Raw genomic sequence first — 72,089 nt, forward strand, 5'->3', positions numbered from 1 at the left:
TAGTGTAGTCTTTGTATATTTTTAGTAATTTCATTGACAATTCAAATACTTGATTGTAATACTTTGTTAAGTATTTGATATTTACAATTTGGAATTGTAATAATATATTTTAGGATTTGTTCCTACACATTATTTAAGTGTTTTCTTGATTGAAATCGCTGTAAATCCTAACACTAAAGAGTGTAATGGAACCTGCTCTAATTGGACAGGGATATTATAAAATTGGCAAACAATATGATCTTCTAATGGATGATCAGTAGAGGTGCAGATGGGATAAGCTTATTTGGGAGAGGAAAGGCATGCCTAAGCATTAATATATTGCTTGGTTGGCTATTCAGAGCAGACTAAAGACCAGGGATAGACTGCATTCTCAAGTACAGGATAAGTCCTGTCTGCTATGTGGTGAGGCTATGGAGAATCATAGGCGCTTATTTTTTGAGTGCAGGTTCAGCAAGACTCTATGGGTTGAAATAAGGCAGTGGATTGGTATAGGGCCTCAAAGTATTCAGCTAAATACAATCTGCAGAGTAATAGGTAGAATAAGGAGCAGCTTCCAAAGAAGTGTTCTATACACCTGCATAGTAATATATCATACCTGGAGGGCAAAAAATACTACTCTATGGGACAGAAAGTGTTTTGGGTTCCTAGAGTAGCAAAATGTATAAAATTTGAGATAAAGTGTAGATTACAAGGGGTGGGTATAGCAAAGAATATTGTACAGCAGAATTCTTGGATAAATAGGTTGATTTTGTAAAAAGGGTGTGTCTTTGTAATTGTATAGTTGTTTGATCAGGCTTCCTACCTATGTAGTTTCTCCTTAGGGAGCTTAGTTGTATAACCTTTTTTGATGAGTAATAAAATTCATCTACTTACTGATAAAAATAAAAATAAAAATTTAAAATTTAAAAAAAAAAAAAAACCCTACTACTTACTAGATATAAAATTAAAAGTTAATTATATTATTGTCTAATTTTTATGTCGATAAATGTGTATTTACTATATAGAAATGGAGAGAGTATCATGCAGTATTAACCTTAATGTCTTTGTTATAGTATATGTATAAAATATATGCTATTTTATTTATTAAAGTCAATGTAAAACTAACTAAAGGTAGTATGTGTGTTCAATCTACCTTTTTTTTTTATCGTATCTAAGTTAACTGAACTTTTTTGTTTTATCTAAATTTGTTAGGACTCATTTTAGTTGTTCTTCGATAACCCTTAGCAAAACTTATTTTTCTTTGAATTGAACTTATTATACATGAAATAAGTGAAAATAATGTGACAACATGCCCTATTCATTATAAATTTTTTGAAGAACCGTGCAACATCTAAGTTTTATATTAATAAATTGAATTTACTATCAAATGTATATATTTATATTAATAGAATGGAGGAAGTGTGAATTATTGTTAGGTTAATAATGAATAAAGTTTTAGTAATAACTATGTGTGGCACGGGTCTTAAACTAGTTCTCCTTAATTACCGTGTTTTTTGAGAAATAGATATAAAATTATGGGACGGAGGGAGTACAAGATTATGTTAATATGCGGTTAAATTTTTTCAAATTTGAATCACAATGTGTAATAGGGACACGAGTTGTAGCCTTTGCCATAATTCGTGTTGTTTTGGCTATTAAGTTTTGATATTTGCGTACAACTAACTTATACTTAAAACTTTGCAAATAACTACTCTCTCCACCCATAATATAGTGTCTATTTCTTGTCACGACTATTAAGGTGTACTTTTGACTATTATTATCTTTAGTTTTTTTTTTAACAAAGGACTAGTATTGTCTTTAGTTACGCAACCCCAAGTGATGGTAAATGTGTTATATTTTGGTCCTTATGATTTTTTTTTTTTGCTTGCTTAGTAGCCTTGGTGGGGTAATTCTTGTTGGGAATAAGGGAGCAAGTGAGAGAGGTAAACGTGGTCCCACTTAATCATGGCATCTCACATAAAAACGTGAATATAATTGTTGCTCTTAAATTCTCACAAAATTTCTTGATCATGAAAATAATAAAGCTCATCTTTTTAACAAGCCGAGTAGAAATGACTCATTTTAGAAAATCATTTGCAAATCCGTAACAAAGATAAAGTTTAGAAAAGGTTAAATAAGGGTGTGTTCTCTTCACCTTATTTGACCTAAACATATCTAAACTGAACTTACCTGAACTTATTAGACCTTATTAAGTTTATTAAACCTTAATGAATTTATTAGACCTTCTTGAACTTATTGGAACTTTTAGACCTTATTGTGTGTACTTATTATTATCATTAGGAAATTTTAGAAAATAACACCAACAAAAAGTCACGATTTTGATTATAACACCACAAAAAAAAAGTTTTATTATAACACCACCAAAAATCCCAAAAATTTGGTTTCACCACCCACTAACGGATTTTTGGATGAAAACCGTTAGTGGGACCACTATGGACACGTGTCAATTAGGTATTGATTTTAAAAAAAAATTAAATAAGAAAAAAGAAAACAACCCTAACCCAGTCACTAGCCTTCCACCGGCAGCCCAATCCTAGCCGCCGGATGCCAATCCTCAGCCGCCAACACCCTCTGTCCCACCAAAACCAGCGAAATCAAGCCGCCCACCACCCTCATAATTGGCGACAACCATCCTAGTCCTATCAACCGCCGCGAAAACGAAATCCACTGCTACGTCTGGGTACGGGTCTGGGTTTGGGTATGGGTGTGGGTTGGGGTTTCGGCGGTTTGGCGACGGTTTTGAGTAGAGGAGAGGAGTTCGGCGAAAGTGGAGGATGTGATGTTGTTTCGGCTGGTTTAGGTTGGTGGTTCGGCGATGGTGTGGGCTGGGGTTTTGGCTAGTTTAGGTTTGGGTTACGGTGTTCGGCGAAGGTGTGGGCTGGGGTTTCGGCTGGTTTAGGTTGGGGTCATGGTGGTTCGGCGACGATTTCGGCGGTTCAGGGGCTGGGTATGGGTGACGATGGTGGGATCGGCACCGGTGGTGGAGGTGGTGGTTGGGTTAACATTTTAGGGTTTTTCTTTTTTTTTTGTAATCTAATAGGTGATTGACATATGTACCGTGTGGGGCCCACTTAACGGTTTTTTTGGATGACAAAGTTAAGTGGTGGTGAAACCAATTTTTTGGTTTTTTTTTGTGGTGTTATAATAAAAGGTTTTTTTTTGTGGTGTTATAATCAAAATCGTGACAATTTTGAGGTTTTATTTTCTAATTTTTCCTTATTATTATTATTATTACTATATTATTATTATTATTATTATTATCATTGTTATTATTATTATTATTACTATTATTATTATTAGTATTATTACTATTACTATTATTATTATTATTATTATTATTACTATTACTATTACTATTACTATTATTATTACTATTACTATTAATATTATTATTATTATTATTATTACTATATTATTATTATTATATTATTATTATTATTTTTACTATATTATTATTATTATTGTTATTATTATTATTATTATTATTATTATTATTGTTATTATTATTATTATTATTATACATACCCTCAAAAAAAAAAGTATACATCCCCTAAAAAAAATAGTATACATAGAAAATAATATTGTAATACTAAAATAACTACGAAAACATGGTACTATTAATATGATACTACGTATATTATATAAAGTACTTTTTATTAAAAATAAAAATTAGTATTTAATATGTTTATATTAGGCTTGATTGGAACTTATTGAAAATTATTAGACCTTATTTAACTTAATAGACCTTATTAAACTTATTGGAACTTATTAAACTTATTGGATCTTATTTGAACTTATCTTAATTTATTAAACCTCAAACTTATTTTTATAAGGTGAAGAGAACAAACCATAATCATTAAAACAGATTTTATAAGATAAAATGAATTTTTCTCATAAACATATAGTTATCTTTATTAAAACTTTCGATTTTATTAGCTTGCCAAGCTTTACACGTTTCTAATAAGTCTCATACATATCAACCCATTATATATATTACATCAATCTTAAAATAATAAACTTATCCTTAGAATAAAGTCTTCAAGTTTATGTTCAAATTTCTTATTAAGGCGGAATTTCATTAACTTATTGTTAGACAGGTTAAAGTTACTGTAAAAGTATTCAAAGTACCCTTATTTACTATAAAAGTTGTCATTTTCCTTACATAAATTCTACCCTTAAAAGCACTTTTAATGTATTAGATTATCATATTAACCTTCATAGCATGTATCCATTAGAAATAAAACATAAAAATACAATCAAACTTCTTACAACTAAAAGTTATCCTTAAAGTGATTAAAGGTATCATAAAATTGTTAAAGTTACCCTAAATCTGACCGTTTTACAATAAAATTAATGTAAGCCCGTCTTACACAAGACTAATAAGGTGGACTTTAAAATACCGGCGTTACCCGGTAAATACCGGACGTGAATTAGTAACCCCCATAAAATAAGATGCTCTTTAAAGTTGCGATTAGCTATAATCGAAAGGTGTGATTAATAGACTAAGATCAGTGAAAGGTTGAATTATTAAAATCAAATTTTCAAAACATAAAATTGTTGAAAGAGGAAACATTAAGCCTCGTGAGTCGTCATGACCTAAGCCTTTTTCTCATTTGGTCTATACATCTTCGTCTCTACGACTTCTGACGTCCTTCATCCTGCAATACTTGAACCTAACCATAGCTCTCAGTTGAGTAGATTCCCCTCGCAAAACTACCAACATCCCGTGCTCCTCTTCTTCCTATATATTTCAACACACCGTGCGCAACTGCGTTCGATCCTGCGCTCAGCTCACTCAATTCAAGAGAGAGAAAAATGGCGAAACCTCGAAAACCCCCCAAAAATGAAGCTTCCAAATCCGATTCTTCCTCCGCTGAAGCCCTCGTCCTTCACCAGAAGCTTTGTCTTTCGATTGACGTCAACAATAATCGAATTCACGGGTTCGTCTTTGATTCTTTTGATTATCCTAGTTTTTTCGCAATCTTTTGATTGATATGTTCATAATTGTTTCTATCCCTTGTTTCTGGAAATTTTATGCTAAGTAGCTTGATTCTTGATTCGATTGTGAGAACTGTGAAGTGGAAAATTTTGATTTAACATCCTTTGAATGTTTAAATTATCGGATTTTCTGATTTTTTTTTCTTTTTTATTTTATTGATTTTTTGCAGAAATTTGTTTGCTTTTTTACTGGATTCTTGTTGAATAACTTAGTTTAGTGGTTAACGATGCTTAGTTTGATTTCTCTTTGTGCTATGTAGTGCATAATTTTGATTCTGAAAGCGTGCCGATTGTTGCAGTAGTGTGCCTAAGGGTAATTACATGGAGGATTGCCCTCTTTTAGGCTCCGTTTGTTTCGATGAAGAATGGTTTTTCATGGAAAACAAATTTCAAGGGAAAACATAGGTGTAAAAATAGTTTTCCTTTTTTGTTTCGAGAAAAGGGATGTGGCATTCCTTCCTTCTAAATGGAAAATGTTTTCCACTCATTGGAAAACTATTATTCACATTTGGGAAGAGTATTTCATCCTTTACAAACCAAACCATATGGATTAGGAAAATCATTTTTCTAGTGAATATTTTGCATCAAAACAAACAAAGCCTTAGAGCAGGAATGTATATATCAGCAAACATGTTACTGGAGTAGAGTGGGAGGATGTTGTGCTAAGACCCCATTTGGTTTAATGTAAAACATTTTCAATGAAAAGTTAGTTTTCATTAGATTTCCTTTGTTTGGTTGCATACAAGAAAAGTTCAAGAAAAATAAAAAATAGGAGTGCTAATGTGAGGATGGATGAGAGGGAAGTAAAAAGGAGGTAAGGAGGAGGGAGGAATATGTGGCTTCTCTTATTTTGTAAAGGAAAATGTTTTCCATCATTAAGGATGCAATTTTCCACCATTGGGAAAATCGTTTTCCATCCCTTCACAAACAAAACAAAGGAAATTGGAAAAATCATTTTTCCATGAAAGCACTTTACATCATACTAAATAGGGCCTAAGGAGCTGATAATATTGTTAAGCTCTATTCTTCTTACTTTATTAGCACTTATTTTAGGAAAATTAAGATCACACAAGTGAAGTTCAAACGCAAATAACCCCATAACTACAAAGTACAATAAGTAATAATAAGTTATCATAAGTTCAAAAAGGAAAATATAGGATGTAAAGAACACATCATTATTAGATTGGATATGCTTACTTAGGTTGTGGAATCTTTTATACTTCCTTCGTTTCCTTAATGTTGCGACAATGGGAGAAGTGCATAAGATTTTAGGTATTTGGAAAAAGAAAGATAGAGAAAGGCGAAATCACCAACTTGCCCACATGATTGCAAACATTAATTAAAGCAACAAGCATTAACAAGGGTATATTGAATATTTGCAATATGAGAGGAGATTTTTGTTTTCCCGAAATGGGTTTGTTGTAACATTTTTGAAACTTTCTAATGAAGTAAATTTGCAATATTAAAGGAGCACAGGAAGTATGTGTTTGAAGTTCTTTATAGTGGTTTTATGGTCTTCTAGCAAAGAGCTTTGGGGGGTGGGTGGGTAGGTGGGTTATGGCCTATAATACTTTGAATATGTGACTATATGGACAATATTTATGTTATGTATTATTATGAGAATACTCCCTTTTTCGGTTTTGCCTCAAATTACTTTCCCCATTTCACTATATTGGATGTTTCAAATCAGTTGATCCATTTTTATTTGGGAAATTTTTTTTCTCTCTACTTTTATTTGAAATTCAGGCCCTATATAGGCCCATCCGATTTTCCTCTCTACTTTTTTCAACTATGTAAGAATATGTGCCATCTTCTCATTGTCATTGGCCTTTCATTTATTGATCCCTCTAGGCCACCTTATTCATCAAAATTTCCATGTTTGCTGCTCCTTATTTATTGATGATGACTAGAACTTTGTTTGCCTTACTGTAATACTGTTATGAGGTGGCCTATACTTCTGTTTTTTAAAGCTAATGCTCATTTTTTTTTTAGAGCCGGTAAGAGAAGAAACGTGTAGGAGATGAGATAATTAGTATCTTAAATAGCAGTTTCCTTTTATCCTTTTTACTTCTTAAGGAGTATTTGGGTTAGCTAATAATCAATTTTTTTTGAGAGCCGGTAAGAGAATGAACGTGTAGGAGATTTGAGATAATTAGTATCTTAAATAGGAGTTTCCTTTAATCCTATGTACTTCTTAAGGAGTATTTGGGTTAACCCACCTTCCCCCCCCCCCTCTCTCCCCGATCTTCCAATATTAGTTAATTATTGTTAGTAATAAGTCATATTAGAACATAATGGTGATACAACTATATGATTGTACTAGTAACTTACACATTGTAACCCTGTAAGATGCTCCATATTTGCAATGTCTTTTTTTGAATGGGGAGAGCTCTGTTTTGTCTGCTCAAGAGAGTTTATCATTATTTTGTGACATTTGTATTTGCTTCTTCTAATTATGTAGTTACACTGAGTTGGAGATCGCTGTCCCCGATAGTGGAATTATTGGCTTGCATGCTGAGAATTTGGAGATCGAGAGAGTTTCTGTGGATGGCGAGCCAGCAGAGTTTGACGTTTTCCCTCACTATCAACCTGTAGAAATTGAGAATAGGTGGTGTTCTGTGTCATCTGTCAGTTCTGCCGCGGATGCTGCTGGTGTGACTTACATATCAGCCTTGGAAAGAGAATTAGTTCCAAACCTGCTGATCCTTTGCCGTAAGTCAATTGATTCCAGGAACCAACAGGAGGGACAACTGACCCTAGATGGCCTAGAAAACGGGGGCCAATCAAACGGCGAAGTGAAGCAGGTTATATTTTTTATATTGTGATTTAGATGAGTTTTGCTCTGTGAAATTGCCTGTATGTACTGGACGCTCAATGTCTTATGTAAGCTGGTTCACTGTTTTGTTATGCAATTTTGTACTGAGATTACACCCCCTTCCCCCACATACACAGCAATAAAAATAAAATAAAAAAAAAAAGAAAAAGAGGAAAAAAGAAATTAAATAGAATCTGAGGTTGCAGCAAAGTGAGTTAATGGAATTTGCAGTTTATGTGATTGTTATGATGATCTATGTTCCTATCTCTCATTTGTCTTGCTTATAATATTGTTATTAAGAGAAACGGTGAACACTAAAATTGAGCAACCATATCTCGAATTAAGTGTAACTTCTTAAAGATTTATCAATAGTGCTAAGAAATTCCCGATGGATTCCAAAGAAAAGCAAGGAAGTGCTACCTTCTCCCACAAAGAAAAGTGAATAGACAACCAAAGACCCAGCATTCTCTTCCATTAAATTGATCAGAAAACAGTGTTAAGTGGTTAACTTCCTGAAAAAAATCAATGATTATCATAGCGCTGAACCTTTCATAATGCGCCAAAAAACAGTGTTAAATTGATGACTTCCTAAAATGGTAACTTAATTGTCTTTTCTTGAACAAAAACAAAAACAACAACAACAACAACAACAACAACAAAGCCTTAGTCCCAAAATGATTTGGGGTTGGCTAACATGAATCGTCATAAGGAACCATACGATATAAAGAAAGGGACATAACAAGATAATCAGTTGAAAGAGTTTGAAAAAAGGCGAGTGAAGTGAGAAAAAGAAAGAGCATCCAAGAAAAATTAAGGGAGTTTTAAAAAATAACTAAGAATAAAATTCAAGAGAGTTTTAAAGGAGTGGTTAAAATGTCGGAGTAAGAAAAACATAAAGGTTTAAAAAAACTTTAGCAAAGAAAATCAAGACAGTTCATCAAACGCTAGTGGGATAAAATTATAAAAGTAAATACTAAGATAAATTTTATAAAATATACTATATATAATCATGACATGCTGTTGACGTGAATTTTTTTCCCTCCACACCGTCCTATCCAACACCATATTTTCCTCAATCCCCAAAGCTCTCATGTCATAAACGTCTTTTCTTGAACGATTCTTTTTATCTGGTCAATAGTTTTGAACTATTTCTCTGTATGGCATATTTCAACTTATTGGTTTATACTTCGTATTCAATAGGTTCGTTCTGGCACAAGCTGTCATATAATGAGGTGTGTATTTCTGATCTCTCATGTAGGTTAATGTTGGGTGCAGAATGTAAAGTTGATTAGAATTGACTACTGGGTGGAGAAGGCAGAGGCAGGAATGCACTTTAATGATAGTGTATTACATACCAATAGCCAGATAAGACGTGCACACTGCTGGTTTCCTTGTATGGATGACAATTTACAATGCTGCTGGTAACTGTCTGAATCTGTTTACTTTTGAATTGATCTCACAGTTTACAGGAGCAGATTATACTAACACTATTTATTTATATTATTACCTCAGCTATGATCTAGAGTTTACTGTTCCTCATAACTTTGTTGCTGTCAGCAATGGAAAGTTACTTTATCAGGTATGACATTGAAAACCTTTTGTTGAATCTTTATGTGTTTCGTATGTTTTCTACATTATGCTGCAAATTTTGATGCCTGTTATTGTTATGCTCTGTTTCTGTGGCATTTTGGGAGACCTTTCATCATGTTGTGTATGTTATCCTCTGAGAAAGGATTCTTTGAGGACCCAATGATGGATAGTATATTTATGAGGCTTGATGGGGGTGGAAGGGGGTGCGTCTTACTCTGATGCAGTTTTGTCTGCATATCATTCCTTTTTAATTCTATTTGTCTCTTCAGAAGCTGCTTGTTGGTTCTGCTAAAAGTCTTGAGAGTTATTTTTGTGGTCTCTATAGGTTGGAGGGTGCTCTTGGTTTCAGGATCTTCATGTCCAAGCACATTTCCTTAAAAGGGTAAATGGCTTCGGCATTCCATGAGTAGGTTTAAGTGGTACTTAGTGTAATTAGTACACTTTTTTGTTTGATTTTTCTGTAGAGTACAACTTGTCCTCTTAATTTGGTACTGTCCTTAAATTTTTAACCAACATATATTTTCTTTTTTAAAAATATTCGCCTTTATTGATTTGTAATTGATACTTATTGTCATAGCTCCCTGTATATGGAATATCTGCTTCATATTCTCAGTGTAAATAAATTCCAATTGTAAAAAATATTTTTTTTGAGTTATGAAATGTTATCATCACATGATATAAGTAAGAAGAGATGTAATGAACTAGATTATTTTTTGTAATTGTTTCTTTTATGGTTGCCGGGTTGCTGTTTTTTTTTTTTTTTTTTTTTTTTTTTTTTTTTTTTTTTTTTGTGAGTGAATTACATTTTGGCAAGATTGGTTACCCAACAGAAGTATTCTGCTCGTCTGTTGTTGATTTACAACCACTTGATTTGTGACAATCCAGACCTTTTTGCTTATCTCATGCTGTTGATTTTTATGCTTGAGCTCCTGATGCTGGTTTTTGAATTTAATGAATACTAATTACTTGGATGTAGGTTTTAAGCAAGGATGATCCTCCTCGCAAAACGTTTGTATATAAGTTGGATGTCCCAGTCTCGGCACAGTGGATATCTTTGGCAATAGCACCATTTCAGATTCTTCCAGACTATCATAATAGCCTTCTCTCACACATGTGTTTGCCAGGAAATGTATTAAAACTTCAAAACACTGTGGGGTATTTTCATAGTGCTTTCAGGTAAGTCAACAAATGCTTGTACAAAGTTGTCATTTAAAAAAAAATAAAAATTGTAATCAGCTTACTGTCCCAGCCCCTACCCTTGTCTGCGGAAAAGACATTGCCTAATTTTAAGTCCAACTACTTTGTTGTAATTTCCCCTCTTATTTCCCCTGGTCAATGAGCTTGTTTCGATAAGACACCTTATGTGTTTTCTTTTTATTCTCTGTAATGCTATTTCTTTTCTCCTTTGTTTTGGCAGACATTATGAGATTTACCTCAAATGTCCATTTCCATTTGGGTCGTATAAGCAAGTGTTTATAGCTCCAGAGATGGTGATATCCTCTGTGACTTTGGGAGCTTCAATGAGTATCTTTAGCTCTCAAATCCTTTTTGATGAGAAGGTTATAGATCAGGTCAGCCGCTCACTCATATGATTCATTTGCAGAAATTGTATGTTCTCGGTACTATTGACTTGTCTTATTTTGGTTGTTAGTAGACTTAGTACATCTTTTTGTGCCTTTTTTTTTGTTTTTTTTGTTTTTTTTTTCAGAATTAGAATTTCAAAAAAAAAAAAAAAAGGAAGAAAAAGAAGCAATAGATTTGACAGCACTAATAATACATAGAAAGGCCTATAGGCAAAACCACCATCCACTCACTTGTAAAAATACCGAAGTATGAGTGAAAAACCCACCAGCCGGGAAAGGGTTTAACACTTCAGCTTACTCTCCAAATTACAAGTTGAAATTTTTACTACTCCTGCTTCTTTTGTTGTTCTTTTTTGGAATCTTCTAACTATTTACACTTCAAGGCAATCTTCTAGATTATTGCTAGTATATAAAAAAAAAAAAAATTGTCAAAAACCACCTTTTAAATCCTTGTTTTTGTGAAAAACCGTCTTTTTAAAAAAATTGTTGTAAAAAACCACCTAATTTAAAATTTTGTTGTAATTCAACACCTACTGTAGGAAAATGAGCTTTGGCTATTAATGATTCAATCGTCATTCGTTCTGTTTTTGGTGGCGAATAACAACAAAAAATTTAAATTGGGTGTTTTTTTACAATATTTTTTTTAAAAGATGGTTTTTCACAAAAATAAAGATTTAAAAGATGGTTTCTTACAAAATTTTCATATAAAAAAAAAATATAGTCACGTAGGTCTTGTTTGATTTGTGTCAATGAGCTTTTTAAAAATATCAAAACATTTACCAATTACCTTTTTAACTAATATGTAATTAGATATATAAAATGTCAAATATGTGCACTGGCAAATGTGCATGTCAAAACATGAATAAAAGAAATGGAGGGAGTAATTTGGTCTTCTATGTAAAAACTTAAATATAATTTTGTGAAAATATGTTCTACTTTCTCTGAAGGGAGTGGACAAGATTTAGGTAGTGGGAAAAGGAAGAGAGAGGGGCAAAGTTTCAAACTTGTCCATGTGACTGCAAGCATTAAGTAAAGCAACAAGTATTAGAAAGTACGATTATATTGGTATTTGTAGTGTAATAGAAGAAATTTGTTTTCCTAAAATGGGTATGTTGCAATATCTTATATCCTAATTTCCTATAGAGTTACACGTTGCAATATCAAAGGAACGGAGGAAGTATATAAAATATTAAGCAATTAATAGGTTAATTGGAACTAAACATTTGGAAAATGATTAAATCCCACTAATGATAAATTATGACTTCTATGGATTCGTCGTTGTGATGAAATTTTATCTTAAATGTTATGCTCCACGGTCAAGATTCTGCTCAAATACTCATGATTATAGGCTATGTTTCATTATTTACATATAGTAAATACATGTATTTTTACATTGCATGCGTCATATGTGAGCAATGTAGTGTTTTTAGTGTGCAAGCATCTCTTGTCTTTTGCCCTGCTTGTGTATGTGTATGTTTGTAATCACAAGCTTATGCATCTCAACAGCTGTTTTCAAAATTATTCATCAGCAATTGTACAAAGCCCTATACTCTTCAATGTTTTAGAAATTTATGCAGTAAAATCATTTTTTTTAAGTACCAAAGTACTTCTGCATGAGTAAAAGCAGTTTTCATTTTTTCAAGTCAAATTTAGTCAGGAAATAATTTCATGCTAATATAAATCAGGTGAAGTGTATAGGGCCTAGATTACTGGTTTTTAAATAGATCAAAAGTCCATATAGAAAAAAATTATCACAGATATAGATATGATTTATAATGTAATTTAATGGACTTAAATCAAGTCCTTCAGCTCTGTAAAGGTTCAATAGTGGATTTTTAGCCATTTATTCCGACTTCCGAGAAATGTCATTCCATAGTTTATGGTATTAAATCACTCCATGATATCCTATATTAAACTTTAAACTCATATGATGTCTGTTACAGATTTTTAGGACTTCATATTTCTTGCATATAACAAGTTAGATATGCTAAACAGCATATCTTCAAGTGTATCGTAAAAGAATTACTTCTAGAATTTAATGACGAAGCGGAATTTTCTAATCTGTCATTTCTGGCTGCAAAGGCCACAGAGTGCTATATATTCGTTGATTTCATGTATGTTTATTTATTCATATTAGTAGTGTCAAGGGGTGGGGCATTTGAGTAAGCCATGTGAAGTTTATAATACAAAGTAATGTATCTGTTGGAGATCCACGTTATCTTTGGATTTCCATGCCAGTTAATATTATATTCTGTAATCATGCTTGTAGAACGCCTTGCAGCTGATAAAATTACATTTTTGTAGCATAGTTTGAAATGTCTGTATCTGGAACCCACCTCCACACTCTCATGTTTCCGTCTTGATGGGTTATTTATTATCATGCAGACCATAGACACAAGAATCAAGCTTGCTCATGCCCTTGCAAGACAGTGGTTTGGGGTATATATAACTCCTGAGACACCAAATGATGGTAGGTAGCTTAGATATAAAATCATCAGTCTGCTTAAATGGGTCCTAATTTTAGGCATGAACTTTTTTGTTGCGCTGGCAGAGTGGTTGGTTGAGGGCCTTGCTGGTTTCCTGACTGATACATATATTAAAGAATTTCTGGGAAATAATGAAGCACGCTACAGACGGTATAAGGTTAGTGCTACTGTAGAACTCTTTATTTTAGTTTTCATCTCTGTTTCATACTTCCACCAAAGGTGTATTTATTTTCTAGTCAATTATGGAGTTTATATTTTTTTGTGGATATAACCTATGTTACATGGACTCGGGAACGGGTATCGGACACAAACACATGTCCAAGTGTCCGATCTGGCAAGTTCCAAAATTTTAGGACACGGGGACTCTGTCCGATATTTGGACACGGGTACGGGGACACGTCAATACGTCACTTAGATTTATATAAATAAATTATATATTACAAAAGCTTAAAATTTTTCATTATGTCTACCCCTATTTTTTTATTATAATTCTTTCTTAGGTAAATTCTCCTAATAAATGGCAATGTTCTTCTCTCCATCTTCTCTATATTAATGGTGGTTTTCGAACAAGATATGTTTTTCTTTCATATTTCTTCTCTTTTTTCCTCTCCTCTCTTAATGGAAGTGTCCGAGTGCATAGTGAAGGATCGGACACATGTCCCGTGTCCGTGTCCGTGTCCGTGAAGTGTCGTGTCGACACGGACACTTCGCGATATTAGCCGTGTCCGGTTAACATAGGATATAACATCTACTCCATTTCTGTATTTGGAGTTCTGCTAGTCTCTTTAAGAGTTATGTGGTGGACCTTGAGACCTTCTAGAAGCTGAGTACAATGATATTTGACATCAAAATTGATTGACATACAAAACACTGTGATACCTTCAATGTTTTTTCAGCATTCATCATATTTATCTGTCAGGTATTTCTGTATTAAAGCTACGTATGCCTGCTTATTGATGTGAAGTTTTGCACTTTTCCGTAAATACAGGCAAATTGTGCTGTTTGCAAGGCTGATGATAGTGGGGCAACAACTTTGAGTCCCTCTAGCTCTCCAAAAGATCTTTACGGTACCCAGTCAGTTGGTCTTTATGGAAGAATTCGTTCATGGAAATCTGTAAGTGAGCTTAATAGTTTATACGAGTACCTGATTAGATTGGACCTATTAGGTTATTTTGCATATATGCCGTTGCACATATCTTATGTGAATTATTTATATATTTTATGTTAATAGGTGGCTATCCTCCAAATGTTGGAGAAGCAGATGGGTCCAGACTTGTTTAAAGGGGTAAGGCACTGCTCTTATATGTCTATTGGTCTTCTGGTATTCTATATCTGGATTTTATTAAAGATCTTTGCCCCAGATTTGAACAACCTTTTCCAGCAGTGTAATAGTGTCCGGTCTGTATACTGACTGCTGAAGCAATGCATGTTTGCTCTTTTTTTTGACTTGTTATGTTGCCGTTACTATTGCATGTATGCATTTGTGATCTATGAGGTCACATGTCGCAGATGAAGTGGCTGCCACTGCAGCTTGTAGATTGCTCATCTGTAACAATCCTTCTGAAGAGTAATATATTGCCATGTTGTGTTCGGTTTTGGTTGAAATGCTCTTTGAAATCCTCTCCAACAAACACATGAATTAGAGGATTTACCTTGCTTAACCTTTAAAGTGGTTTCAAACCTCTAAACTTTCATCAAAACGCTGTTCCCCTAAAAAGGCCTATGCTTTTTAGCAGTGGGTTTAATTGTTGTGTAGGATGTATAGTTTTGCTAGAGTGGTCCTTAGCTTTGCATCAAATCAATTAGGATAGTGAGTGTCGTGGCTTGGCTTCAATCTTTTTTTTAACTTTCACTTGATGCCATGGATTCTTTTGTCTGTTTGGTTTGAAGAACCGAAGGAGGAAATAATTGGTTGTACTTTGGCTTCACTTGATTCTCTTCTCTTTTTTTTTTTTTTTTTAAGAAAACTATTCCAGTTGATTTTGCTGTTGTCTGCATTCATGCATCTTATTAGTTCAGGCTTGAGTTCCTAAATGATTCATTGTTAATTCCCTAGGGCTTGGTCTAATTTTGCTTTGCAATTGCAGATTTTTCGAACTATTGTTTCCCGTGCTCAGGATGCTACTCGTTCATTGAGGACGCTTAGTACGAAGGAGGTATTGTTCATTACTGTTCTTAAGCATAGGCATCACCTATCCACTAGATACTTTAGTTGTCTAGCTCATCTTTTGTGATGAAATTTGACTTATCTTTGGATTTTTAACATTTAGTTATATTCTGCTTTACTTTGCTTTCACCTTTCATGGTCATTGATGTTATTTTCAAATGCAAGATGATTATAATTGCGTTTGCAGTTCCGGCATTTTGCCAATAAAGTTGGTAATCTTGAACGCCCCTTTCTTAAAGAATTTTTTCATCGTTGGGTGGAGACTTGTGGCTGCCCTATCTTAAGGTATATATGTTTTTCTATTTTTATATCGATAAGTTCTCTTATTCTCATAAGAATTAGTTTTTCATGCTTGTTTTAATTCTTTCTGAGCCACGACTAATTTTTTTTATCTAGGATGGGGTTTTCTTACAATAAACGCAAGAATTTGGTTGAATTGGCTGCTTTTCGTGAGTGCACAGCTACTGCAAATGCAATTATTCCTAATACAAACAGTAATATGGATTCTGAAAATCGGGAAGGTGATAATGGCTGGCCTGGCATGATGACGATTAAGGTTCACGAACTTGATGGTACACATGACCACCTCTTACCTATGGCTGGTGATGCTTGGCAGCTTTTAGAAATTAAATGTCATTCCAGGCTTGCTGCTAAACGTCTCCAAAAGCCAAAGAAGGGTTCCAAACCTGATGGCTCTGATGACAATGGTGATACTGTTACCGCTGTGGACATACGCTCTGGGTACTATATACTAATTTCTGCTAAGGTGGCAAGATTACCAGTCATCATTTTTGTCTGACTATAAATATGCTTCTTGCAGGACAGATTCTCCCTTGTTATGGGTCAGAGCAGATCCGGAGATGGAATATTTAGCTGAAATTCACTTCAACCAGCCTCTACAGTTGTGGGTAAGAATTATAATACCTCTTTTATAAGTAACTTTGTTACTAATTCTTTGAGTCAGTTGCTTAGGGTTTTTGTCCATGACATGATGTGAATTACTTACTGAAGTTGGTGCAAAAGTGAACAGTGATCGGCAACCCTTGCCTATTTTTTATTTTTTTAAAATCTATTTTCATGTACCAAAAGCTGAAAAAAATAGTTGCGATATCTTAAGCAAGCCTGAAGGATACTCAATTGTCCTCATGGAGTTGCATTGAAATGATCAAGCTACTCCTCAATCCTTCCATTTATGGTGATACTCTATGTACGGCTGATACATATCGGTTCCTAAGTTATGAAACATATCTCTTTTGAGTCATATGGGGACGTTACCTATCTTTCAATAGGTTTGATAAAAATTGGGCAGATGCCACTGATGTGCTGATATAAAAATTCATACTGTGCGAATTGGGCTCTTATACACAACTGCAATCACGATCAAAGCTACAAATTGAATCTCTGGCTTGGATTATGAGATAGACATATACTTGTAGAATTCAAGAAATTCAGAACCCTCACTTGTTTTGCTTTATAAACAGTTCCAATGGATTAAAAGATTCAGGGACGTATGGTATGGGGTATTCAGGAAAGGGTAAGGGTAGGGGAATTAACACTCTTGATTCCCTTTTCTGATGTTTGTACTTTGTCGCTTGAGTGTTTGATCCCTTACCCTTTTTGAATACTCCATACCAAATGTCCCTGAACCTTTTTATCCATTGGAACTGTTTATAATGCAAAATGAGTAGGGTGTTACAATCTTTTGTCTAGTGAGGAAAAATTGATGTGACAAGTATGTGTGTGACATTTGGGAAAAAGAAATACTCCCTTTGTTCTTTTTAAGTTTGATGTTCTTAAAGTGCTCGTCGAGAGGAATTAAACAAAACCCCACTTGACTATGTTTTTTCCTTACATATTGGAAATATTTTAGAAGATTCTCTTAAGTGATTAGTGTCAAGATTCCATATGGAAAAATACATTTAGGAACGGAGGGAGTACTTAATAAGTATTTGCATGAAATATGAAAAAAAATATAGCTTAGAAGTTTTAAAATAAAAATATAGCTAAAATTAATAGAACTTCTTTAAGGACTAGAGGTTAGGTACGATTTCTAAAATACTCTCTTGATATTACCATAGTGGGTTAAGAAGTCTAACTACTTTTGTAAAGCTCTTAAAGAGATATTTTAAAGACTTTTAATACTACCTCTGTTTTCTGCAACTTTGGGGGTAGGAATGGACTCCAAGGCAAAAAATGGTAATTGATGTTTAAGAAAGTTAAGGGCATGTAATTAAAAAGTTAATCAAATCAGAATTAAACCCAAAAAAAAAAACCCAAAATCAAAGAACAACCCACAAAAACCAAAATCATCAAAATCTTACAAGCAACCCAGAATTCAATTCATTTATTTGAAGGAAATTATAACAAACATAAATAAGAAATCGTAGACCAAATACAAAAATCAAAAGCAAACCCAATGAGAAAACTAACCCCCTACAATTACTTGATGAAAAAATAACTGGATTTAACAAAATAATTCAGAAAAATAAAGAAAAATCTACCCAAAAACCCATGAAATTGAAGTATGAAGATGAGAGATAGGAAAATGAATTTTGGGAAAATCTTGAAAAACCCACGAAATGGATTGAACAACCCCCCTTAGCCCTCCCTGGGCAAAAGAGGATAGAGAAAGATCTTATTGGATTCGCCTTTCTCTTTCTTGTATTGTTCTCCTTAGTGGGTTTTTTTTTTTTTTTTTTTTTTTTTTTTCTCTCCCAAATTCCTTCTCATGAGCAGATCTAATGAAGTACTTTGGGGAGATGAAGTTGTTCATAAATTCTTTTTAGGTTGAAGATGAAAATAGAGAAAGAGGTTGAAGGAGGAGAGAGAAAGATAATGGAGAAGATGAAGAAATTGATGAAAGTTTATAGGTTGATGATGAACAGATAGAATTGAAAGAGGTTGAAGGAGAGAGAAATATAATGGGGAAGATCGAATATGAATCTGAAATTTTTTGAAGATTAAATTGATTAGGTTGGGTTGAATTCAAGGAGTTGTTTGAGAGAATGAATTCAATCAAGGTGGAATAGTTTAAATTAATTAGGTTAGATAAGTTTTTTTAATTAATTCTATTTTAAGTATTTAATTGATGTTATGAAATTTTAAGTAAGTATATTTTTGTAATTTCATAAAAAAAATTTACTAAAAAAGGAAAGATTTGGAAATGTTGCACATAATGTGAAGTGTCCGTTTTTGGCAAAAGTTGCATATAATAAAAAACTGAGGGAGTATCTTTTATTCTGATGTACTAAACAATGATATTATTTTGGATTGGTGGATAATCTCCTATTTTTCATTTCAAAAGCTTTGTGTTCAATACTTTGTAGTAATCACTTGTATTTGTGATAAATGAACAAATAGGAAGAACTGAGACAAAGGACAAGTTGTCCTCATAGTAGCAAAAACAAATTAAATATTATCCAAATTCTGTTGGATATTCCCCTTTTTTGTAATTTTTAAATCCCCCGCTGCCTTAACTGCAAATAAGCTATCCTTCTCCACATCAATTACAGTTTCCTTGAAAATTCGCACATTCCGCTCTAATTGCAAACACTACAAAATTGTCATAAAATCACTTTGCCACAACATCTTCTCCTTTGCCTTTCCAAAGTCCATGGTACAGACTTGCAGTAGATCTGTGGGATGACCTGGTCCCCGTGGCCCATACATAGCAATAAGACGCCTCTAAATATTGCTAGCTATCTCACGATAACTGATGAAGGAAAATGTGTGGGCTCGTCTCAATATTAGCATGACACAAGTACACAACACACACACACACATATGGCGAAAATTTGAGTTTGTCTTTGCAGCTTGTCATTTGTGTTGATTCTCCCTAACGCCAATGTCCCACACAAATGCTGTCACCTTAAGAGGACCTTTGGCCTTCCTGATAAATGAATGGACCAGGAAAAGGTGGGGGAAGTTCCTTGCCGGTGAAGAAAGGCAGGCCAAAAAAAGAATTTAAAGTTTAGGTGCTTGATGTATCCCCCAACCCAATCATTTCCAAGAATCCTCTTCCTCAGAAAATGGAGGTATTAATTATATAATGAAGGACTATATTTTTATCTTATTGATGGGTTGTCTTGGGAATGAAGCTTTTGCATGAGAGGTGACTAGGAGAGTGCCACATAGCACATAGATAATGCTTTTTTAAAATGTATTGGTACAGATGCCCTCAAGCCTATAATATGTCTGACATATTATTTAATATTCTTGTAGATTAATCAGTTAGAGAAGGATAGAGATGTTGTTGCTCAAGCTCAAGCAATTGCAACATTGGAGGAGCTCTCAAATATCCCCTTCCCTGTTGTTAACGCTCTGAATAATTTTATTGCTGATTCAAAGGTAAGCACGAATCTTGTTGCTCTTATATTTTTGCTTCAATAATTGTTTTATGAAAGTCACCTTTAGCTTTCTTTTATCTGGAAGGTCTTCTGGAGAGTCCGAATTGAAGCGGCATTTGCATTGGCAAAAGTTGCATCAGAGGTATAATTAGCCTTTCTCATTTCACCAAAATAAAGAGATGTCCTTGGTGGTGTTCAGATGGAGGCCTAATGTCTTTTCATTCTCTTGTCCATATTATTTCTGTTCTGAAGTAGATTTTGGCCTGTGCATTGCATGTATTTTCCAACATAGCCTTATGTGAAACCAATATTATTATTGCTCATAAGTTTATGTGCTATTATGGGTCATTTGTGTGAAATTTGTTTAATCTGTTGTACCCTTGTTATTTTTTGTACTTCAATATTTATTTTCTCCTTAGATAGCATGACCTGTTTGATGGGTTGTAGGTCGTGCAAGAACCATATGGGGAAGACACTCACCAAATTTCGGATTTATCCAATTATTAATAAGGTTGGAGCTTCTGCCAAAAAAAAAAAAAAAAAAAAAAAAAAAAAAAAAAAAAAGAAAAAAAGGAAAGGTGGGACTTGGTTTAAAATATGGAGCAAAGGCTAAATATTAATGTCAGTTTTCTCCTTTCATAATAATATCAACTTTATATAATTTATTATACGACCACCGTTACAAATTTTTTGCAACGATTTGACATAAAGTGTGAGTAGAAAATGTCAAATTGTTGCTAATAATTTGAAACGGAGGTAGTAAACATATATTTATGGTTAGAGATGTGCCTTGGAGACTGCCCAGGTTCACTACGCTACATATTATAGGACGTAGGGATTATCTTCATTAAGGAGTAGAACTTTGGTAATGGTGGCGGCAAGAGGTTGTGGTAGAGATTTTTTTTGTTTTTCATGTGTGTGTGTGTGTGTAATCTTGTATATACTGTATGATTTATGAATCTTTCCCAAAACTTCATATAATCCCAAAAGTATGGGGAGAAAATTTTGTGTAATTGATATTTTTGTCAGCAATGTATGTAGTGCTTAGTACTTTGGTTTAATTATTAGTTTTGATAGAGAAGTTTTGTCACAAATGAGCTACTAGAACAGAGTACAAGCACAGATGACAAATTCTCGTATTAGCAATAAACAGATTACATATTAGTCTGTTATTAGTCATTCGTTTTGTTGTACCTATGAACCTTATGATATTCTTTAGTCCATGTCTTTTTATACTTAAGGTTCTCTCCATGGCATCGTTTCGTGTTAAATGTTTGAATGTATGTAAAAAAAAAAAATGCTGTAATCCTATTCACTACTGTTCAGGCTGAATATTGATGATTTGGAATGGCTCTTAATCACAATATTCTCAAAACAGGGCAAATCATGTTGTTGGCTTGCCTTTCCTTGTTTAAGTACTTAGGATTGAAAATACTCTAAGATGCCGACCTTGATTAAGTGGTCTTTTCCTTCTTAAGTCTGTGAAAACCAGCTCACCGTGACTCCATATGTCTTTCTACCTGCACCATAATTCTGATGTAGGCTTATTATTTTATATCAAAATTATATAATTATAATTGTCATGCACAATCAATCTTCGGTTTGTTCGCCTTTTGGTTTCAGGAGACTGGTTGGTCTGGTATGCTTAATCTTGTTAAATTCTACAAAGCTAAAAGATTTGATCCTTCAATTGGATTGCCCAAGTAAGCTTTCTGCATTAGCAGATTATTATTGCAGTTTCAACGTGTTTTGTCGCTAATTTGCTACTAACTCTAGTTAAATATCTTCTGCCAGGCCTAATGACTTCCATGATTTTTCTGAGTACTTTGTTCTTGAGGTAATGCTATGAGGTAGGATGTGTATCAAATTCCAATGTTTGTTTGGCTTCCAACATTTTTTTAAAAATTGATGGTATGAAATGAGGTTTCCCTTGCTCATTCTCTTTGTCTTTCTGTATTCAAGAACTTTCTATGTCTCTCTATTGATTTGTTGTCAGGATTCAGGAATTGTCGTACTAAATGTAGTAATGTGGATGTGTGTGTAGTAATGACCAGACAAGCTAAAGTGGTGGCATATTAGCTCATCTGGGCATATTAGCTCGTCTGGTCATATTGCTAAAGTGTTATTACAGATATCTCATGAAAAAATGTTAGCGCATGTGCATTATATTATGAAATGTGAAATTGCTAGCAAAAACTCCTACATTGAGGTAAATGTGTCAAAAAAAATTGGTTTGTGCCAAACAACTAACTAGCTTGCTGAGCTCATCTACCACAAGTCCACAACGCAATAACAGTACATGGCGTTGTGTGCATTATAGGTAATTGAATGTTTATGAGTTGCTTTGCAGAAAATTAGGTATGAAGGTATATGTGAGTTTGCTAATGTACTGGAATGTTGTTAATTATTGTACTGTGATTTTAATTCTGAATCCTTATTTTGAAATAGACATTGCTAGATTTCCAAATTCATCAAGATATTTGTGATATGCTTTTGAAACTATGTGGGTTTGTTTATGACTTTATTTTATAATTTGTCTATTTAGGGTCACCTCACTTACCAGTTGTTGCTGCTGATTGTAGCATCAAATAAGTTAGTTTGCCTTTGACCTGTTATGAGTTGTTGCCATCATTAAGTATTAGTCTTGGTTTCTTGTGTTTGTCTAGGCCATTCCACATGCTGTAGCTACAGTGAGAACTGCTGATAAAAAAAGCCCGAGAGAAGCTGTGGAGTTTGTCTTGCAAGTTCTGAAGGTAAGTTTCTTTGTTGGTGCATCCTGTATAATGTTTTATACAGTACACTTTAAATGGGTTTCTTCCTCTTGCTGTAAGGAAAGACCAACACTTCATTCATATTTCTGTTAACGTTTCATCCCTTCACCCTTTTTTTTACCTTTATTTCTTTATTTTTTTTTTTTAATGTTTCAAGATTGTTACTCGTATCAAGTTTTCACCAATAATAAGCGGTAAAATACTGATTGCCTATTGGTCAATACTCAATATGTAATGCAATAGTCAGAAACATCACAATGAATGATCTTAACTTGATTTTTTTTTTTTTTTGCAAAATGACAAAATGTAGCAACTAATATGAGGAGGGAGTATTTGTTAAGGGATGTTTTGTGTGCTGAAAAGTCTTAATTTACTAAATATCTTCTGTTCTTTAGTATGGCAAAGCTTTTTGTGGACCTTTATAACTTGTTCTAATATTATGGTACGAATGTTAGTATGGTGTTCAGTTTGGAGTGTTAATACTTGTGTATTCTTTTACATCATTTTTTTATTATTATTTTATTTATTTTTTATAGGAAAAATTGGCCACAACAACACCAACTATGATAAAGGTGCATGTAGCATCACAACCTTTTAAGAGTGTGGTCCATAGCATAAACTATGTCATTGGGTGCACATAATAGCATAAATGACACTAATGAACTAAGGTTCCACTGAAAAAAAGTGGAATCTTCATTATTTTATACTTCCTCCGTTCTTTTTTACTAGAACCGCTTTGACTTTTACACTATTCACCACCTCTCCTTTGACAGTCTTTTGTGAATATGTAAGGAAAAACATATTCATGTAGGATATTTTTATATTCGTCTCAATAAGTACTATCATTATATATAACTTTTTTAATTTTTACTTATGGAGAATTAAAGTTATTGATCGTTAAAGTTTTACATTGGCAAGCGTGATAAAAGAAATAGGTCAAGTAAAAAAGAACAGAGGAAGTAATTGTTTAAACATTTTTTAAAATTACATGATTTTCCATCATGCGTGACTAAATTAGCCATCCCTTCTATTTTTTTTTTTTTTATTCATTTAAGCATTTCTTAACCTCCACCATTTAAGCAGATTCCTTCAAAAAAAAAATTGCTATTATTTTCCGTCGTTCGCTTCTTCAATTACTTTTTTTTTTTTTTTTTTTTTTTTTTAATATCGATCTCACATGATTGACTTAGTTTCCTTTCCCTCTCCACTTAGTCAAATACCAAATTGATAAATAAATAAAAATCATTCAAAAACCATTTTATTCTACCAGGTTTCAGGATACATAAGTGACTTTCTAATACCAAGCCCCACAAAATGATTCAAAATACTTAATTCAAACAACAATTTTAGAATTGGATTTTAGGAATGTCAAATTGATTTTCTGGTTTTTGATGTACAACACTTTAATTGTGTAGGTTGAGAGAGAATAATTTAAAGGGGAAAAATTAATTATAATGGAAGAGGAAACTAAGTTAATCACATGAGATGTATAAAAAAGTAATTGAAGAAAGAAACATTAGAAAATAATGGCGAAAACTTTTTGAAATAATTCATTTTAATTGTGGAAATTGAATAGTGTTTAAAGTAAAACAATTAATGGGAGAGAAGACTACATAGTTACATGAGATGGAAAATTAAGTAGAATGGAATTAAACAAAAATCTATATGAATAAAAAAGCATTTAAAATATTTAAGATTCCACTTTCCGAAGAAATCTAAGTTTTGCCAATATCATTCATGTTGTTACATCCACCCAAGTGCAGAGTTTGTGATGCTGAGTGCACCCTCGAAAGGTTGTACTGTTACATGCACCTTCGTCATAGTTGGTGTTGTTGCAGCCAATTTTTCCTTGTTTAATAAATAGGTAAAGTATTATTGCTCATTTGGTCCTTATGATATTAACTATCGTTATTACCATTCTTCATCTTTTTTTTTTCCCTACTTAATATCGCCATTGAAACCTTGGAAATGAGAGTGGGTTCCCTAAGTGGGCCCTATGGTGGGGTATAGGAAAAGATTTTATTTGCATAAAAGGAATAAAGTAAAAATAGGAAGATAAAAAATAAACACCCATAAACCGAAAGTAGGAAGATAAAAGAACAGAGGGAGCAATGTTTGAGATCAAATATTGCCGGAATTGTGATCTTGTTGGTTTTCTTAAATCATAGTAGTTATGTTACTCTCTCAAGAATGTCTTGGACTACCTTGGGATAACTCTCATGACAATTGATAGTATGGATGGTTGGAATGGTTTCTTTTCTGAAGAAAGAGCATGGATGAGAGGTGGGTTGAGGGTTTAATTTCGACTTCTGTTGTTCTTATAAAATTATGTAGGTATTGACTCTATTGAGTTAGGGTAGCGCGTATGATATAGAATTAATATTTTTTTTGAGCTAAACAGAATATTCGTTGAATCACTATATAGTAATTAAGGTAGTGTCAGAAACATAATTATGTGTTTTTCCCTTTATTTCAAGTAGTCATCTCAGTTATTCTAGAATCAATGCCCTAAGAAAAATTTCCATTTCCTGGGCTTTATATTACTCTTATTTGCGCTTTCAGGAAAATGATTTCTCTGTCAGTGAACTGCTATATGTTGAAGTATGAGTTATCTTCTGACACTCTTGATTTTTTTGTATTCTTTTGCAGTATAATGATAATAGCGGCAATCCTTACTCTGATGTATTTTGGTTGGCTGCTCTTGTTGAAGCAATTGGAGAACTTGAATTTGGACAACAGGTTTTGCTCCCTTTCTGCTGATCGTGTAATATATTTTGTCTGCATGATGCTTCTCACAACTTTGGGCTTACAACTCTGGATTGTCTCTCTCTGAGAATTTCTCAGTTTCAAGGTCTTAATGTCTGTTTGTTTTGTTTGAATTGTAGAACATAGCTTTTCTATCATCATTGCTCAAGCGAATTGACCGGCTGCTGCAATATGATAGGTAACTTATTTTCTGCTACTTATTCAATGTGCTGCTGTTGTTTATAGATTACCTGGACTTAATCTTCTATCTCTGCACTTGACATGTATCAGGCTGATGCCAAGCTATAATGGGATCCTGACTATTAGTTGCATTAGAGCAATAACACAAATGGCATTGAAGCTTTCAGAATTCATTCCTCTTGTGAGTTGCTTGACATCTGTGTTGTTATCTTTGTTTGTCTCCCTGCATTTCTTAGCTCTATTTGATGTTTCTTACTTATTGCAGGATAGTATTCTAGAACTCATCAAACCATTTCAAGACTGCAAGGCAATATGGCAAGTAAGAATTGAGGCTAGGAGAGCCCTTCTTGATATCGAGTTCTACTCTAAAGGCATAGATGCAGCATTGTTGTTGTTCATCAAATTTCTGGAGGAAGAATCATCCTTAAGAGGTCATCTTTTTCTTGTTTTTTGTACAGGCGATTGATGCTTACCTGATTTAATTAAAAGCAACGATTTTTTACCCCTTTCTTTGACACTTCAATTATCGGATGTCTCATTTACTTTTCCAAGATGGATGAGTTGTTTGATTCAATTTTGTCGTACTAGATGTAAAGCTCATTAATGGAGGTTTTATTTTAAAACATATCTGTGTTGGGATATAGAGGCTAGAGCTTTTAAGAATGAATCTCACTCTTGTGTTAGTTGCGTGATGCTAATGATGATTTTTTTTTCCAAGCTGAACATATCATTGAGGAAACTCCTATAGTTTTTCTTTTCCAACTTATTGATAATGGATGAGCAATATGATATGATTATTACATTTTTTGGTGAGAATTTTTGGTTGATCCTTTTGTTAAGCTGCCCTGTGACTGAGTTTTGCATGTTTCTTGTGGGCTGTGCTTCATTGAACTTAACAATATGATACATTTTTTTTTTCCTGCTTCATATATGTTTTATGTTTCACATTATCAGGGCAGGCAAAGTTGGGCATACATGTCATCCGGCTGAGCCAAATTAGCGCTGGGTCTGGATCTAGTGATGATGTCAGGAGCCAAACTCTTGTGGCCTTGCTTCGTTTGCTTGAAAGCCGTGTAGCATTCCGCAATGTCTTTCTTAGGCATCACTTGTTCTGCATTTTACAAGTTTTGTCGGGCAGGTGAGTTGGTTGGCAAATATAACTTATAGTAAACGTTCAAAATCATATGTTAATGCTCTTGGGAAGAAAATAATACTTGTTTATTCACGGAGAATACTTTTGTGACCCATTTGTTAGGCAGTATTAAATGAAGGTAATGATGATGAGATTAGATGTAATTTGTAAGAAATATCCATCCAGTGCCAAAGTCTGTAGTACTGCGACTCCATCTTCGAACTTCTGCTTTTCCTTTTGAATTTTCAATTACTATCAGTGATAATTAAAAAAGGAATGATATATATTGACACTTATGGGTTAACAATCTTGACTATGTTCATTGACTTGATGAGACTTGCCTTGCAAAATTACATATTAACACATTGCCTTTACCACTTTTTATTACTGCTTTCAAAATTGCCTGTAGAGATTTTTTGATGATTGGAAATGCAGGCAGTTTAAGTTAGGATCTGATTTTATGAATATAACTTAATGAATATCCTTCCCTCTCCAAGGCTCCCACCCATTTCTCTTTTTATCTGGGGCAATCCTCAGACTTGAAATATATTTTGTTTGAAATTACAGGATGTTTGATGTCGTGTGTATAAATTTAGTAGATTTTTTCTTCCTCGTCCCCAAACCTTTGAAACCCTAATCCTCTGTCTTTTTCCTCTCCTCTTATCTATCTATTCTTCCTCACCCAAAACCTTCAGAAACTTTGATCCCCTATCTATTCCACATAACTGTCATTCACAAGGAAAATTACTTGTTCTTTGGTTTGTTCCTGCTGAATTGTTTGCACACGTAAGCTAACACAAATTAATACTATTGGACGTGATACTCTCTTGAAAATCCATTCAGGTACTCTATATCAGCTGTTACTGATACAATTTAAGTGTCCGCACTTGCTTTTCTTAGCATAACATGATTGTATTCAATGCTTGTTTAGCTAAAAAAATCCCCCACCTTCCTGGTTCTGCACCATTGCGTTTTTTATGCTGATATTTATGCTGTTTGACTAGAAACGAGACTTCATGGAGCTTCTTTTGTAGAATTTTTGTAAAAGACTTGGTTTGCAATTGACTGCCTTTTATTTGCCTGCTGGAAGGGCATTGGCTGGTCATTCACTAAACATTTTTTTTTTATTAGTTTGTAACACTTCCCTTCACTTTCAGGCGCCCAACTCTATATGTTATTCCCAGAGATCACATGCGTCAAACTGGCTATGCAGAGATTTGCAGTGAACAGAGGAATACTTTCCTAGCTTTTATCAATCAAATGAAGCCAGCAGAGCATCCTATTGAAATTCAGAACCCTTTTCAGGATGGAAATATTGCTGAAGAAATGTGCAAAGATGTGGATGCCATTTCCAATAGTCAGGAGCATAAAATGCCAGTTCCGGATGCAATAGATGTAGATACTATATCCAATACTCAGGTGCATGTAGTACCTGCTTCAAATGCATTTGAAGATGCTCAGGAAGCTATTCAAGATGCAGTTGCTGATTCCAATGTTCAGGTGCACATAATTCCAGCTCAGGAAGCTGTTCAGGATGCAGTTGCAGATTCCAATGTTCAGGTGCACATAATTCCAGCTCAGGAAGCTGTTCAAAATGCAGTTACTGATTCCAATGTTCAGGTGCACATAATTCCAGCTCAGGAAGCTGTTCAAGATGCAGTTACTGATTCCAATGTTCAGGTGCTATTAATTCCAGCTCAGGAAGCGGTTCAAGATGCAGTTACTGATTCCAATGTTCAGGTGCACTTAATCCCAGCTCAAGAAGCTCCAAAGGACGTAGAGACTCTCTCCAACAGTCAGATGCATATAGTACCAGCTCAAGAAGTTTCCAGAGAGGCAGATGCTGTATCCATTAGTCAGGATCGAAAGACGGCAGTTTTTAAAATCAGGGTCAAACAAACAGCAAATTCCAACAAAAGTGAAAAAGTTGACAATTTGACTCATGCCAGGTCTCAGGCTGGTCATAATGAAATTCATCCGGTAGCTAGCAGCTCTGTTTCTGTTGATGCACCCCAACAAAATTTAACGGAAGCTGTTAGCATAAGCAATCAAATCACAGAAGAAGTGAATTCATGCCAGGGTCGTGGGTCCCATATGACAGCCAGTATTGGCAGTGCCAAGCTAGCTACAGAAGGTGATGAGGTTGGGAAAGAGCTTTTGTGCACTGCTGATTCCAGCACCATTCCAACACTACAACAGCTTGATGATTGCTTATCACCCAATTTTACCAAAGATAATCTTCCAAAGGCTGAGGTGCACAAACAAGAAGTACAACTGTCACTGTCAGTTGCAGCTGAAGAGGTTGATGTTTCACAGAGCACTCTAAATCCAGAATCACATGGGAAAAAGAAATCGAAGAAGAAAGACAAGGAAAAGAAAAGAAAGCGGGGGGATGATCATAAGAGCCACCGAGATGATCCTGAATATTTGGAGAGGAAACGTCTAAAGAAAGAGAAGAAGAAGAAGAAGAAGAAGAAGAAGGAAAAGGAAATGGCAAAATTGCTGAATGATGAAAGGAATGTTGTATCTGGTGATGGGCACAGTAGATTAGAAAATGAGAAAAGATTGTTTAGTAATAATGACACAAAGGCTGTGTCGACTGAGTCTCTGGCTAAGAATGAAGCACCTGCAATGAACACGGAAAGTATTGAGCATAGACCTTTTGGTCAGGAGATACCCTTGGAGCCAACATTGTCGAGAAGTAGGGATGAGTTTGAACACCAGGACTCTGTTAGATTAAAACCAAACGAATCAAATGGGCCAAAATTAGTCCTTAAGACAAGCGACAGAAAATCTGGAGCGCCTGGAGGAGGTGGTTCAGGCCATAAACTACGAATCAAGATAAAGACCCGAAAATAAAACCCCCCCGTCCAAAATTGTAATAATTGCGAAACCTTGTATGTTAAACTATCTTCAACAGGCATTGCAAATGGTTTGTTTACATGGGGACTGCCATATAGTGCATTTTTCTTTCTAGTGGTTTGTTCCCGTTCTAAATCAATGCTAGCAAAGTTCACTTATAATATTACTGACCTTTTTTTCATTTTTTTTTTTCATAAGTATATTTTTTACATCTTAATCTAGATGATAGTTTTTTGTTCAAAAGTTTCAAACTTGTCTCTCTATTGTATACTCTTGAGCATCTAGAGATGGGTAAATTCAAGAGAGTTTTAAATGAGCGAAAAATGTTTTATTGTTCAAAATTGATAGATAAATAAATAATTAAATAACAACTTTGGACACCTTGTTGTAGGTGTAATGAGTTTATTATACAAATTACACTTCATAAGTCACTCCATATACGATCTTTAAACGTTACAGACTTCATCTCTGAAGAACCTAATGAGGTTCCGATAATTTTCATGTTTCAGAATGGTGAAACAATCTGAGTTCTGTGCTTTGGAATTTCTGATTACAACGACAATCAACACAAACTATGCCCGACGAAATAATACCAAGGGAACATTGCCATGATTTGGAAGGATTATGCCCAATTTTCGCGGAGCCCAAATTTCGGTTTCGAACCCGACAGAGGCGGAGCTCCATTATCTCAACCTCCAAGAAGGATTACGAACCGTTGGCTCGTGGGAAATCCATCCATTATTTCGACCCAAGGTCAGGCTCTTACCTAGTGGTAAAGGCGGTGAAGCCTTCGGTAGGAGAACCAGCCAACTCAAATTTGAGTTTTGAAAAAGACACAGGAAGCCAAGAAGAGGAGCAGGAGGTTATAGATGGGTCAAAGGGGAAGTGTTCTGCAAATACCCCAAACAAAATTTCAAGTGATGTTGAGAGAAAGGAAGAGGTCCACTCTTCTATGGAAGTCACTACTGTCTCACCTAGTTTATCTACTTCAAGCTCCAATCCAACAATCTCCATTTCCAATGCAAGTCCATGGGCAATTCAAGGAGGATAAGTCGGCATTCAGTTAGAAAGAAGGCTCCTCGACAATGGAAGGAGGGAAAGAGAAGAAGGACGTTCCCGAGTAGTGTTGTCCCTACCATTTCTACTAACATGATTTCTAGTTGCAGGTCCCATATTGGCAAGAAGAGGAAGAATATTAAACCCCCATTTCTGATCCCCCACCCTACTTAAAAAAAAGTTTGCTTCGAATGTAGTGGGTATGTATTAGAGCATGTGCAATGGAGGAGATTCACCCTCCTCTTAGCCTTATCTCTCCTCTTAAGAGGAATCCCCTTCGTTGAAGAGGTGAAATGGGGAGTCCTCTTAGGAAGAGGAATATGGTAAATCCTCTTTGGGAAGAGGAAGAAGAGATGGGGAAGGAGACAAGCAAGAGCGACGTGGCAGCTTCCTGCTGGCTGGCCGGGCTAGCAGGGGCCCACGTGTTGCTTGCTTTTGCTGACATTTGTTTTTTTGTAATTGGTTGACATTTACAACGGTTAAAATTATTCAAACGGTAAAAAAAAAAACGATAACTTATTTTAAAAAAAAAACAACAACGGTTATTTTTTTTTTCTCTATAAAATGAACCTAAATTTGTCATATTTTCAAAATCTTTTTACATAATGTATTGCAATGTTCCTTTCTAACTATTTATTATATGTGTGACGACCGTTCTATTTACTAATTACGCATTTTAAATTATCATTAATTGTACATTTTTGTAATATATTAACATTGTCATTAATCTAATTATAATAATTTGTCATATTAAATTTGCAAATATCAAATTTAATACAAGATGGTGGGGCATAAAAATAGAAAGGAAGGGGATTCATGAATCCCCTTTGTTGTGGGAAAAAATAAAGAAAGAGGAAGAGGAAGAGGATGGAGATAGTGAAAAATGATGTGGAAGAAAGAGAAATGATGTGTCAAAAGGAGAGAATGAGAGAGAAGAATTAAGGGATTCATGAATCCCCACCATTGTACATGCTCTTAGTGAAACTCATTTTCACCACTGTTCAAAAAAAATAATAGGGGGGGAGTATTAGAAAATGGGAATTGGAATAGGTGAGAAATGACTAAAATGCCATTTAACATATTTATGGGAAGAAATTTTAGTGAAGGTATTTTTGTAAACTTATAATATATTCTTTACCTATTACCATTTAACTACCAAACAAGGCATCAGTATTATTCTTAGAAATTCACAACAACAAATTCCCATTATTTATCCCAACCTCAATTTCCCAAACTCGCATTCCCACGTACCAAATTGAATTAATGAGTACTAAATAAGTAGTGTACTAAAATCATTTCTTGTAAATGTGTGATTATTTTTTCCACCGCTCAATTACATAAATAAATAGATAGATAAATAAATAAATAAATGCTACAAACAAGATAACATGGTGCAACTATGCAATAAAGGTGCAAATTATGAATAATGAAGTAGCTAGTCTATGTAAATTGAGGCGGCTTCTAGGTTGGTTGTTCCTTTATGTCCAACAAAAATCATTCTCCATATTGTCGATCTTTAGTATTGTTCACATCATCTACAACAGTCTTTCATATTTTGGCATTTTTCTTCCTATTTTCATCCATAATCATCATTTGTGGGGCATTTTACTCCACTTTCTTTATTCTCTATTACATGAACGAAAGCTACATTTTTATCGTTTTCCTCAGCTCGTAATAAATAATGATGACTATCATAATAATTTTGAGTCAAATTAATAACCAAAAAACCATCAGATTAATTGCAGTAAATTATTTTTATTTAAAAAATGTTACATCCAATATCAAATAGGCCAGTATATCAGTATATGTGCCAGGTTTACTTTGTTAATGAGGAAAGACTGAAGAGTGGTAATTGTACGAATTCTAGTTATCAAAAATTTCTAACATTATCATTATACTCTTTAATTAGGAACTTTGACATATAGTTTTAAAAACGGATTTTTCACCGTATCGCACTGAATTATTTCGTAATTCACCATATACCACACAAAATTTTCTAATACACCAAATACCAATGAGTTTTTGGTACATGTCACAACATGCTAATAATGCCACGTGGCAGCTTATGATAGGTTCCTTTCTAAATTATTTAATTAATTATCAAATAAAAAAAATAAAAACCACAAAATAACAAAAAATAATTAAAAAAAAAAAAAAAACAAAACCTGCTGCCAACAGCCAGCCCATTCCGGCCACCTAACCGCCAAACCCCCTTGCCGCAGCCAAACAAACTCTATTTCAATAAAAAAAAAATACACATCAACCAAAATCGCAACCCCAATTTCGCAACAATTTTCAAGCAATTACATTTCATAAATGTCTTCAATTCGTGAATTGATTAATCAAATAAATTGTAATTGGGTTAAATCTGAAGAATAAGAGTTGTCCTTTGAAAATTGAGGAAGAAGGGTCAGGTTTTTTCCGGGGGAGGTGGTTTTTTAAGGGGTTTTCGAGTGGAGGAAGAGATCTCAAGGGAGGGAGTGGTCGTCCGAAAATGAGAAAAGGAGATAAGGAGGGAGGTTGGGGGTCCCAAAACGGCGCGTAGGGAAGGGAATTAGCGGCGCAGGGCGGTGATTTTTGGGGTTTGGCTGGTGGCCGGAATTGGGAGGGTTTTTATTGGTGGTTTCGGGGAGGGGGGATGGTGGATTAGATGGTAGTGGCCGAAGCAGCGACTCTAGTAGAGGGGGAGGTCCGGCGGTGGTCCAACGAAGGAGGTGGTTGGGCTGGGCGGCCTGCCGGAACTCTTAGGGTGGTTGGGGTTTTGGCTGGGTGGCTGAGTTGGTGGTGTTTTATATATTTTTTAATTTTTTTTAAAGTTAGTAAATTAAATCAATAACATTAATAATCACCAATTACAAGTTGTCACGTGGCATAATTAACGTTGATGACTAATACCGTTAACGGAAATGGCATGTTGTGACATTTACCTAAAACCCAGTGGTATTTTGTGTATTAGAAAATTTTGTGTGATATATGGTGAATTACGAAATAACTCAGTGGTATACGGTGAAAAATCCGTTTAAAAAAATATGATGATAGATATGAAGTGAACAGATAATCAATCTTCCATATATCCATCACATAATAGATTACAAAATAACATGTATTACTTTTAACGTTCATATCTACCACTTATCAACATCATTATAACGTACAACCAAGCTTGCTTGGTGAATTTGATGGGAAACTCATTTTGTGACTTTGAGGTTACAAGCCCGGCCCCCATCAACTACATTTGCTTGCGAGTTGGGAAATTTTCTTTACCTCCCCTCTTTACTTTCAAGCATTGACCTATAAAGCTAAACTGACTTAACTTACCTAAAAAAAAATATGATTATAACGCATCCATTCATCTTACCTTAAAAGAAACATTATTATAACATACCCACTTTACCTACATACCTAATACACATCCAGTGCAATCCAGTGCAAAATTCACAATGTTGTGCATACATCTAGCATTGACATTAAACTTTACCACAATACCACACCCTTAGAAATTTAGAATTAGGAAATGATATGTTAAAGTACCAAAGCATGCCCCCCACCCCCCAAAAAACAAAACTTGTAGTCTTTCTACTACGGGCGGGACTTTTCAAACCGAACCGTGAAATCGCCCGTTACCGAATCGAACCATCTGGATCGAACCGTATATAAACCGCTAATTGTAAATCGATAACCGAACTGAACCGTACAATATCAAACCAAAACCGAATCGAACCGCTTATTGTCAACCCGTTACGGACCGTAAACCGATAGCAAACCAAACTGCTCAAAACCGAACCGAATGGTTTATAAACCCGTTATTGACCCGAACCGTTTATAAACCGAAACCGTTTAAACCGTAGAAAAAACTGTTTAAACCGAACCATTTGTAACCCGCTAACCGTTTAAACCGACCCGTTTATGGACCGAAACCGTTTAAACCCAAGGAAAAAACCGTTTAAACCGAACCGTTGTAATCAGCTAAACGTCTAAACCGAACCGCTATAACCCGTTAAACCGTTAAAATCGAACTGTTTTCGAATCGCAACCTGTTTAAACCGATCCGATTACAAGATGCTTAATTCAAATTGAATTAGTTATAACCTAAATACAATTAATGTTAATAAATGTAGATCTAATCAAACGACTTAGGTTTATACAATGGTTTATATCACTTAGGCCAACGACATTATCAATGCCGTTTTAGATTACTTATATATTTTAATTAATATCAAATGTAACATACTAGTATTATATATATACTTTAATTTAACAAAGGTAACAATGAATATAAATTTAAAATAAATAACTTTAATTATTCCAAAAAATACATTTCATCTACATTTTACATTAAAAATAAATAAGTTTAGGATTTACATATGATCATAAATTATCCTAATAACAAAATTTAACCTAAAAAAACATTCCTAAAAACAAAAGGCAGCAACAATCTTGTAGCAGCAGCACAACACCCAAGAGCAGAAGAAATAGCAGCAACAAGCAGGAACCAGCTCAGGCACCAACAGATCAACAACTTAGCAGAAGCAAGCAACAATATAAGCAGAAGGGACTCAGCAGGAACAACAACCAAAAGCAGATAAGCTGCTCACAAAACATCAGTTCAACCAACTTTAGAACTAATTTTTGTTTTTAAAAATTGCTCTCAGATTTACGTTTATCGTATCATCACTGAGCAATGGGTGTTTTAACTTAAAACTTGAAAAATGCTGCCAGCAAGTACAAATACATTGAAGTCTCAACATAAATGACAAAGGCAACGATGATTCAAGATAAATTAAAACAACAAGCATAAGAAACAGCAGCAACAAAACTTATCATAAGTTCATAACACAAAAGGCAGCAACAATACTGAAGCAGCAACACAGCACCCAAGAGCAGAAGAAACAGCAGCAGCCTCAAGCTGGCAGGAGGCAAGAACCAGCTCAGGCAGCAACAGATCATCAGCTTAGTAGAAGCAGGCAACAAAATAGGCAGAAGCAACTCAGCAGGGACAACAACCAAAATGCAAAAGCAGATTAGTAGCTCACAAAACAAGTTCAATCAACTTCAAAACTAATTTTTGTTTTTTAAAATTGCTCTCAGATTTACATTTATCGTATCACCACTGAGCAATGGTTGTTTTAACTTAAAACTTGAAAAATGCTGCCAGCAAGTACCAAAATACATTGAAGTCTCAACATAAATGACAAGGGCAACGATTTTAACTTAAATCTTGAACAATGCTACAAGCAAGTCTCAAAATAAATGACAAGGGCAACAATTTTTCAAGATTGAATAAAACAACCACAGTGAGGCAACAGCAATAAGTACATATATAACAACGGCCACAGTGAGGCAACACAGTACTGCTGCACAAATACTAGTTATGTAGATGAAGCACTTTCTGCTTCAATCTCTTTACCAACAAGGAGGACATCTTCCTCAAAATCCCCTTGATAACCACGACACCAATTTTGGGTGGTAACCAATGCCTCAACATTCTTTGGCAAAAGCTTACCCCTATATTTGTTCAAAATACGACCACCCAAACTAAAAGAAGATTCGGAGGCCACCGATGTAATAGGAAAGGCCAAAACATCCCTTGCTATATTAGCTAAAATAGGAAGAGAAGAAGCTTGAGATTTCCAATACTTGAGAACATCAAAATGTTCCCCTTGAATTAATCGCGAACGAGGTCCATTCAAATATGACTCAAGATCAGCCATAGGGAATCTAGTTGAATCACCATATCCGTCATCAATCTCATCATCAATCTCACACAACTGAAATAGTTTTATTTATTAAAAGTTAAATTATGACATTACAAATAAAAATAAAAGACTGCCATTAATATTGTATAACATAATTACCGTGAAAATATTTTGAGAACTCAACATGCGATTAGAATTTTCAGATTGAGCTGTGTCGGAAGAGGCAGGATTTCTGCAACTTGTACTAGATACAGCAGAATAAAATTTATAAAGGTCATAAAGAGCTTCCTTAATCATCTTAATCTTTTCGTCGCATGCCTCACCATCATACAACGAGTTCAACATATTTCTCACTCGATACAGCTTATAACGAGGATCAAGAGCAATAGCAACAGAAAGAATCAAACTATAATCCTCCCAATAACCCTCAAACTTCTCAAGCATAACTACTGCCATGGGTGCAAGTTTAGGGTCTTTATAGGCTTGAGTTATAGCGTACTCAATTTTTAAAACACTAACAAAATACAAATTAGCAGTGGGATATTCAGTACCAGAAAATAACACAGTAATATCATTAAATGGCCGAAGGAAATCGTAAATTTTTTGAATGGTATCCCATTCATCAGCATCAAGTCTATAAGAAATACCCAAAAACCTACTAGTATATAGAATCAAGGCATCCTTAGCTTCTAAGGCTTTTCGGAGCATTGTATAAGTGGTATTCCAACGAGTCACAACATCGAGACATAACTTACCATTAAAAGCACACTCTAACTCAGACAAAGCATGCTCAAATTGAGTTAATCTAGAATCAGAAGCATCAATATATTTAACAACCTCACGCAATTTTCCAACACTTTCATGAACTTCTTTTAAACCTCTTTGAACAATAAGATTTAAAACATGAGCTGAACATCGAACATGAAAGAATTTACCATTACAAGGAAGAGGAGAGCATTGCATTAATTCTTTTTTCAAATATTCAACCATAACAGTCATAGAACGAGCATTATCAACAATTATTGAAAAAGCCTTACCTTGAACATTCCACTCTTTGATTAGTTTAAACACAAACTTTCCAACCTTAACACCAGTATGGGGAGGGCCACAATATCTAAAATTTAAAATTTTAGACCTAAGAGACCAACTGTTATCAACATAATGAGCAGTCAAAGTGAGATAGCCTCGGTTAGTACATGCAGTCCACAAGTCACATGTAAAGCTAACTCTACCAGAAACATTAGCCAAAGTCTCATGCAACAAGGATTTATATTTATCATGCTCAGCAATACAATACTTTAACATAGTTTTTCTACAAACATGTTGCACCTTAGGATTCAAATATGCATGAAGTTCCCTAAGATATTCATGCTCTACAATATTTAAAGGATATGCATGGCAGATTATAGCTTTAGCAAACTTTTGTAAATAAGTCTTTTGATCAAATGCTGATTCTTCACCTTGTTGGAGACCATGCTTTAGCAAGCATGCATTAATATGAGTTCTACAAGTTGAAGTACTTGATTTACCAGGTGCTTTATATTCTTTGCCACACAAATTACAACGAGCATATTCTACCTTTTCATTACCTACCGTCTTTAAAAAAAAGTGTAATGCTTCCATATACCTGAGGTTCTTTGACGTTAGTAGTGATAATGCTGGTATTATGAGCATCATCAACCGGGCCAGAGGCAGCTTTAGAGCTTACAGTATCAACATTTGATTGTCTCTCATAGTCAAATTCATCATACTCGTGAGACATGACTTAAACAAAACAAAAAAAAAAAAAAAAAAAAACTGCATGTTTAAGTATTAAGTACCAAATGAAGTGACACAGATTCTACTAATAGTGAGCAATTGAGCATGCAACCTTGTCAATACACATACAAGTATAAAAACTGATACAATCATACAAATATACAACCATCAACATTCATAAATCATAATACCTTTTGGTTCCCTTTTATTTATTACAAAAAAAGCATACAACAACAAACCAAATAAACCCTATGATTCTTTCAACAATTTTTTCAATACCACTTTATCAAACTAAAATAGCACACTATCACAAGTTGTGTCAAAATTATAAAGTACCGAACAACTACAATCTATCAAGAATATGTCAAAAATGAAACTAGAAAAACCAATCAATTCAATCTTCTTCATTTTCTCTAAAGTTCCAGATCTGTTACCAGTTATTTAAACTTCAAGGCAAACGGAAATATGAATAAACATATTAATTGAAAGAATAGCAATTTATCAGATGTAATTAACTGTTGGAACTTATTTGATTATTATCAACATTGTTCAATTACACAATTGAAACAGCAAATTAGCAACAACCAGCAAAATAACCAATCTATTTCTTCAAATCCAATAAAATTAAAATCCTAAAACAAGAAATCTAACCACCAAACCCATAAACAATAAACCAGAAACTAAATAAAAAACAGAACTTAGAAAAAAAAAATCAAAACTTAGAATAAGAAAAATACCTTATATAACCGTGAGTACAGGATAATATGACAGATCTACAAAAAAAAAGAAAAAAAATTAGAACTTAAAAAAAAAACAGAAATTATACATTGCAAAAGAATAAAAGAACAAAAGAATTAGAACTTCCAAAAAAAAGCAGAAATTATAATTTACAAAATAATAAATGAAAAAACAGAACTTAGAAAAAAAAAATCAGAACTTAGAATAAGAAAAATGCCTTATATAACCGTGAGTACAGGATAATATGATAGATCTACAAAAAAAAGAAAAAAAATATAAAACTTCCAAAAATGCAGAAATTATACATTGCAAAAGAATAAATGAACAAAAGAATTAGAACTTCCAAAAAAAAGCTTAAATTATAAATTACAAAAGAATAAATGAAAAAACAGAACTTACAAAATTAAAAAAAAAAGATGGTAGGGTCGCCGTTCGTCGTTCAGGCGTTCACCGTTCATATTCATAGGGAGAGAGATTTAAAGGCACAAGGATGATGGAGAGGGAGATTCAGAGGCGTGGGAAATAGGAGAGATTCAGATGAAGAGGGAGATAACTTAGGAAGTTAGGAGAGAGAGTCGTTTGAGACTTTGAGTGGATTCAGAGGCGTGGTTACTTTGTTTTTTCTAGGTTTAGGTTTTACTTGTTCCCCTAGATCTAACCGTCCATATTCAATCTCAGCATCTCACCATTCATTTTTTTTTTTTTTTTTTTTTTTTTGTGGTAGTAACGATCCAGAATGTTCATCTAGATCTAACGGTCCAGATTTTTTTGTGCTTTTCGAGGTCTTTTTGAATTTTTTTAAAATATATTATTATTATTATTATTATTATTATTATTATTTTGAGGGATTATTATTATTATTATTATTATTATTGTTGTTGTTGTTGTTATTATTATTACTACTACTATTATTATTATTAGTATTATTATAACTATTATATTATTATTATTATTATTATTGTTAGTATAATTATGTGTTAATATTATTATTAGTACTACTACTACTACTACTACTACTAATATTACTACTTATAAATTGTAAGAAACGCAAATGTTTCAAAATTGAAATTGATTCAATACGACATAGTTAATGTATATCAATATCTGACATCACTATTTGTATATATATCTGTGAGTCTGTGACTGTATATGTAATAAACTAATAAGTAATAAGTAATAACTAATAACGTAATGAAATCTAACCGTTGTATATTTGTACATTAGTACTGCATAATGATTTCATCACCACTTTAGTGATTTCGTGATTTCGTCCATTTAGCTTATCAAGCTGTTTGAGTTAGTAATCTAAATAAAGTAACAAACTAAATAACTAATCCATTTAATCTCGTGTAACTTATAAATTATAAGAAATGCAAATGTTTGGAAATTGAATTTGATTCAATGCGATATTGTTAATGTATATGTATTATGTATATCATTATACGTGTATCTGTATATGTAACAAATAATAATATATGGTACGAATGTACGATTGGTATCATACTATCATTGCCTCATTGAATCATTGGTATGTACATATAATCGATAAACATATCTGATTATTAAAACTTAAAAGTTTAAAACACTTGTTGATCGATCTAGTTGAATACTTGTACATTCTTAATTATCGATTTATCATATTCTAAGTATCAACTCATTACATCATGGTCATGACTCGATCTTTAAAACAATCATGACCCAAACAGCTTATAAACCGAACCGACATGATCCAAACCATTTATAAACCGAACCAATTGAACTGGGTAAACCCGCCCCTAAACCGGCCCATTTCAAACTGAACCTGCATGATCTGTACCGTTTATAAACCGAACCGACATTGACCCGGGTAAACCCGCCCCTAAACTTACCCATTCAAAACAAACCGGCATGATCCAAACCGTTTGTAAACCGAATTGACATCGACCCGGGTAAACCCGCCCCCTAAACCGACCCGTATCAAACCAAACCGGCATGATTCGAATAGTTTATAAACCGACCCGCTTATGACCCAAACTGAATTTAAACCGTAATGAAATAAACTGAAACCAAACCGACCCGTGACTAACCCAAACCGAACCGAACCGACTCGTCAGCTAAATAAAACCGTTTCAATCCGAACCGCTCCAAACCGAAACAGACTCAAACCAAGGTCAAACCGAACCGCCAGACCGAAGTCCCACCCCTACTTTCTACTTATCCATTCAATAGGTACTTGGATAAATAGTGGCAGCAGTTGCTAGCTGCCGACTACTAAGTGCCAATAAGCTACGGTGTGATAAATTGATACGTGGAATAAGGACGAGTACTCTTTCCCTCTGAAGCCAACCAAATATGTTAAAGCCCAAAGCCTACCGTTGCATGGTTGAAGATTCACTTATGTTTGTACAAGTTAAGATGCATGGACGCTTCACTCAATAGTCGTGTTCATGTTGTGTCCGTGTTTGATATCGTGTCGGTAATCAACACTCGTTCGACATCTCGGACACACCAAAAAACCGTGTTTAATTTTTTAATATATTTGGACACTTTGAGATGGACCGTGTCTTACTATGATATACGACCCGTTTGCTTTTTTAAACGCTATTTCATCTTTAACTTTTTTAATTAAAAAATTAAAGTAAATTAAGAGAGAAAAAGATAAGAGTTTATAATATGGATTTCTTCATAGCACATTATTGAATGTGAACTAAAAAAAAAGTATAAGATAATGTAAATAGGATAGTGTGTGATCCAATAAGAGGACCGTATGACAATATAGAACTAGATAGGGAAAGAGATCAACTGTGTAAGTATGCTATGATTATTGGTTTGTAAATTATACTTCCTCCACTTTTTTTATAGTTGCAACACTTTGATTTTTACACTATTCATGTGTTTCACTCTGACTAGTTTTGACGGTTTATAGTTAAGTAAAAATATAGTCATGTGGGATCTTGTTAGATTCGTCTCAATTTATACAATTATAATATCAAATGTTTATAGTTTTTACATATTGGTAATTAAAGATATTAACGATTGAAAACATGCATCGGCAAGCGTGAAAAGAGAAGTGTTGCAACTATAAAAAAAAACAGAGGAAGTATAATATTTGGATTTATGATTTTAAGTGTAGGTCATGTTTATTTTATTATTATTATTATTTTATTTTATTATTTTATTTTTTTGCTTATTTAAAGATGATGCAATACTAAATTCTAATTGTGGAAAGCTAAACGTCGCCCTCGAATATCTAACTAACGCCCGCAAATAAAATAAATTTTACAAATTTACCCTTGTATTTAAAAAAAAAAAAATTACCCCCCTCAAACATAATTTACCCACCATCACTACCTCTTCTCTCTCTAAACCACCACCACCACCTCCTTTTACCACCCACTACTACCACCACCACCCCCTCCTCTTTTAACCACCAACCACCACCTCCTTTAATCTTCGGTTTCTCAATCTACACAGCCGCAAATATGACGAGGAAGGACAAGGGGAAGGTGGTCGCCGAAGACAAGATTTTTTTTTTCCTGAAATCGGGTACAAACACCCTGTTTTTTCAAACAACCTAGGCTCAAACGCCTAGTTCATTCGAAAAACCGTATGGTTGTACGAAAGATCTGGACGGTTGAGATGAATCGCTTAGAAAATTCAAACAACCACAACAATAAAAAAAATCGAAACCCAGGCAAACGCTTAGGATTTTCGATAACCCTAGGCTGAAACGCCTAGTTTTTTCGAAACTTCCTAGGATGTTCGAAAAAACTAGGCGTTTCAGCCTAGGGTTTTCGAAAATCCTAGGCATTTGCCTGGGTTTCGAATTTTAAAATTTTTTTATCAGCACACACCGAGTCCATATGGTTCGACGAGCCTTCAGCGAGCAACATAGGTTGTGTTTCCAGTATTTCGTCGTCGTCCATAAGATCCAATAAATTTGATTTTGCAAAATTTAATAAATTTGTTTGATTTTGAAAATAACGGTGGTTGGTCCGATGATCGTTGGTGGTCGTTGACCACTAGAGAGAACGGTTAAAATTTTTGTGTACGGTAAAAGTATGATATTGAGGTAAAATTAATTATTTTAATAATTGTTATTATAAGGATAAGTACGTAATGTTATGTTATTTTGCGGGCGTTAGTTAGATATTCGAGGGAGATATTTAACAACCCCCTTCTAATTTGATATTAGATATTCTAGTGAACTAATAATAATTGAATTCAATAAACTATCAAATTCTATTTTATATATATGGAAAATTTGGTTTAAATAATCCAACCTTTTGCCCGTTCAAATCTATGTATCCAACCTTTGAATTATTTCTGAATAATCTGAGTTTTGGGGAGTGTTCTATTTGATTAGGCCAAGATGACCGGTTACCTTCTCTTCAAGTAATTTTATTTATTTATTTATTTTTTTACAATTTTTTAACAAAAAATGAATTTAAAAAAATCAAAAATTGTTATAAAATATTTGTGGGTGCCCATTATGCTCCTGTATTCTCTAGAATAATCTAGGTCTAGGGTTTTATTGGAGAATAAAACCCTAGTTAGTGTTATGTATATATATCCCTTAATATATGGAAGAATAGAACGATTTATTCTCTATCGATTCTCTCTATTTTACAATACATTATTAGCTCTAACCTTAACCAATTGAGCAATCTGACGAAACCAACCTAACTTTACTCATTTCTACTAAACAGGGTAACTCTACATTCCTATTCTCTTGCCCACAAATATTATTGAATTTGTCTGTTATTGTCCTACTTTAACTAAATTAATTATGGGGTGTATTAGGCATTTAGGCTTGTTATTCGATCTCATATGCTTCGTATGTTTTTTTGACGGGATATGCTTTGTATTAAAGTATGATGTTTATATAGTATGGAAATTAAATCTGCTTTTCGATTTATTTCGGCTAATTTATCTTATTTGAATATGTATACTTTTGAAATCAGTTAGTGGTTTCATACTTTCATTATCAATTTCCATTGCATTCTTTGATTAGATGATCATAGTATGTTTATTTTGAATTGAATATTCAATAATGTTAATTATAGGTTTATTCTGGCCCTTTTTGGAATATTCGATTACCACCACTATGTTGAATAGGACGATTTAGAACCCTACTTACCTTTTTAGTGGAATTTCAAGTTTTGTTGAAATTTTGCATTACTAAACATTGATTGTTAACTCAACTTTATTATGAATTTCATCCTATATAAACTTGTGCGCTACTCACAAGTATTTTGTCACGCATTGATTAATTCTGGTTGATTATATATATACTTTTAGTTGGATGGTATATTTGTGTGTCAATTTTCTAATATATTATGCATAGCCTCTAGACTATAATTAATAATACAATAAACTTTTATAATGAATTGGAACAAATTAAGTAACTTTGACGGTAGAGTGGTAGATTTTCAGATTTACACTACATGATCATGCTTGATTTAATTTAGCTTTTATTGATGACTTGATCTCTAGAAGTTTATTGTACATACACAACTTAATTTTTTTTTTCACCTGCTGGCATGCAACACACTGCTAATATTTGTCAGTGTATGAGTAATACGTTTTAGAGTATACTAGTATTTTTGTTTGGTATGAGTGGTCATGTATAAATTCCTAATAATCTTTATACTAATACAATATTATGTTTAGGGATGTTAGTGGGGCGGGTCAAATAGGAGACCCGCCCCATCCCCTCCCCAACGGGGCGGGGATGGGTCTTGGTTTGGCAGGTGATAGAGTGGGGATGGGGATAAATACCATACTCGCCATGGGTGGTGGGGCGGGGGTGGATTTTAGGTTGTACCCGCCCCATCCCCGCCCCGCCCCGCCCGCCCCACTTCGTACCCGCCCCATCCCCACCCACTCCACTTCGTATCCGCCCCATCCCCACCCACCCCACTTCGTACCCGTCTCATCCCCACATCCATATATTTTTAAAAACAAAATTATATATACTTTTATACTATTTTATAAAAAAAATTATGTAAAATTAAATAGTAAATATAATATTTGTAATACACTTATATTATAAACAAAAAAATGTGTAATATTAACAATAATTTTTTTGTTTTTACAATCTTTTTAATTTATGAAGGATTGTGTATTTGGGAGGCGGGGATTAGGCGGGTCTTAGGTGGGGATTAGGTGGGGGTGGATATCCAAGTGGGGGTTGGGGCGGGGATGGTTTTGGAATTGTACCTGTCGGGGCGGGGATGGTTTTGGAATTATACCTGCCGGGGCGGGGATGGAGATGAATTTTAGACCCGCCGCGGGGATGGGGATGGGGATGGGTATGAAAATTTTATATGGGGATGGGGATGAGAATGCCAACATCCACCCCGCCCCGCCCCATTGACATCCCTAGTTATGTTACCTCTAAGTCCTTTTTCTTTTAATTCGTAATATTTTTTTATATATATAATAAGCTATGTCCAATCTTGCAAAGTAGAATTTATTACTCTTGATATTATCAGGAATAATTAGTTGTCTTAGATTGGATGTTGAAACACTTATAGATGTAAAAGTGCTTGGAAATAATACTACAAAAGAAAATATTTTCAAGCATAGTATGAGATAGTAGTCAATATTATGAGTATATGTTTAATTGAACACTATAGTTTTTGGACTAATCTTAATGAGAATGATTTAATCCTTTGAAGATTGTTATATTCCTTATTTAATTAGGGAGATTACTTATGATGGTGTCATAACCTCTTTGGCGACATGTTATTATTCTTGACGACCCCAAATAATGCTACTAATTGTTTAAAGATAAATTTGAGCAAATTTTTTTTTTTTTTTTAAATTGTTAATTAGATGTGAAAGAAATTGATAGGTTCTAATGACAATGACTATTACATGAGATACATATAATAGGGAAGACAAGTAGTATATTACTAGTAACTTGCAAGCCGATATCCTATAATTGCATCCTTTTTTTCCACTTTAGGAAAGAAGTTCCAGATTTTATTCAAGTACACGAATTACAATTGACTTGAACTTGGTACCATGGTCATATTATTAGTTAAGTTTATATTATTATGAAGCATATTATCATGATTTATATATAGATTGTGTGATTTCATTCCATTATACATGAAGATGAATTATTGAACAGACATGTAAATTGAACATGAAATTCTTGTACATATGGACTAGAAGTTCCTTTACGAAAACATGTGTATGACCTATTAATCCTCTGTTCACAAAATTAATGTGTTCCTATGTACACCAATAATGTCATGTGAGAGTATACAAAGATTTTGGATGGATATTGTTGATACTGAACTTTGGGTAAGAATTAGTGTTTCATAGCTAACTAGTCTTACTAGCTCATTCCTAGAAATGAATGAGAATAGCAAGTATGTTTGCATTGTGTGTTTCTTGATTATATATAATTCATGGAAAAGTTCATAACAATATATTTGAGCAAGAAATAGTGTATGTTATGAGTTCAAGAAATTAATCATGATATTGTGAGCAACTTATTACTTGAAAAATGTATTTATTGTGCCCATAGTTTTAAGGATTTTCAATATAAAGATTAATATATATAATTGGGCAATAAGAACATATAAGAGTTTTATAAGAATGATTTTATTTTGTTCGATACATGATATTGCCAAAATAAGTTATGACTTAAAAGGTGCAAGGGTTTATAAAGGTTATTGGATTAATAATATACCCCCATATGCAAGGATCAGGGGGAGATAGCATTTATTTTATTATTATATATAATCCTTGTACATAAATAATAAGATACATTGATGGTTAGTTTGGTACATACATTAGCTTAAATATCAATTATTTAATTAATAGAGACGGCCTAATAATTATTAAATATTTATAATGACATCATCCTAAAGATGGTTATGAAAAAATGTCATTGACTATATATCATATGTAAATGCTCCAACTAAAATTAATGTCCCAGAAGGACAACATCATTTGCTAATGAACCTAAAGCACGTCTAAAGCGTGGTAGTTCAACAAGTTCCAAAGATAAGAATTCTTGAAACAAGAAAGGAGCAATTATTGACAATAGCAAATTTGAGGAAGTGATACATTTTGATAGATCTTAGAAGAGATTATGTTTACTAAAAATTGATATGTACCAAGATTATATAAAATACTACAGAATAGTATAAAATGTCCGACAAGCTTAGCATGTATCAAGATTATAGTCAAAATTCTTGTAGAGTATGAGTTAATAGATCAAATATTAGTTGATTGTCTTGCCAATTGTATAAAGAAACACATGTTGGTGTTCTAATATCACATCATATTCATGGCCATGCATAAAGTAAGTTTAATAAAGTGATCACTAATAATGTTGGAAAACTGACCAGAGTTCAATTTCGGAGAAGTGATTGGATGTGATAACTAAATTAGGCCATCCGGGGTTAATAATTACCCGTTATGGAAACTTGAAGTTTCACTTACATGAAAGAAATAATGTGCTGACGCTCTCTCATGTTACACAATGAATTGAATGACAAGACATAACATTGAGATTGAGCTATATATATACATATTGTGATTTTGATAGTTTGTTTTGAAGAAACTTCCAAGAGATTGTATATTAGTTTTGTATAACTTATTATGTGAACATGTAATAAGTGACCAGAAGTTTACAGGTAACCAGAAGTTCACCAGAATTACTTATATGTTGTTCACTAGCTATTTGGTGACTAGAAGCTCACCAAAGTAACTTTTAAGTGAAATTATTTAGGTATCTTTCACTATTAAAAGTTTTTAGGATCCAAGAGATCACGATCGAGTGGAATTATTTAAAAGTTATTTATGTTTATATAAAAATCTCTTTAGGAGCTATATTATTATCAATCAGCACAAGAATAAAGAAAAGAAATGATAAATAATTGTACACTAAACTCCCCCTATGGATAACACATTGTGTTGAATATGATCCTTCTAAAGAATTTTATTGAACAATTATATACTAAGTTGGTTAAGAACTTTAATGCCCCTATAATATTTGAGATATTTTACCAACTTGGGGGAGAGGAAATGGAGTAGTTGGCAAAATTGCAAAATTATGATTAGTTGATCTATATAATGGTAATTTATAAAGTTACATGCCAACTTTTGTATTAAGATATATTGCACATCTATGATTTGATTTGTATACTGTTATGACCCATCCAGAGGCACAGAGAGATAAATTTTGGTCATAGTGATAGTGATATTATGTTCATACATTGAGACAACTCTTGCCAATTTTTCTTTGAATCACTACACCTGAAGTGTAGATTGTGGGATCGGTTCCAATAGAAATATTTGACATATGGCATGATAGTGCAGTTGATACTTTAAAGTGTAATAATAATAGTATATTAATACCACAGTTTGATAAATACCCAGATAGAAATGGTATAGATATCTAAACTATAATAGATGGCCTATGATATGAGAAAAAGTTATAATGGTACTGATTGGACATGTATTCAGATATCATCGTAAAATTAAATAGCATGCAAAATTGTATTTTAAGGAATTTTATGATACCAATATACTATGAAACTGATGAATAATATGCATATGCATGAAAAAATGGACAAGTGAATAAGGGATCTGAAATATATATCCATTTAATGTCGACATAATGATAATGATTAAAAGTATATCATGGATCAGAAGTCCAATGAAATATGGATTTTTAAATCCACACTGTACAGTGTCTTGCATTATTTTAAGTCTTATGTTCATGTGCATGTGTGAGTCGTAGGTAAATGGATTTCTCATTACATGTTTCGAAAGTTGTTAGAAGTGTTAGAAGTATTACTCATTGTATATTTCTGTTCAATATCTTATCATCATTTATGTATCTCATATTGCATGCATTAGTTTCTATACAATAATTGTGGTATGTGTGAATGTTCGTCCAAAGTATAGTAAAGCGTATTTACAACATTCATGGAAACTTACAAAGAGAAATTTATATTCCAATGGGCTTACAATTGTGATAAAATTACATATGACAATGATTTAATAGCATGTTATGCGTCATGTAAGAAGAGTTCCCGAAAAAATTATATACGACGTATTTAAATACTCAGCCCTACAAATTTTATATCTTGAGTATTGCAATTATTTTCAAACTCCTGAAAAGTCAATGTGATTATATCATTGATATCTCAACCTGAAGTTTAAGTATGTGAGATTCAATTTATCTTTGTATTCATTGGCGAATTGTAGAACTCTGATATTAAATATGAAATTTTCAAAGAATAGCAGCATTGAGATATCTTTCGACAAGATTAAATTTCTTATGGCCCAGAAGAATCATGAGTGATATATGTGGATAGTTATCTTATATCACTAATTCATAGAAGATTGGACAATGATATCACATGTTGCTTTTGATCAATTATTGATCATCAATTTCTACTATATATGTTGATCGACCTCCAGAATAAGGCATAAGTATAATGGTTAAGGCAACTTGAAACTAAAATATCAAATGAATATTGAGATAAATCCATGTATTATTTTATGAGTATGGTGAAATGAAGTCATCTCACTTGTTCATGCGAAGATTTGAAGATTCAAATTCAATTTGGGAGAATCAACTATCATGGAATGTTATTCTGCTACAAATGAAAAGTTACCGAGCAACATTATTGGATTCATTGTAATAAAAGTTCTCAAGTTATGTATGTATTCATAGGGGAGAAATTACGCGCTGCACTCTTTTTCCGTTAACCATGGTTTAGTCCCACATTGGGTTTTCCTGATAAGGTTTTTAATGAGGCAACATCTCGAGCATATTACGAAGAATGTTGTACTCTTTTTCCTTCATTAGGTTTTTATCCAACATGGTTTTTATCTAATAAGGTTTTAACGAGGCACGATTTTCGATAATGGACATCCAAGGGGGAGTGTTATGAAATATTTGTGGATGCCCATTATGCCCATGTATTCTCTAGAATAATCTAGGTCTAGGGTTTTATGGTTCTCCAATAAAACCCTAATCATTGTATATGTATATATATTACTTAATATATGGAATAATCAAATGATCTATTCTCCCTCAATTCTCTCTATTTTACAACAAAAATTAAAAAAAAAAAAGTTGCCCCTCAAAGCTCAAACCACCAGCCCCCACCCACCCCCCCCCCCCCGAAAACACCCCCCTTTCCTTCCCTAACCCGCCGGAAAATAACCCCTATCCCCGGAACCCCCCCCCCCCATGCCTTCCCCCTCTTCCAGAATTCACCGGAAAACCCACCCCCACCCTCGAATCCTTCCCCCTCCCTTTTCCCAGCCAACTTTGTCGCCTCTACCTCTTCCCCCAACCACCCCTTTTAGCTTCAAAAAAACTAGACTTTACAAAGTTTAAAAGTGTACATGTTAATAAAACTGTAAATTATGAAAGGCATGTTATCTAATTTGGAATAGATGTAGACTAGCGAGGCCGTCCATTTTTTTTTCAATGCAACAGTTAAACATTTATACTATTAATATATATACCAACTTTGTGCGTGTTGATTATTGACTGGACTATGAAAAACCACATGCTATTATATACTTCCTATGTTGCATTTTAATTGTCACATTTCTTTTATTGTGTTTGTCAATGCACAAGTTCATTTAACGATTCATATGTCTAATTATTAATAGATTAAAAATTATATACTACCTTTGTTTCATATTATTTACAACGATTTGACATAAAGTAGAGGAAAAAAAAAATCTAATCGTTGCAAATAATATGAAACGAAGTTGGTATAAAAGTTGATACTACGAAGACATACATTTAAACCATTCTAACAAGTTTATCATAACTATACATCACAAAAATTAGTTAAATAGATTTTTTTTTTTAATCTAAGTTAAATAGAGTTTATAAATAGTGTCAAATTTCAATAATATGTTGGATTATATGAAAGATATGGAATAATATTGCATTGTGCAAAATGCAAAAAAACGAAAAAAAAAAACCAAAAGGAGTAATAATAATCATAGTGTATGATAAAATCCATTTGTTTTCTTTTGTTGTACCCATTTGAATTTTAACATTTTTCAATGTTTTTTTTGTAATCGTCAACATCTTTAATTTCAACTTGTATTACTTTTGTTTTTTTTAAGAGTACATGCCGGTGAAAATTTACAGCCAAACTTTGAATAATTTACCCGAAAATACAGTAAATGAGTACATATTTAGCAATGGTTAAATCAAACGATGTTTACTCTCTTGTAGACTCTTACCGCTTTTCTACATTCTCTTTATCAATTTTTGTGGGTCTTCCGGTGATTATGTTATGTTTCCCTCGTCTCTCATATTCTTTGTCACATTGACTATTAAAGAAGCATTCACTCGTACTCTTTGATGATTTCGGGACAATGTATGTTAAAACATTGTCTACATTGTATATTCTCTTATCTACATTATTGTCTAGGTTAATTACCCTTTATGTCACATTGACAAAGCAAAACTATATGGATCCACCATAAATGCAATTACACGTACAATCATTCACCCAAGCTCGATATTAAGGTCTCTTTATTTTAAATTTCTATTTTGTGAGGTCAATGTAACGGTGAGACATCAAAACTTTTGAGTATATGCTCTTCGTGATACCGTACCAGTATACCATTACAATTACACCAAAGAGAACGAACAATAATTTTATTTTTTATTTTTTTTTTTATACAACAGAGCTAAAAAAGAACAAAACAAATAAACCTGGGCAAAAATAAAACTAAAACACGAAATACAATAATTGACGACGACGAGCACGGCCCGCCAACCAGTGAGCTGGAGACACCCAGGAACGAAGAACCTTACGGACTTGACAGACCAGGAGACTCTGAGTAGAAACCCGCATTTCCTGAATGAGCGAGAAACTCGAAATGTCCATATTCCCTTAAGGGGGGAGGACAGAAAGCAGAGTAGCACAATCCGTATATATCCTTATTTTCATAAAACCCTTACGCAGTGAAAATTCCAAACCCCATAAACAAGCCTGTAACTCAGTTTGCAGCGCCGAGGCAGCAAAGAAAGCACGGTAACCACCCCCAAGTACCTCGGAAGAATCAATCTCCCAAATTATCCAACCTGCACCAGCTCTATTTGAAAAACAATCTCAAGCACCATCAATAATCAAACAAACCGTCGAATCAATGGTAGGTAAACCCTGTAAGGATAAGAGCTGTCTGGAATGTCTTGTAACAGAAGGAACCACATTGGAAGATAATACAGAAGTCTTCCAACTTTGAGCACACATACTACGAGTCTTAGCTTCCAATCAGTTGCTAAGTGGACAATGGAATCCGGTGACCAAATAGCCTAACGAAACCATAACCGATTACGAGTAACCCAAATAGCCCACAACATGGCGAAGAATGACAAGATGCCTTCCTAATTGTGCACCAACGATAATTGGGACACCATTCGAATTACCTAGTCCTCAAACCGCGGAAAATGCATAAGATCCCACCGAATACCCAGGACACCAGACCTCCAAAGACTACAGAAAGAGGAGCAGTCTCGAAACAAATAGGAAAGAGATTCCTCAGAGGAGTGACAAAAAGCACATGTAGGATCAATAGGAAGCCCCCAAGTATAAAGAATGGTTGCTAAAGGCAAAGCATTATGTAATAGTTTCCAACCAAAAATTTTCCAGCGAGGTAAAATCAACATGGCCCAGAATTTTTTCCACCAGGGAAGAAGAGATTGAGATCCCACATTACCCATGAACCATTTCCACAAATAACAGCATAAGCAGACCTTGTTGAGAAAACACCATCCCTAGTAAACTTCCAATAAACAAAGTCATCCATTAAATGCACCGGCCTCTCCAGCGAGAGAATTCTAGCCGTTGTACATGGATCAAACAGACTGTGAACAGTCGAAGCATCCCACGCGTAAGAACGCGGATCAATTAAAGAGGAAACAAGAGTCGGACGAAGCGACTCCGTACGAAGATCCTTGAACTCTACGGGCCCCCCTGGGACCCAAAAATCTTCCGCAATACGAATCTTAGACCTTGAACCAACCTTCCAAGCCAAACCCCGCGATAAAGAGGACAAACCAATGAGAAGACTTCTGCAACCCCAAGAAGGGTGGAGAACTGGAGTCGGTTGACAGGCTAAAGTCGTATCACCTAATCAAAAGAATTACCTAAGCCCTCTAACTAGAGTAGATAGGGAAGTAGGGTCGAATCCACAGGGAAACAAGTCTTTCTATTCCTAAATAATTAATATAATCTAAACTATTAAGTAGCAAAATTATTTTTGTGAGAATTAAACTAAGGAAAATAAATAAACTAAAGCAAATTGAATAAGGGAGGAAATCAATAAATCAAAGCCTAGGGTATAGGTTCACCAATAAATAATAATCCAGGGTAAAACACAACAATCAATTATCACTGCATCAATTAATCAGATCATAAAGGGCTTTCGCTACGTATTACAATCATAGAATTAATCTACCGGTATTAAATCGCATCTCTCGAATCTTAACTTAACCATTTATAAATTAACCTGCCTATTGAAACTAAGCCTAAACATCAATTCTCATCTCTCGAATCTCAAATCAATATTGCATAACTTATACAATTAAACCTGGCCAAATCTAATTGCATAGCATTAAATCAATCAATAGAAAATCAATCAAGCATTGACAATCAACAATAATAAACTACCCCTTCATGTTATTTGTGGATTCCCAAAACCCTAGAATTAAACAACTCGTACATAATTAAAACTAAACTAATCAAAGCAATTAAGCAAAGCATAATTAATCAAAGCAATTAAATTATTGAAAATAAAAGGGGAAGGAATCGTTACCAAAATAAACGGAAATAATGAATTGCACAAAACTCAAAGTGTAGAGAGAGAAAATAAGAGTATTAACTAAAAGCCTAAAACTAAAATCTGAGAAATTAACTAATGAAAAAGAGATCCTCGTATCTAGCTTAACAAACGTATTTATACTTAAGCACAAAAATCCTAATTAAAAACAAAGTAAGAAATGTTCGAAATTCTTCTTAGAAACACGTGCCCGGTCGGGCGGAGCTTCACCCGGCCGAGCCCGCCTTTTTGTTGACAGGATCTTCGCTCGCGCCCGGTCAGGCGCGAGACAGGGTGAAGGACACTTCTCTTCTATATGCCTCGTCCGGTCGGGCGAGCACTCAGGGAAACATGGACTTCGATTGGGCCACTTTCTTGGCCCAATCCGAATTTCCTCTTTGGTCTTTACTACTCGGTCCAATGCCTCGAACTCTTCTTCTCCGCCGAGCCCTTAATCACCCGTTTGATTGCTCCAACGCGGCCTTGAGCTTTGGAATGTGGTCATAATAACGCGATCCTACTCCAACGCTCGTAGTGGCTCGAATAAGTCTTGGAAAATGCTCCAAACCCGCAATTTCCTATAAAACAATACCAAATCTACGGAAACACTAGAAAACACATATGACCAAGGGACAAGGGTAAAACACTATATAAAATGAACATTTCATCGGTCGAGCTGACCGGAGGGACGGATACTTGGAACAAAGGAGACGGGAAACAAGCAATTACGGAGATTGAATTATATTGCCAACTCTACTTAGCCAATAAGGCATTATTAAAAGGAGCAATGCTGTGAATACCTAAACCCCCTAAGCCTTTCGGGAGGTGAAGCAGCGAAGAGGAACGCAAAGCCATTCCCCGACTGGAGCTCGAAGATTTCCACCAAAATCTAGCTAGCAAATTTTCAATCTTTGGGAGCAAATGGAATCTGGAACTTTGAAATTGATAAGATGTGGTTGAAAGAGGCTATAAGCACAGAGTTGATAATAACAAGTTTCGCTGCAAGGGACAACTGAAGAGCAGCGAATACTTCCAGACGAGCAGCCACCTTATCTAGGAGGAAACCAAAAAAAAAAGAATGCGTTTTTTTTAGCACAAAAAATATACGTATACATGCGATACATAATTTATACACAAATTAAAGTAATTTTTTTTTTTTTTTTTTGGTTTTTGACAGGGACAAAGTAAATCATTTAAAAGATAAAAAAAAAACCCTAAATAATAATTAAATCGTTAAAAAAAAACCTAAATAATCAAATGCAAAAATTAAAACTCAAATATGATCATATTCTATTCCAATATCTTCTCATACCAAGTAATATACTACTCCCTCCATTTTTTTTATAAGCTAAAGTTACTATTTTCGTCCATTTTTTTATAAGCTAGAGTTCCATTTTTGGAAATCTCTTTCTTACTTATTTACCCCACTAATTTCTCCACTCTTTCTTACTTTATCATTTATCACTCCTCCAATAATCCCCACTCCCTCTCACACTACTTTACTTTTCAATAAATAATAACCTTATTTACTAAAGTGTGACCCCTACCAAGTATGATTGAATCACAACACGTTCCGAAAAAAAAACAGAAAAAAAAAAAAGCAGGAAGTTAAAAATATAGTCAACTAAATCGGGGTAGGTTTTACTGCTCAAGATTTTATATATTTCCTGAGGTATAGTTTGCTTGGCCTATCAAACGAAACACCAGCTACTTTCGTCTGTTAAAGGAGAATGACTTGTATAAAATCTAACAACGAATCTCATGTCATTATACTATTTGTCTGATGTGACTTGTATAAAGTTTCTATTTGCATCATGCCATGTTAATTTCTTGCTACCTGTTGAATTTTTGTATGCTTCTCCTAAAACCCCGCCTTACTTTCTCTAAAATAAGACTCCATTATTTTTTTGGTGTTTAGATAGTTATGAGCGCAGGTACTAATAAGATTATGAAAATCATCCTAAGATTTCTTGAAATTGAAGGAAAATTCTAATTAGTCGAGCTAACACTCACTCTCATACTCGAACTAATATAGAACCAGTAACAATACTTTAGGTAAATTGAGCAAATTAAAAGTGACTAAGAGTGGTTTTCTCTATCAACCAGAAGGTTCAACATATAAGTTTAAATTAAGTCCAATAAATTTATATTAATCTCTCAGATTTACTCTCAATCATGTGGAAAAAAATTTAACTGATTAATTCACCCTTTTACGTTGACTCTCTTACAATAATAAGTTCAAATTAGCTATAGAAAGCTTCAATCAAATTCAATTAAGTCTCAATGGTTTAGAAAAGTTTTGTAATAAATTTAGAAGATTATTACAAGATATAAAAATGTACACTAAACAAATAATCAAGTACTATTAATACTCATATTATGTGCAACATTTACTAAAAACAGGTTTACACATTATATGCAACATATATATTTTTTTTCCTTTTTAAATTGTCATTTCTTTCTATATCTCCCTTCATCACATGCATCTATTCTTTCGCTCTCCATTTAACACTCACTAATTTTTTACATACGAGTCTTCGTCAAGGCTTTTATTGTATAAAATATAAAACGGAGATAGTATATAAAAATAAATAAATAAAAGAAAACTCCGATATTTTAATTTAATAATAAGAAAAACCCTAACTCGACCTCATCCTTATGATATTTTTTTGTTAGGATTTGAATCTCAAACCATACTACTATAAGATAAGAATCTGATACTGTACTTTGTTAGCAAGAGAAACTCGGTATAAAATTCATAGGTAGTTCATCCGTTTTGTAATAATCGCAACAGTTTGACTTTTGCAATATTCATGTGCTTACTTTGACTATAATTTTGTTTAATATATAACAAAACATATGTTACCATGTAAAATAAATTTGATGAGTCTTAAAGAGTCTTAACATAATTGTAAATTAAAAAAATACTTAAATTTAATCTAATAACTGATGTGGCAATGGATTAAAGTCATAAGACAAGATTGTGTTAATCTTAAAATGACATCAGTTTTTGATAGGTGTCATTAAAAATGATGTCATTGTATTAGCTAAGATTCTTTTAATACTCACTCATATTTAGCACTTTAGCCCTAAACTCATTTAAGACTTCTCATACCATATATTATTAAATTTTATTTATTTATATTTTTTACTTTTAGTCATAATAAAAAGATATAGTATGGCTCACACTCAAGCCTTAAATTGAGTCTTAAATTTTTAAGACTCAACTTGAGACTTAGCTAAGATTTTTCAAGAAAAATGGGATCAAATAAAGAGTATTGTCTTAAGATCCAAGATGATGATGTCATGTGCAGTCTTAAGATTTAGGGCTAATCTTGCTCTTAGTCTTTAAGTGTATTTTCATTACATTAACTTTTTAGATATCTTAATAATGTATAATTACAAATATCAATGGTTAAAGTCATATATTGATATGTGTACCGGGCAAAATATTGCGATTATTACAAAATGAAGGGAGTAATTAATAATTGTCAAAATTTTCTCTACAAGACTACAAACATCATGTACCGTACCGTGTAAATTCCGAATAGAAAATTGCAAGAATAAAAAAAAGGATGAATTGACGTAGAGTGTATGATGAATTGATGAGCACGAATGCAGTACACGTTTATATAACAGTAGAATATATGAAGTCCATCATTCTTTTTGTTCAAATTCCAATGCCGACCTGATCACCTGACGTACGTGGTATGGCCATTTTTACTCTGCGTTCGCTTCATCAACACGTAGGTTATTTTTATTGTTTTTCTATGCAATTGTAAAGAGTTCACAAAAATTAGGAAATTTAATTAGGATAGTCGATCTCTTTTTAAGTTTTAATTTAAGACTAGGAATATTTGTCAATTGCAGCCATTTTAGTATTTGTAAATTGCAGCCATTTAAAAAAACTATTGCAAATTGTAGCCAAAAGTTGTTATAAATTGTAAATTGCAACCTAATTCAATTTTTTCATCGGTTTGCATGTCGAAAATGTTCGGCTAAGGTTTTAGGGGTCATTTAGCCCTTAATGATCCAAATTGAGCTCGGAATTGGCAAAATATTAACGTAAGTGCCTCGTTTTTACAGCAAAAAATAGTTTCCCACAAATCGATACATTTTTGTTACGCAAAACGAGACACTTAAGTTATCTTTTTGCTAATTCCGAGCTCAATTCGGATCCTTAAGAACTAAAATGGCCCCTAAAACCTTAACAGAATATTTTTCGACACGCTAACCGATGAAAAAGTTGAATTGGGTTGCAATTTACAGTTTATAATAACTTTTGGGCTGCAATTTGCATTTTTTTTTTAAATGGCTGCAATTTACAAAATACAGACTTTAAATGGCTGCAATTGACAATTTTCCTTAAGACTATAGCCTAACTTATCGAAATAAATAAACTAAGAAATTTTACTACTTGTATATTTGCAAGGGTCATTTTCTTGATTTATCCTCCGTTTTTTATTAGATGCATCATTTTTAAATTTACGGACTCCTAGACAATTTTTGGAGAGGAAAAAGATAAAGAGAAAGAAAAAGTGGACCCATGTGATATGAGAGAGATAAAGATAATTTATTAACAACAAAAAAATTGATGCATTTAAATTAAAACTTCCACAAATAAAAAGTGATGCATCTAAATAAAACGGAGGAAATTAAATATTATATTTTTGAATTTAATGACCTACAACAGTAACATTAGTAACTTGTCTCACGATTGGCTTTTCAGTACATATGTTGATATGCTGCATTAAAATGGGATAGTATGTAGTTATTTAGTACTTACTCTGTTCTATAAATATTGCACCAAGGATGAAATTACGCATCTCAAAACAAATTTTATTGTTAAATATACATAATCATATAAGAGTAAAAATTATAAAAAGTTGATATTGTGAAAGTATTTTACGAGACAAATCTAACAAAACCCCGCACGACTATATTTTACTTTACATATAAATTATAATATGTAGTCAAACAACCGTGATGAATAGTGCAAAAATCTAATTGTTGCAATATTACTAGAACGGAGAAAATATTATCTATTAGCGACTAATTCTTCCAAGGAATTGCTAAGCATAGTTCTTCAGGAAAATAGCATCTATATAATTAAAGAATCAAGACATGTATTAATATCTTATTTTAATTCGTAAATTTTTTAAAAGCTCTATATAAACTCATAGTAGGAACGTATTACTGTACTTTGTATAAAAATAAGAATATTATGAGTTTTTCAATTACTACCTTCGTTTTATATTATTTACAACGACTAGACATTTTCACTTACATTTTATATCAAATTATTGCAAATAATATAAAACGGAGGTAGTATTACAAAACAAAGTAATAATATTTAGATTACTTTTATGACATGAGGGATGCCAATGTTACAATAAGCCAAATTATCTTAGGAAAGAAGGAGAATAATTATAATGGTTAGACCTTAGCCCTTAGATAAATAAATTGTACTGTTTTTTATTTCAACTTTTTTTCATTGAACTTATTATTTATGTTCTACACTTTGTATTTGTTTTGCATTGGTTGCAATAAGTACACTGAGAAATATATTAGAATGCATGGATCTAATAATGACACCACACTTAATAATGTCTTCTTATATTAGTGTATAAATTTAATCAAAATATATTCACTAGAGAATTTCGAATTATACCATACTATATAGCTTAAAATTTTAAGACCATTAATTTAGATGAAAATAACATACCCTTAGACCATACTAATTAATATGTATGACTAAAATGACAACAAATTTTATAAAATGAATATAGTTCATTCCAAGAGTTAGAAAAAATGATTGTTCAATTTAAAAGTAGAAATATAAAAGACAAAGAGGAGAAATTTGAACAATACTTCGTATATTGGAGCCACATTTTATCCCGATTTAGCAGCTAGCTAGTGATCTAGTGGACATACATTTGCCACATAAAATCATTTAACACTTTTTTTAAAGGGACATTTAGTTATACCATGGAAAATAGCAATCTAGTAGACTTTGACATTACAAAAATGTTACTTTGTATATAAATGAAGTTATATTCTCCTCATATGCACCAATTAAACAAATGCATCACTCTACACAAAAATTTGGAGAGAGAGAGAGAGTCTTCACTAGCTTCGTAATTGGTTCGTACGTTTTATGAAGCTTTCTAGCAATTATAAGTTACTTTGAAGGTACACAATTTCACTCTCTTTTGCCAATAATTCCATTCTTTTGCAAACATAACGTACATTTGTCTTTTTATTTTAGATCAAGAACAGAAAGTAATTTATAAACGAATATGTTGTACACTTGTACATCCATGTCTGTCAATTTTTTTAGAAGTAGATGATATTTAAGATTAGGGATTACTAAACATGTATACTAGCATATTTCAATTATTTCTGGCTATTTCTAAATTAAAAGGATATTTTCTAAAAAAATTTAAGTCGTTTGATGGTTTATTCATTAACTGTTTTGTAAACCTTTGATCTTAAGAACACTCTGCTACAATTCAACTAATTCAACCCATCCTTGCTTGATTTTAGGAAATTATTTACTAGATCGGGAAGACTTTTTGATTAATTGAATAAGTTATTATCAACTTTTAATTGTTTATATTGGTGCAATATATGTTCGGCAATATATATATGTTTCAACTCCATCCATTGTTTTTTAAATTTTAGTTGAAAATTTAAGTAGAGTAAATTCATTAGAAAACCAATTCCACACATTTTTAGTTATAATATTGGCTAAATCCTTAAAAATAATTTTTGAATCAATAGTATTAAGATCAAATTCCCAATTATTCTTTTGGTATCATGTTTATATAGAGCTAGGTTTATAAGGCAAACAAGTCTTGCCTAGTAGTAAGTAAACAAAACAATCTTAAATCTATAAAGTAACACAAAAACACTACTTTTCTAACTATATACCCAATTGTTTCTCAATTCACTTAATTACAATTTAGAATAATTACTCAAGGGAGAAATAATTATACCTTGTTGGACGTGCAATGCAATGATTAGGGTTAATGATGATTCAAATGAATTGACTAATCATCGATGTTCCAAATCTATTGTAGGTAAACTTTTGTTGTGCCGCCTCGTAGCATGGGACATAATATTATATTTTGCATATCTGAGGGCTTGTTTTGTTTATTTCCGTTTTTTGTTTTTTGTTATTTTGAAAACTAAAAATAAAAACTGGAAGGTAGAAAAAAGATGGCAAATACTATATGTAGTCCTTAGGGCTGCATATAAGCATTAATGACAGCTTATATTCTCTTATATTTTCTAAAAAACAAAGAATATTACTGATAAATAAATTCATCCAAATATGTAATTAATTAATACCTTTCACACCTATACTAGTAATTACCATGAGGATGCATTTCCCGAAGAAAAAAACTCAATCATGCATCATTGCATCGTCTTCAATTCATCTTCCAAAAATATGATAGACTTTTTTTTCTTTTTTCTTTTTTTATTTTTAAAAAAAGAAATATTATAGATTGATAGACTATATGAAGTACAGAGCATAGAGCATAACATTCATTCTATAGTTTCCAGGCAATTGGTCGTGTTTCCTCTTCAATTCAAGGTTAAAATTTCTATATATTTTTTTTCTTCTTCTTTTGCAAGACTGTTCAAATTGTTCTTTTTAATTAGCTTTAATGATCCCCATATGAAATTGGGATAACAAGTGCGTGGTTGATTTGGAGTTGAAATTGGGACAAAATTGGGATGAGATGGAGGTTTTTAATTAGCTTCTGCTGTTGGGATGATATTTTGGGATTATTAATTTGGGTTGATATATTTTTGGATTAATTAGTAATATATATGCAGTTGTGATGTTAATTAGTTCTAGTCCTTCTAGATGCACAAGTTTAGTTTGGGATTAACTTGGAATGTTATTTTTTGGAATAATGTGAGAAAAACGATTTACAGGAAGTTTATGGAGTGTTTTATCATATTTTTCTCTTTAATACTCATATGATGTTACGGAGTAATTCTTATCAAACAAAAAGTAATCTTATGTCCTTCAAAAAAAAAAAACACAATAGTTTAATGGGTTAATAAATGCAGTTTAATGACAAATTATCCCATCAACAACACTACATTAAATTCCCTTAGGAATTTGTATTTTATGGAAATTAATCCTACATCAAATTCGTGAGAATTGCATTAATTTGTTTGGTTGACATGAAGGAAATTGCAAATCATGGGAATTTTGACTTACTTAGAGGGGTTAAGTAATTAACTTCTCATATTTTGTGGGAAGTCACAATTCCCATGAATTTGCAATTTCCTCATTTATACTTTTTATTGTCGATCAAACAACTCATCCATTTTCAAATTCCCATGATTTTTCATTTCTCCCATTTTCTTTGTGTAACCAAACAACCTCTAAATGAATCAATTTTGTAAATCAATTATAAAATCAAATTCCATTGAAACCAGAAAAAGAGCATTAATAACATGAAATTGTTGTTTTCTTATGTATAGCCCTTAGAGCTATATATAGCAAAACCCAAAAAAGATGTACATTTTTTGTTGTTAATTTTCAAAATCATGATGATTTTAATAATTGTGACTAATTCTTGATTCTTTTCCGTGACACATATCATATAACTTTCTAATAAAAAAAAAAAACAAAAACAAAAAACTGAAAAATATAGTGATATCGAACAAGCCTTGAGAAGTTCAAACTTGGTAGGCATGCAAAGGACGAATTCCAAATACACTTCTCGTTCGGTCGTTCCCTCTTTAATTTGTTCATTTCAATTATACTTATTAAAAAAAATATATTGACATCGAAATCTTGTTACATTTGTTATATTCAAAGATATTGTCTACCATCTTTGAGCTTCAGAATAAGGATTTCCAACTATGAATAGCACCAAGTTTTCAACTAATATAATATAACAATATTGTAGTACATGTCACTTTAAAATTATTTACTTCAACAGTTACAATAGTAAAAGGAAAAGATATCTTCAATGAATTTAAGTTTGGGTTACAATCATTGGCACAGAATTAGGGAAATGATACTTCAACAAAAAATGATCCATATACAATATATTATAAAATCAGAAATATAACTGTTTAATTTGTTCTGTAGTTGGTATTAAGTTTAAATTTTTTGTCAATTTGAACAGTATAGAAATCATTTTTTAGACTATATTTCATTTAATGATGATGTTAACAATTTTCGTGTTTACTACAGTAATAATGTAAACCTTTGAGCATGATAACCATAGGGATAGTAGGTGGGTATTAAAATGCAGGTCCCGCACCGTATCCGCCCTAGTTGGAGGGGGTATGGGTCTAACTTTGGCGGGTAAGTAGGCGGACATGGTTACAAAAGTCTTACCCACCATGGGTAGCGGGTAGGTGGTGGATTTGATGTCATACCCGCCTATTACCCGTCTACCCGCCCAGGTACCCGCCTAGTTACCCGCCTATTCGCCCAGTTACCCACCAACTTATTGCTACTTTTATTTTTTTTTTTATCACAAATTGATTACTACCTTGTATAATATGCTATTAAAATATTTAGATATGGTAAAATGACATATTTATAGAAAATTTATGAAACAAATGTTGTTAGGTCGTTGGCAAGTAAAAAGCGAGTGGTGGATATCCACATGGGTGGGGTGGATCTAGGTTTCTACCCGCTTAGGCGGGTGTGGGTGTTAAAATTTTACCCACCGCGGGTAACGGGTAGGTGACGGGTATAAAAAATTTTGGCGAGTGCGGGTATGGGGGAGGGGGTACCCACACCCGCACCCCCCAATTGCCATCCTTAGATGACTGACTATACTTTTGTATTTGTACAAATTATAAAATGTTGATATATTAAAATACATATCAAGACGAATTTAACAAGATAACATATCGCATAACTATATTTTTCTGAACTTATAAATCACAAATAATGGTCAAAGAAGAGTTTTTGAATAGTATAATTTATCACAATCAACACCGTTATATATTTATTTATTTATTTATTTATTTATTTTTTGAGAAAAAACACCATTATAAAATGGAGGTAGCATGTAGAAAAAAAACTTGGCCAAAGATTTAGAAAGAGATTAAATTATTTAAAAAGACAAGAAATTAGAGAAAAAACAATAACGAAGAGTCAAAGGGAACCCCAACAAAAAAAAAAAAAAAAACGCGATTGCATATGTTACAAGAACATTGCAGACTACCAATTAGTTGTTGGTGTAGTGGTGATTAGGGCTATACTTGGTAGGGAGGACCGCGTGTTCGATCCTCCGCAACAACAATTGGGAGGAAACTGGAATCCAACTACCCAAAACTGATCTTCGAATCCGGATTAGCCCAAAGATTATACCGGGTGGAACACTAAAAAAAAAAACATTTTAGACTAATTCTATTATTATAAATAAATTAACATTGGCCAACAAAATTAAATAAACAAACATTGGCCAAAAAAATTGTAGATTAGATCGAAAAAAACCTTTTTCTCAGGCTCTCAGCTGATAGATTTTCATGAAACTAAGTTACTGTAGCACATAACAAGCATTCAATATCAACAAATTCTTTATAAAAAAATAAGTTACTCAAAAAGCATCTTTTAATTATCTTTAATCCCATGAAAAATAACATGTGACTAATACTAATGTGAGTGTCTTGCCTCAATAAAGGAACCTAAATTTAATCACTCTTTAAAGGTAAGAGTCTACTTCTACTATAGCCTTATAATTATGAAACCTCATTCGATCTAATGAAGCGGACCCTCTCTCTTCCTTTCAAAATGATGGGTGCGACCCAACCCCCATATACTTCCTCATTTCGCTTTTAGTTGCAACACTTGAAAATTACACTATTCACATTATTACAGTCAACCTTCGTATTTGACTAATATGTTCACAATATCTAATTTTATGTTTTTTACTTATCTATATATTTTACTTATGATTAATATGTTCACAATATTTAATTAGATTCGTCTCAATTTATATTTTCACAAAATCTAATTTTATGCTTTTTTTTCTTATCTATATTTTAAGATGCAAAGAGTTAAAACCTACGCATTGACAAATGTGAAAAGTAAAGTGTTGCAACTAAAAGAGTACGGAGGAAGTATATATTATTGGTTTTTTTGTTAATGTTTCTACTTTTTTTTCAAGTAATTCAGTAATTGTATGTGAAGTTTGTACAATATTTCTTAGTGAGCATGCCATTGGTAGGGCGCAGGGTCCTTATTTTTGAGACCATGGTAAATTGGTGGGCTCTGCTGATCTGCAAGAGTAGTACAAGAACAAGAGTAACAAGACTACAACTTGTGAGTTGATTTATTGCGTTTATTTATTATATACTGTATTGTCCAGTTAAAGTTTGGACTTAAAGCCTAGCCCAACTAAGTTGGTCAGCCCACTTTTGTAGTATGAGTTTCCCAACTTATGCTTGTCATACCTTTTGGTTTTCTATTTTTGAACTTCTCAAATTACAAATTATACTTTAATCCGTTTGGTTTATAGTACCAAAAGAGTAAGCCAATTTTGTTGGATTTAAATTCATAATTTATTACTTATACACAGAGTAGTTATTTTCAACAAATTTCATCAAGGTAATTATATACTCTATGCTCAATTTAACTTATTTAAGTAAATATATATTTGTTTATATTATAAATGGTTAGATTAACCAATTGGTTATTGGTGCAGTGGTGATTGGGACTGCACTTAGTAGGGAGGACTGCGTATTCGATCCCCCGCAACAATAATTGGGAGGGGACTTGAACCTAACTACTCAAAATTGAGCCTCGAATTCGGATTAACCCAAAGGGTGAAGCGGGTGGAACACCAAAAAAATAAATAAAAATGGTTAGATTAGATAGGATCCGATCGTGACATTTTATTAAATAATTATTTATCTTGTTAATTAGTGTATAAATAAGGTAAAGTTTGGTCAAATATGATAATTCGACTAGAACAAATTAGATATTAAAAATTGAATTGAACATAGTAATAGTGGCTTTAAAACCAAGATCTTGGGTTATTTAAGTATCTACTCCACAAAACTTCATGTTAGCTAAAGTTCAAGCACAATATGTAATGCTGTTGTGGACTGATGTGCAAATTCGAGTTCAAATTTAAAATTGGACTAAATTGGGTCATACTAGATTGAAAAATTCTAGTCTAGTGTTCGGTCTTTGGAAAACCTTAACTTGACTTATTTGGCATCCTTTTTTTTTTTTTTTCAGTTTGTTTGAAAACAAAAAATTAAAAAAGGAAATAAGAAAAAATCGTTTTCACTTTTCTGCTGTCAGTTTTCAAAATTATCATGATTTTAATAAGTTTGACTAATTTTTTATTCATTATATGACATATCATATAATATTGAAAATAAAAAACCAAAAAACAGAATACCACAACGATACCAAACGAACCCTTAGGTTTTCGATTAGATCCAATCTAGGCTTAAAATTTTGGTCTAAATCAATGATTAGGGATGTTCATAAGTATCTGACTCTATTTACTTGACTCGTTAACATGTTTAGTCGGGTACTTTTTCATGTTTTTTAGAATTATTGGATCGAGTATTTGACATGGGAAATTGATACGTAATTGGGTTGGGTTATGGGGTTGTTTTCTATACTTAGGGGTCGTATGATTGGGGTATTTATCATAGGATAAGAAAATCAACCACCCTTATTTTCTTTGATAGTTTTTGTGAGGCATTTTTCCCACTTCCTTTACCCTCATGCAATTAATACCGTGAAAATCGAATCATGCAATTAATAAAAATGGAGGTATTCAAATTATGGTAATTTTTTATCAAAAACTTTTACAGCGCGTTTTCTGTTAGCTGGCCACATCGTCACACACCAAAACGTTGATCGGGTAATCCCTAACCAATCGAGTAATCCTTGATTGATCGACTAATCCCTTACTGACCGAATAACCTAAAACCTGACCAAGTAACCCTTAACTGACCACGTACTCCCTGACCAAGTAACCCCACACCGACCAAGTAACCCCTAATCGAATAACCACTAATCGACTAACCCCGCTCACACGGTGTGGTTAGCCACATATGAATCTTTGTGAAACTTTTATAGTGTGATTATGATATAAAAATTGCAAATTATAAAATAATGCCAAGTTTTATAAATTAAAAAAAATAAATAAAAATAAAACAAGTTTTTCTTAAGAAAAGTCACGAAGCAAGTTCAAACTGGTCAAAAACTGGACCTAACCAAAATGAAGGTTTTCAGTCTTTCGATCCAACCGATTCGGGTCTACAGCCCTACACTCCCTTGTGTTGCACATATCCGAATACTTCATAATATATAATTACTCGTAACTAGTTTTATTATTTAAAAATAAAATTAATTAACGAAATAACACAACCCTATTTACATAATTACATCCTGCAACTTTGTATTCTTAGTTTCAGATCATCAAATCTAGTTCCGAAACTGTTCATATCAATGTGGATTTAGAAGTAGAACTATGGTCCCGCTTCATCTGCCTAGCTAACTTGTTAGGCTTGGTAATTAGCTCCTTTGTACATCTTCATTCCAACCTGTTTGCCTGTTGGTATTAGGCTTATTCGCTTCGTTAACCAACAAGAAGTAACAAATAACAAGTCAGTGATCAAGCAAGTCGAGGCGTAGTTGCGTAGAGATGTTCTATATCAACACAACCATACTATAACCTGACCCAATTAGCTAGACCTTACCAGGCCTGAAAGTTCTATATAACCGGTTTTTTAGCCTAAAATCTAACCCCGTCCATGATCAGCTCTACTAGAGTCACAAAGAAGGCACGAATCACCGTTACCGGCCATAAGCCCTTAATTTTATTAACCTCTCTCGAGTCTTCATCATGTTAAACACTGAATACATACAGCTAATACAAGCCAGTTTACTCAAAATATGAAAACTTAAGGCTTAATGGTTATTAATAACAAATTGCTTGTAGATTTTAGTTAAAAATTGCCTTTGACATATACTAAATTTCAAAAATTATCATATACGATTATTACTTAAATAATTCAATCTATTAGTGACAACCTTAAGCAAGTTAATTTGTGTTCAGTAATAAACTAAGACCATATTCTGTTCATCTTAAAAAAAATAAAAATAAAAATAAAATAAAAAAATGAAAATATTTTCATTTCAAGTTCAGTATAGTAAAAATAACTTCAATTCAGTTTTATTTATTTCAGTTCAATAAAAATTATATAAGTTCATTAATAATTATTTTAGTTTATGAAAAATAAAGTGAAGAGAACAAGGCCTAACAATGCATACTACTAGTACATATGACATTGATCAATAAAACCTTGCTGCCTTTGTTGTTCAGCAGTAATTGAACACCTAATGCTACCAATTCTTTTTATCAAATAAGTATAGCATTGAGCAATATAACCCCGTAGCACTTATTTAGATGGACACGTGAGGGTCTTGTTAGATTCGTATCGTCTCAACATTCTTTATCCAAATACTATCACCATAATCGTTACGTACTACTTACTAATAATGTGCAACTCATCTAAGTATGTTGTTTAAAGTTGTGTCTTGACGACTTATTGTACTAGAATAAAAGTAGTTTTAATGATCACCTTAAGGGATCTCAATTATGAGAAGACTAGCTATATATTTACTGAAGCCTGTTATTTGAACAACTAGTTAAGACTTAAGAGAGGGGGGGTGCTCAAACAAAGAACCAGTCATACATACAATGAATTTTTATTTATTTATAATCACAATCTATTTACAAATTAAATCAATCTGATCTGCATTATACCACCAGTCCACCAATTAGCAAAATGTATAATGATAATTAATATGGTGCGAACTTAAATAAGTTTAGTGATGAACCATTGATTTTTTTAGCATTTGTATAGAGAGCCATAAAGGTCATACGGCGTAAACGTAATTTGATCACAAGTTTTAGCCACCACCATAAAAATTTAACCAAACAAGCTAGCTAGCTGACATCTATCTACGCTAATTACTTTTAACATAGGTAACAACATTTCTCCTCGCCCAGTTGGCGACTGCACCCGTCCATAGCAGTTCTACTTTGAACTGCTCAAATAGTTGCTAAAGCTCATGAGTGTAGCAACCTTACCCAAAGTTATTAACTTAGGTTGCAGTATTATGAAGATGTTATTAATTAGTAAAGGTTAATTAACACAATAGTTAATGATTTGTCTTATTAGGTGTGTGTGGAAGGTAGATAAGGTAACTTTACTGAAAGACAGTTTTGTAGTTGAAAACCTGAAAATCCAACGACAATAGCAGCTTTATATACTTGGAAGCATGATAAAAAAGATATCAGAGCATCTATCTTATATGCATTCAAAAATAGTTTTCTTTTGTACGGACATTTTATTTTGTCAAATACTCTACTAATAATATCTTAATTAAAAACTTTTCTGTATTTAAATTAAAGTATTTAGTACAAAGTGTATATTTACCATCATTTGAAAAAAAAAAAAAAAAACTTGATATCTTTTTACAAATTAACACTGTTTTTTTTTTTTTTCGTGTTTATGAGAAGTATGTGAAAGATTATAATGAGACTTAATTTATGGGATTAAGGTTTGTACATACATATAGGCATATAGCAAACTTAGTTCTAATATAGGTTGGTAAAAGTATCCAGAAAACCTTTCTTTGATTAATATAAAACTTGCAGTATATGACTACAAAACTAAGTCCTTGAATGTCAAACTAATCATCCCATCCTTACATTGTTGTGGTCCTCGATCGTAATAACCTTCAGGGGCAGTCACATTCAGATCTAGAAATAACAAGGAAGATGATAAAAGTATATATGAATGAATGATGATAATAAAAGAGTGGTCTAATTTAGAGATAAAGCATTTATGAAAATAAAAAAAAAATAAAAAAAAAAGAGAGATGAAAGAAGGCATGGTTATGCAAATGGGTTTGTGGATAGGTTCAGTGCACAGAAGAACTAGGGCAAGGACACTAATTGAGGTACTAACACTTGTTCAATTCGTAATTATGCTGTCTCAATAATATCTGCATTTCCTAAAAGATAATGAAAGCGACTTCTCCACCCTTCACCACTCCAAATTGGTTTTAAAAAAAATGACAAACCAACCACAAATATGTTTAACCTAGGTTTTTTTTTTTTTTTTTTTTTTTTTTTTGGTGCTAAAGTAGGGAAGATATTCATTTTAACCTAGAGCACGGCCCCGGGTGTAGGCCGGGGTTAATGCTAGGTTTTTATAGTGGTGTATTGTCATGTTATGTGTTGTCTTGGCCAAAGCTAGTGCTAGGTTTTTATAGTGTTGTATTGTCATATGACGCGTTGTCTTGACTCTTGAGTTTGAAATCCTTTGATTGAAATTCAAATACTAAAGGGGGTGTTGTTGGAATCCTCTTTACTTTTTTTTTTTTTTTTTTTCTCCTTTTGATTCGTGTCTGCATATTAGAATAAGTGAATTACGGAGTAGTTTCTTGTTAACAGTCCATCCTGTCATTCACATATACTTTAAGGCAATTAGAATCAATGTTTGAACTTATGACCATATTAGATTCATTATGTCAAGCTTCAACCTCACTACTCTGATGATGGAACTTATGAATCTTAAACATTAATTTTTTTTTTTTTTTTAAAATAAAATAAAGAATAGGTATAAAAATGATACACTTAGTTAGGTAGCCAAATGTGTTAGTTTTCTCCTCCTAAAATATATTTAGACTTTGTAACTCGATAATGTGCCATTTGATTGTTTAATATTTTCTTATAAGTTTTAAGTGAAATACAAAAAATTAAGTTTAACACAAATGAAATAAAGTACTGTTTAATAATTGTTAGTTAACCCATTATTAAAATACATACTTCGTATTCCCTCAAAAAAAAAAAAAATACATACTTCGTATAATACATTTTAATTTCATTGAATTGAAAAAAAAACCTCAAATTAACAATTTCAGGGCATTTCACAAACCAATAACTAGTTAATATATATTGTCAAAAAAATAAAAATTATAAAAAGATAATATATAAATATTAAAAAAAAAAATTGTGCATATTGATTGGATGATCTTAATTAATAGATATATGATAATTATCCAAGATGTTACGTTTCACTCAACAAATACTTGTGATGTTGATTACAAATTTTGAGTGATACTCAAGGCCTTCAATTAATTGTGACCTTAAATACAAATATTTCCAAGTATAGAAAGCTTCAGAAATTCATATTAATATCATTAACCCCTCAATTTTCACTCCCTCAAAAGATGACTAGATACATGTATATGCATTTCATTTTGTATCAACTATTGCATATGGAAAGATGACACATACATCTGAGCATATTTACTATACTTGTTAAGCATATCTTGACTTTGGCTTTGTTTTGGTTACCATTAATAAAGCAAGAATATTAAGACTTGATATGATTAATTTGGTCTAGTTTTATTACTCGATCTAGTGGCTCTAACTTTCGAGTTTGGTATAATGTGATTTGATTCAAACAAAAATAAGTAATCAATCTTTGAATTTAGATCAATAGAAGCTTTTTTTTTTATTTTTTTTTATTTTTTTTTTTAATGAGATCAGATCAATAGAAGCCCAAAAACAACAATTATAATTATGTACACCATCTTTTTTGCTTTAACTTTTCAATATTTTCATTTTTAGAGGTTTAAAAGTAGTTATCATCAAATTACTATTAACTTACTAAATGTAGATACTAATATAGCCTATATTTGGGAGCTGGGACAACCTAAAAGCAGAGGTGTAGCGTACAACTTAGATAGAAAGAGTTTATAGGACGGAAAGAGGGCTAGATGAGGATTTTTTTTAAATGAATCTGACATGATTCTTTTTTATATTTCTCTTATCGGAGAAGATTCCTATTAAACAACTTTCATGAATCGGAGTGTAATTAGTTTCCCATTATCTCAAAAATCTTTAAATGAGCATAAAAGCCTTTTCAAGCAAATAGTTTGGGATCATCGATCATGTGTAGAACTAGATACACCAACATATCTAATTTCAATATGAATTTAGGTACTCTAAAATATAGTACTTATTATAGAAACATACCAAATATTAGCATAAAATAAAAATTGGTCCCTTTAAAGACTAGAACTTTAGAAGAAAGGATATGATTATATGAAGTCAAATATGGTACAAAATGTCACATGTAGCTGTTTCTTTTCAGCACAATCTATTCCATTACTCCATTAGGCTTTAGCTTTGCTACAACTAACTGTTCTTTTTTTTTTTTTCTTTTTCTTTTTATACAATTATATTAGTTTGTTTTAAGAAAAAATAAAAAGAAAAAAAAAACTTATTAG

The 72,089-nt window shown here is 32.9% G+C and overlaps 1 protein-coding gene across 2 annotated transcripts; it reads left to right on the top strand.

The window, feature by feature from the left end:
- The first annotated feature begins 4,589 nt into the window (after positions 1 to 4,589).
- LOC110698398 (transcription initiation factor TFIID subunit 2-like) lies at positions 4,590 to 29,810 on the top strand. Of its 2 annotated transcripts, XM_021875820.1 has the most exons (25): positions 4,590 to 4,940; positions 7,460 to 7,802; positions 9,089 to 9,234; positions 9,326 to 9,392; positions 10,380 to 10,579; positions 10,821 to 10,974; positions 13,372 to 13,456; positions 13,538 to 13,629; positions 14,461 to 14,586; positions 14,704 to 14,757; positions 15,560 to 15,628; positions 15,827 to 15,924; positions 16,036 to 16,380; positions 16,460 to 16,547; positions 19,861 to 19,986; positions 20,071 to 20,127; positions 21,609 to 21,688; positions 21,780 to 21,822; positions 22,652 to 22,738; positions 25,406 to 25,495; positions 25,642 to 25,700; positions 25,793 to 25,883; positions 25,968 to 26,133; positions 26,657 to 26,840; positions 27,992 to 29,810. In XM_021875820.1, the coding sequence occupies exons 1-25, from the start codon at positions 4,816 to 4,818 to the stop codon at positions 29,691 to 29,693; spliced, it is 4,677 nt and encodes a 1,558-aa protein (XP_021731512.1). In that variant the 5' UTR covers positions 4,590 to 4,815; the 3' UTR covers positions 29,694 to 29,810. The 2 variants fall into 2 exon arrangements, with proteins under 2 accessions (XP_021731512.1, XP_021731518.1); XM_021875826.1 differs by lacking the exon at positions 4,590 to 4,940 and having other exon boundaries at positions 7,678 to 7,802; positions 9,072 to 9,234.
- Positions 29,811 to 72,089: the final 42,279 nt, after the last annotated feature.

The sequence above is a fragment of the Chenopodium quinoa genome, unplaced genomic scaffold (genome assembly GCF_001683475.1).
Source record: "Chenopodium quinoa cultivar QQ74 unplaced genomic scaffold, ASM168347v1, whole genome shotgun sequence".
Taxonomy (NCBI): Eukaryota; Viridiplantae; Streptophyta; class Magnoliopsida; order Caryophyllales; family Amaranthaceae; genus Chenopodium; species Chenopodium quinoa.

Excerpts from the sequence above, each read along its gene's own strand:
- LOC110698398 (XM_021875820.1), top strand. The coding sequence starts at position 4,816 with ATGGCGAAACCTCGAAAACCCCCCAAAAATGAAGCTTCCAAATCCGAT. Across the intron at positions 20,128-21,608 it reads TGGCAAAAGTTGCATCAGAG|GAGACTGGTTGGTCTGGTAT; the intron begins GTATAATTAGCC and ends TTTTGGTTTCAG. Across the intron at positions 21,689-21,779 it reads CCTTCAATTGGATTGCCCAA|GCCTAATGACTTCCATGATT; the intron begins GTAAGCTTTCTG and ends ATCTTCTGCCAG.